General features: G+C 31.2%; 6 protein-coding genes across 8 annotated transcripts; 4 read left to right on the forward strand and 2 right to left on the reverse strand.

The window, feature by feature from the left end:
• Positions 1-258: 258 nt before the first annotated feature.
• Positions 259-2533, reverse strand: LOC114177426 (Transcription elongation factor (TFIIS) family protein). 3 transcript variants are annotated; one of them, XM_028062760.2, is made up of 9 exons: positions 2101-2533; positions 1948-2016; positions 1785-1867; positions 1578-1648; positions 1400-1449; positions 1269-1302; positions 1088-1185; positions 795-869; positions 259-662 (listed from the first exon to the last, which is right to left on the reverse strand). In XM_028062760.2, the coding sequence occupies exons 1-9, from the start codon at positions 2419-2421 to the stop codon at positions 636-638; spliced, it is 828 nt and encodes a 275-aa protein (XP_027918561.1). In that variant the 5' UTR covers positions 2422-2533; the 3' UTR covers positions 259-635. The 3 variants fall into 3 exon arrangements, with proteins under 3 accessions (XP_027918561.1, XP_085527065.1, XP_027918560.1); XM_085670939.1 differs by having other exon boundaries at positions 785-869; positions 1058-1185; positions 2101-2532; XM_028062759.2 differs by having other exon boundaries at positions 785-869; positions 2101-2529.
• Positions 2534-11800: 9267 nt separating this feature from the next.
• Positions 11801-15127, forward strand: CAD9 (cinnamyl alcohol dehydrogenase 9). The gene is made up of 5 exons (XM_028066421.2): positions 11801-12018; positions 12126-12239; positions 13270-13783; positions 14347-14500; positions 14759-15127. Exons 1-5 carry the CDS (start codon positions 11912-11914, stop codon positions 14959-14961), a joined length of 1092 nt encoding a protein of 363 aa, XP_027922222.1. The 5' UTR covers positions 11801-11911; the 3' UTR covers positions 14962-15127.
• Positions 15128-17741: 2614 nt separating this feature from the next.
• LOC114176154 (Transducin/WD40 repeat-like superfamily protein) lies at positions 17742-21500 on the forward strand. Its single transcript, XM_028061094.2, has 8 exons — positions 17742-18045; positions 18228-18330; positions 18971-19078; positions 19165-19274; positions 19430-19537; positions 19615-19660; positions 19879-20010; positions 20731-21500. Exons 1-8 carry the CDS (start codon positions 17837-17839, stop codon positions 20812-20814), a joined length of 900 nt encoding a protein of 299 aa, XP_027916895.2. The 5' UTR covers positions 17742-17836; the 3' UTR covers positions 20815-21500.
• An 11205-nt stretch (positions 21501-32705) lies between these two features.
• Positions 32706-39245, forward strand: LOC114178323 (cellulose synthase A catalytic subunit 6 [UDP-forming]-like). The gene is made up of 14 exons (XM_028064159.2): positions 32706-33284; positions 33982-34177; positions 34261-34493; positions 34603-34705; positions 34792-34972; positions 35325-35591; positions 35731-36076; positions 36171-36308; positions 36582-36707; positions 36798-37010; positions 37102-37375; positions 37471-37667; positions 37773-38123; positions 38214-39245. Exons 1-14 carry the CDS (start codon positions 33204-33206, stop codon positions 38799-38801), a joined length of 3294 nt encoding a protein of 1097 aa, XP_027919960.1. The 5' UTR covers positions 32706-33203; the 3' UTR covers positions 38802-39245.
• Positions 39246-48489: 9244 nt separating this feature from the next.
• Positions 48490-56625, reverse strand: LOC114178029 (Splicing factor, CC1-like protein). The gene is made up of 13 exons (XM_028063703.2): positions 55986-56625; positions 54661-54739; positions 54484-54540; positions 53976-54031; positions 52914-53142; positions 52560-52646; positions 52402-52476; positions 52211-52291; positions 50833-50897; positions 50596-50764; positions 50423-50511; positions 50169-50283; positions 48490-48739 (listed from the first exon to the last, which is right to left on the reverse strand). The coding sequence occupies exons 1-13, from the start codon at positions 56471-56473 to the stop codon at positions 48701-48703; spliced, it is 1629 nt and encodes a 542-aa protein (XP_027919504.1). The 5' UTR covers positions 56474-56625; the 3' UTR covers positions 48490-48700.
• An 8038-nt stretch (positions 56626-64663) lies between these two features.
• On the forward strand, positions 64664-69692 carry LOC114179589 (ribonucleoside-diphosphate reductase large subunit). Its single transcript, XM_028065986.2, has 17 exons — positions 64664-65173; positions 65259-65320; positions 65407-65494; positions 65717-65980; positions 66097-66337; positions 66422-66498; positions 66629-66799; positions 66901-66993; positions 67091-67240; positions 67350-67436; positions 67562-67726; positions 67815-67934; positions 68072-68274; positions 68350-68499; positions 68578-68725; positions 69056-69139; positions 69217-69692. The coding sequence occupies exons 1-17, from the start codon at positions 64946-64948 to the stop codon at positions 69313-69315; spliced, it is 2430 nt and encodes an 809-aa protein (XP_027921787.1). The 5' UTR covers positions 64664-64945; the 3' UTR covers positions 69316-69692.
• Positions 69693-72089: the final 2397 nt, after the last annotated feature.

Here is a 72089-nt window from a genome sequence, read left to right on the forward strand (position 1 = left end):
TTCGGCTGGCTAGAATTGTTGGACGCTGAATTAAGATAGGAAAAATAAAAAACACCGAAGCAAACAGTTACATACCGTTTCAAGCTCCAACACAAGAGCCTAATGGTTTAAATCTCAAAAAAGTAAAAAATAAAAAAATCAGAAGCTAAAAGCATCAGGTGCTCCTCACCGGACCAGCATTACATATAATAATTGTTTGGGACAACAAATATTATAAGATTATGAATATTTTTTTCCAGTGTTAATGTTAAACAAGTAAAAAAAAAACAATGTTTATATGAAAAATATTTTATGCACGTCAAAGTATTTATCAACACTCCTTTCTTATAGGATATATATACGCCTAGTGATAGAGGATAAGAAATAGATTTATTAGATATACATAATATAATAAGACAAATAGAAATAAAAAATATATATATTTAATAGATGTATATTAAATGAAGATATAGCTGATCAATGATTATTATCTTTTTGTGCTGGGATCAATTTTCGGACAATGCCACATCACTCACCCACAAAAAGCCTTTTCACACGCAACTGGGCACGTAGTCACCAGTGTCTTCCCTGACTGGTGCCACCTTTGCTTTTTCCGAAGTAGGCATTCTTGGGTTTTGGCAACTCATGGAGATCCATCACCTGGATCGTTCTATTCTTTTTGGCTAGACACACAGACATGATGGTAGTAAGTATATAACTTTTTAGTGGGCTTTGAAACTAACTGGCGGAAGAAACAATACGTAGATAATACGAAAATGAAAATTAAATGAAGTAAAGTTTTCACCATTTGCAACCTCTTTGTAGTTCTCTTGGAGTCGCTTTCTCGCTGAAGCAAGTTTATCCAACTCAACATTGCTCTCTTTTTGTCTCTGCAATCATTCAACAAGTCAGGACTACTCACTATGATCTTGTACAGGCACTGCATAATGGAGCTTTTATTATTATAGTCTGGTTTTAAACTTGTTGCGTCATTTTGGAGCAACAACCTCCAACATTTAGTAGCCACATTTAGGATCAGATCAGATACTCCAGAAAGGTTATAAATTCATATCTATACGTTTTGAGGTGCAAGAGTAGGAGTAGTAACTGATGCCGATGGTTTTAGGGGAGATTCTTTGTGAGGAATTGCTTTTGGTTTTCGTTGTTGTGGTTCAATGTTGTTGTGCTCTGACCCAAAACTCTCATCTGTGTGAGTAAAAAACGTATTACTATATCAAACATATCCAAACGAGATACAAATGAAGCTCGAAATCTAATACTGTACTCACTGTGTGGATTTGGCGAGTCTGCAAAATCGGGAATCTATGGAAGGAATAGAATGTTAGAAAGACAATTGTAAAAACAGAAAAACCTTTTTTTTCATGGAAAAACACTGAATGGTCAAAAGGATTTCTATAACCTGACGATGTCCATTTTGTGGCATTTTATCTTGTGGCGAGTCCTCGTCAGCTGACATGCCAATAAGATGTATAAATAAACGAATTTCGACATTTTCAGCTTAATAAAAGACACAGTCCTTCATTACACATTTTCATTTCAAAAACTAATGAATTTTCCCAAATAAAGACTAGTTTTACCCATGACAGTAGTACTCGCTTCTCCTGGCGTCTTCAACTTCACCCATTCATCTATAATCTCCTTCCATTTCCTGCACAAACGCATAAAGTAACAAAACAAATGTTCAGCAAAATTCATCCATTAAAATGTTGCAGTGCACACAAATATCAAATAACACTTGTAGTTCACATTTTAAAAAACAAATATAAAGTAGATAGATTCAAAACCTGACGAGTAACTTCACCAATTTCTTAACGTCATTAGACGAATGCTTCCGCAACCGATTCACATGCCTCCCAATGTCAGTCTCCTACAGAATGAACTTTACATGAAATTAAACTATAAAAGAACAAAAACAATTAACAAACTGAATGTGATAAAATGAGTTACTTGTAAGGCTCGGAATGTAATATCCATGTCTGCTAGATTCTGCAACAGCTCCAACAACGAATCTTTGGACTACGAAAGAAATAAAGATTCTCAATCAGAGACACGATTAAGCTAAGAAAAAACTGGTAAATCGAGAAATGAAAGTACAAAGACCTGGTGAGGATCTTCAAGTTGCTCTTTAATCTCTAGAATCTTCTTTTGTTCATCGTCCAACAAGACTTCGCAAGTATCCTTTTCCTCCTCCGCGGAGGGATTGCTCTGCATCTCGATTTCTCTAACGTCGTCGATGTCACAGTTTGGACACCGCGATGATGACAACAAACTCGTCGCGTAGAGGCGCTCCACGATTCCGTCTCTTCGACGCTTCAATTCATCACTGTGGTCAGCAGATGCCACTGCGATGGCGACATCCATCAACATCCAAATGTCGATGCCCGCGCTCTCCAATATGGATCGAAAATCCTTAGGATCCATCTTCCAATCAAAAACCAAAATCAACCTCACCAATTCCTCTTATGTAATTACACAGATCCACCACAGAAACAGACAAAACTAATGCATCTATTCTCTCTCGTTTATTAACAGGGGAAACTCAACAAAACAAAGAAAATTAAATTAAAGTATATTCCACAACAAATCTTTTTTTTATTTTAAGAAAAATTAATTATTATTTTGATGCGTGCTTGTTTGTAACGAGGGACTAAATTTAAAAAATGAGATAATATTAATTTTTTATAATCCGTTGAAGAATTTATATTTTATTACAAGAGTTCCTCGTATTTAGTATTTGATAATGTGTTAAATCCTCAAATATGAGATGGTTAAAGATATTATGGAATGAAGATTTCATTCCCGTAAATTTAATAGTTTTATTTTCAGAAATCATAATCACTTCGAATTTCGTAAAATAAAAATATAATTATATTTAATTTTATTAAATACATTTTTTTTTGTTTTATTATTGATAGTCAATCGTTATGACAAGTTTTTCATTAATGTATTGTTCTTTGAATAGGGTGGGATGATGAAAAGGAAAGCAATTTTTCATAAAAATAAAAAGTGGAAAAAAATATAGAAGACCTGATTGATGTGAATAGAAAAGAAGAGGAATTAAATGTTTAATTTAGTTTGTGTTTGTTTCAAATATTGTTATTAAGGATGGAAAGGCACAAATTATTCTTGTTTGTTTTTATAATCTGTACTTCTTTAAAAAGACGAGAAAGGAGGAATTCACTCAAATGGTCCCCTCCTATATATGTATGTGTATGCATGGGATGACAGAGATTATTCCTTTGATTTGATGGTGTATGCATGGTGGAATAAGAGGTCACTATGGTGTGGTGAAGAGATGGAAAACGAAAGGATACGGGGGAGAGATGTCATTGTGATGTAAAAATTAATAATAATAATAATAATAATAAAACAAATTTATATTTATATGTAAAGGACTATTTCTTAAATTTAATTTTTTAATGTTGCGTTTGGATGTAATGACAGAAAAAAAAGAATAAAAAAATATCAAAATTTTTCAAAAAGCGATACATAAAATTGCAAAAATCAAGAAAAATCACACCTTCAACTTACTGTAGTTATATTCTAAGAAATGCAGGTAAAGTTGCCAATCTTATAATAACATATATTTAAAAACTCTCATAATTAATTAAAAAGATAAAATTAATTAAAATATAGTATTGAGTGAAGAATTAAAAATGTAGCAGTAGGGTATAAAAAGATCTTTAAGGCACAATAGAGATATTTTTAATGTAAAATATGTGTCTAGATGTTGCTCGAGTGTATTATAATATTATATGAGTAGTTGAATTTTCGTATTCATTTTTGATGTATTTAATTCTGATTCTATATATTTTTACCTTTTGAGTATTTATCTATGTTTTCATTCAATGGTTATTAGTTTGATTTATGTTTAACGATGAATTGACAAATCATCTATTTAAGTGGTTCGGATTGAGTTGAAAAAATGGTCTTAAACCGGAGTCCAATCAAATCACCAAATATGTACTAGATGCTTCATTGGATACTAGAGGATGTGCTGGATGAAAGAGTCTTGCACATTAAAGTAAGGATTCATTCAACTAGGATTGAAGGAATCGCACTAGGTTTAGTCCTTAGATTCTAGGATGCAAGAATGAGTCTAATTCTACATAGAAAGAGTACTCCCAGAACATTGAATGATTTACATATTAAGTAGTAAACAAGATGGTAGTGATGTAGTAGAAGACAATGAAATCAAATCAAATCATAGTTCCTAATCCACTCAATCTATGTAGTTACTACTATCTATATTTACATGTATTCTTTATTAAAATAAATCCAAAAATCTAAAAACTAAGCTATCAATACACTTGCTAAATCGATGTGGATATGATAACCTTCATTCGGCTATTCTACAATTGACTTGGTGCACTTGCCAATAAGTCACACAGTTGGATAACTCTTTTAAAACTTGATTGTGTGATGTTGGGCTTTTAGGGCTTAAGCCCAAAGAACTAAAAGATGTTGTGGCTTTTATGGCTCAAGCCTAATGAACAAAAAGTTGTTTAGGCTTGTGTGGTTCAAGCTCAAATGTGCTAAAAATGTTTTGGCTTTTGCAGCTCAAGCCCAATGGATTAAAATTCTCAACTAAATTTTATCTCATCACTCCCACATGTGATCGTTCCAAAAGAAAGACAAACAATACAAGACTGAAACACATAAGAAAGGTAAGTTGATGTGCAAAAATAGTTCTTCATATGATAGAAATAAAATTTACATCACATACTTAATCAATCATACAAATCATTGGTAAAGACAGACATACCTCATATAATGACTCAAACAAGACTCAATGATATGGTTTTATGCATTAATATTAGATCATGGCAAGTTGTGCACTTGTAGTAGGCCTCTACTGCTCTGTAAAGTCATTGTCAATGGATTTCACCCTACCACACAAGGTTTATCTGTTAAACGCCTTTGGCCAAGGTAAAGCCCTTAGATTAGGACCTTGTGCTCCTCTCATCACATGCACTGATAGAAATAAAATTGACTTCATATACTTAATCAATCCTACAAAACGTTGGTAAAGACAAACATACCACATATATAGTGACTCAAACAAGACTCAATTATCTGGATACATGCATTGATATTAGATCCTAGCAAGTTGTGCACTTGTAGTAGCTTCTACTATTCTGTAGAGCCATTGCCAATGAGTTTCACCCTACCACAATTTGTTCGTTAAACGCCTTGGACCAAGGTAAAACCCCTATACTAGGACCTCCTGCTCCTCTCACCACATACTTCATCCTTCTCTACTTGAAAATTTGATGAGCGTCAAGATAACTCTCAACTCAATCCATATACTAATGCATACACTATTATAAATCAATACTAATCCTCCTTGAATTAGCATCAACAAATCTCAACTCATCCTCATATATCCAATCCCATTCAATCTCATATACCAATAATTTCCCAAGCAACAATTCAAATTTGCCATAACACACAAAAATTGAGCATAAAAATTTACTACTAGATTCTAGTGCATTCGCTCAACGTATAGTGATTGAAGCTGCACTCACTCAGCAATTAGAATAGCTCACTCAGCAAATAAATTACTAGAACTCACAAAGGTAAAAAATAATTAAACATTTTATTAGAGTAATTATGGTCACCCTTTTAAATGGTGTTAATTCTAATTTAATAGAATTAACCGCATAGAATGAATTTAACATATAATTAGACTTTATTAAACAAAAACATATAAAAGTTCAAAATATAGGACCAAAATAATAATTAAATAAAAGCATTAAATCGTTATGAACAAAAATACTATTAACCAAAGCCAATTCAAAGGTAAAGCAGGTGAAACATTCATTTTAGACCTCCAAAAAATAAAGACCTCATTTTTTTGTTAGTACTAATATTTCAATATTAAATTAATTATAAAATTGTGTTTAAAAAAATGCTTCAATTTTTTTTATACTAATATATCTCTATTAATTAATTATAAATTTATATTTGAGAATAAAATTTAATTAAATGATTATTAATGTATGCTAATCATTCTCTTATAATTATTTTTTATTATATTTTGTAACTTTATCTACATGCGACTTCAATTTTTATTATATATTTTTTTTCTTTTATCTATAGGTGATTTCAATTTTGATTTTATTTTCTTCTTTTATTTTTATGTGACCTCAAGTTTTATTATATTTTCTTCCTTTATTTCTCACAGACTTCAATTATGATTTTATTTTTTTCTTTTATCTCTCTATGGCTTCTTATACATTGATTCCACTTATTGTCTCTCCTTGTTTTCTTCTATTTTAGAGTTATTCTTTTGAGGGTTTGACATATTTCATTCTTTGAATCTCATGGTATCCATGTGTACCAATATTTTTATTCTCATTCGTGGTTGTTGTGTTTTTCTTTCTATTTGTGTTAATGTTGTTTTTTATCCTATCTAATGAATTTGTATTAAGATTAGAAATGTATTTATTTTGTCTGGTTTTGTTAGAGATTATGGTTTATGGATTTAACTGAGAAGAACAATATTTTTTTAATTTTTCATTAATAATTAATCTCAAAATAAACTCTGCATGTTTATGAAAAAGTTGAGACTTAGCAAAAGAGAGTTGAGACTTAAAGATACTCCAAGTCTATGATTGAGTTTATTTTATTGACAACCAGAATCAAATTTTATTATTTTAACTCATTTTTTATATTCTTATTATTTTTAGCACTATTTTGTATATTATAAACTTTTATTTCATATAAAATATATAGATATCTAAAGAATTTGAATGAGCCTATTAAAAGATTCCAGAAAAAAAAAAGTTTAGACTTTAATTACACCACAAAAAAGTGCTACGAATAAATTTGTATAAATAAATAAAAAATGAATTAATAAATATAAGCAAGTGGTCCTTGAATAAACAAGCTAATGACAATATAAATACAGGTAAAAACAACAATAAAAGATGAAAAATAGTGAAAATAAGTTAGATTTTCAAACTAATGATAATGATTAAAAATATATAAAAACATAAATAAATTATCTATTAAAATTAATTAATTTTAACAATTTAATAAATAATTTTATATAAAAAATAACAATTTAATAATAGTTCTACATGAAAATAAATTTTAAATAAAAAACTTTATTCCTAAATTTCTTTTTTAAGTCACTCAAATCCTTTAGCCGAATTTGTATTAATCGTTAACTATTTTCGCAAAACATTGTTAGGTTGATGGAATTAATGTCACACCTGAACTACACCTGAACTTGTCTGCCAAACAGTGGCGGAAGGAATGGGACGGGATAATATCGATTGAAAGTAATTTTTTGACTATTAAATTTTAACAATTTTTTGTTATAATTTTAAACGTTATTTTTTTAGTAATTTTTTTTTTTCATTTTTAATATTTAAAAATTACTTAAAAAATAATACATCATCTTGTAAAAACTAATTATCAAATTAAAATATCGTTACTCAATATCGAGAGGTGATCGGTGAAGGCTATTATTGTTCAAGCCGACACTTATAGTTTCAACTACATTTGCATCTTTCTTTTCAAATTCTGTTGGATATTTCAATGCATTCAATGTTTATGGGTCACAATTTATTGAACTCTTTATGATTCTGGATAGTTCGTTGACATCTATCATTTCTCACCATTCATTTATATCATTTAATATCTCTGTATTTATTCCATGCTAAACTTATTTGGTTTAGGTAATTTGTGATGATTTATAGAAAAATATTTTTAATGAAAAAAAAAATGGAATGAGAAGATAGCCGTGAGGTTCATTTGATAGATTATTATTTTAACTTTATATTCAACATTTCATTTTTTAAATAATTTTTTTTGATGGTCTTTTTAATTTTTTTGTAATTATTGTTGATGATTAATAAATAATATTTAAACCATTTTTACAATGCTCATACTCATGTAATTAAATAAAATATATTTAAACCAAAGAAGTTTTCCTTTTGTCCGTTTAAGTGAAAATAAAACTGAGAACATGATGGTTTTTTGCTTTATTGTTGTTTGATAATTCATTATTAGAGCAAAAATTAACCTAAGACCAATTTTAATTTTTCTCATGTAACTATTATCTCGTTTAATCAAAACTAGAGTCGAAAATAACTCAACTCTCACTCTTTATTTCACTTTACTAACAATAATTTTGCTTGACAAAAAATTCATATGATACACTTGTGCAATAAAGACAAAAATAATTCCGAACATTTACTATTTTCATTGTAACATATACATTTTAGATAATCAAAATGATTAAATACGTACAAAATGTTCAACAAAACATTAATCATATTAGATTCTCAAGTCAATATTATTTTACTTTTGAAAAAATTAACTTGTGAAATTCGTGTTCAAAATTCTCTTTGAAGACGTTAACGTAATACATAATTTTTACTACGCCAAAATTGTCAATAAACAACGCTTTTTTTTATAATAGATAGCACTTTTCAGGCGCTATCTATTGGAGCGATATCTATTAATAGAGAACGTTTGTAAAAAAGCACTATCTAATGACACCTTATAAACAACAACACTTTTTATAGAAAGTGCTATCTATAAATGCTTTTATAGACAACACTTATGTTTTCAAATGCGATTTATGTATTCTTCAATAAATAGTATTTTTTCAAACAAGCGTTATCTTCAATAAATAAATATTTCTATCATACCACTATTCCAACAATGATTAAACTACTTCTATAGTGGTAAAAATTTAAGGCCATGTATAACTTAAAACTCTTAATTACACCCTTTTCAACTCAAATCAACGTCCAACAAGATAAAATCAATTTATTTCTCACAAGATAAAATCAATTAATATGCTTTACTTTCGAAACGAATTCAAATGGAGAACTCTTATTCAATATGCAACAAACTAAACATTTTTAAACAATGGGACCTAAAAGTTTTGAAATTAACATTGCATAAAGTTTGATAAGAATTATCTTATTTACGTTTACATCTTTAAGAATTAACATTGCATTCTATTTACATTACATCAACATTTTAAATTCCTAACCAAATCAACATATACAACCGGTCAAAATTAGGGATGATAACGGGTCGGGTCGGATACGGATAGTGCCTACCCGCAACCCGACCCGCAAAAAAAAAATCCGCCCGTTACCCACCTGTTTACCCGCCGGGTATCCGCTTAAAAAATATCCGCGAATATTTTTAAATTCCGTGGGTACTCGTGGATACCCGATACCCGTAAATATTTAAAAAATATGTATTTTATAATTTTTTTAATATAAAATTATAAAAATAAAATATAAATTAAAATAAATTATAATTATAATTATAATTAAATTTGACATAATAAAATATACTATTACTTCTAATTTTAATTAAATTTAACTTAATAAAATATAAATTAAATTTTAATTTTAATTTTTTGCAAATAACGGGTACCTGTGGGTACGGATAATATGATACTCGTACCCGACCCGTTTATAAGTGGGTATTAAAATACCCACTACCCGCGGGTAATAAATATCCGCGAGTAGTAACTATCCGTCACGAATTTTATTTGCGGATATCTACGGACACATGTATTTTTGCCATCCTTAGTCAAAACCATGAATCCACTATTTCTTTGGTCAATTCTCACTATTCCATACTACCATCAATTTAATCTATTTATTTATCATCAACTTAAATTATCATAATCGATCAAAATATAAATAAAAAGACTTATCAACTTTTTGATTTATAACAATTTAAAACAAATTATATTATATACTTATATATTAAGACACATCCGTGCGAATAAACTCAACACAAAAGATTGATAATAACGAGTGAAGATTCTTTATTGTTTTTTTTTATGTTGTCTTCTGCTGAACATTAAAAATACTTTATGTTTTAAATATCTTTTTAATATGTTTTAAAATGTAAAATGTCAAAATTAATGATAATCAGTATATTATGAAGATATAGTAGAGACACAAAACACAAATATCAGCAAAGAATCCAAATTCTGATAACAATACTTAATTATAAATGAAAAAAAAAATCAAGACAAAACACAATTAACTCTCCTACTATAATCACTAATTTATCACGAGGCAACATAATTTTGTAACTGAAAGTGATAATCAAATTATCTTAAAGTGAAAAAATGCAATGGTGCATTGTCAAAACTAAATTAAACCATACTCCACATTTATCATAAAAGAATAGTCAATGGTTTCCTTATTTGGAAAATATAGTCTATTAATTGAATCGTAATTTCACACGTCTTGTCTTTAATTCAATAGGACAAACTTACTTATAAAAGCTTTGATCATTAAACTAAAAATATTGCTACAATGCTATATTAGCCTACATTCGTTTTTATTAAATTTGATACACAAGATCTAATTATAGCATGAATGAACAGTTAAATAACAACTTATACTAAATTAAAAAAAAATTGCATATATATATATATATATATATATATATATATATATATATATTTATTGGACACACAAGATCTCAAGTCTCTTTCTCTAATTCCCAACTTTGGTGTCTTTACCGTTTTGAAAACCATCTTATGTGCCTCTTTTTATAATGTGTTATGTGCTCTTTTTATAATGTTTCATTTGAAATTATTATTATTATTATTGTTTATTTATTTATTAATGACTTAATCTAATTTTGGTATAAAAGAATCTCTTTTATCTTTCATTTTCGTCCTTTATAATATTATAATTGTTCAATTTTTATGTTTTAAATATAAAAAAATGATTTTTTGACTACTAAATTTTGATAATTTTTTTTTTTAACTTTAGGTATAATATTTTAAGTGATTTTCCATTTTATCATTTTTAATATTCTAGAATCATTTATAAAAATGTCACCTCATTTTACAAAATTATCAAAATATCATTAAATATTTACCGTTTCATAATATCGAACAGGACGAATGAGAATGGACAAAACCGTTTGCTAGTAGGGATTAAGGTGATTTACACATATAAATTTAAGGAGAAAAAAAATTTAATCCTTGTATAAATGAAGAGATAAAAAGAAGAATGATGGCTATGTACATAGACTTTTACCTAGATGTTCATTCCTTTTGTTTTAAATTTTAATAATAATAGTATTAATTGTGAAATTAAAAGTATCGAAAAAATTAATATTAATTATTATTATTATTAAACTTTTTGGACTATAAATAATAATAATTACACTAATACTTACTTTTATTATAATAATTACAATTAATTTTATATTAATTATAATTATAAAAATAAATATTAATTTAATAATTTTATTCATTAAAATATTATTTTTTTATCTATTACATCGTCACAAATATTAGCAAATTTTATTTTTAAATTTTTCCACTCACGTTTTCATCTCTTAAAACAAACGAATTAATATTGTTTTTGTGAAGTATTTTTAAAGATGATGATTTTTTACCCTAGTGTAAAAGAATTGTCTAAACAATAAATACATATTATTTTTAAAAATATTAGGTTAAAAAATAAAATTAAAACAATTTTTTTAAACTTTAATTCGTATCATTTTTTTGCATCTTTGAACTAATTAGAAATTTTGATAAATTTTAAAAAAAATATTAGTATAAAAGTTAAAATTAATCCTCTTTAAGTATTTGTACGTCAACTTGCCCATAAAAAAACTTGTTAACACTAGAAAAAACGTTGAAGTTATTATTTTGATCAGATTATTAATTGCTATTACAAAAATATAATAAAATAATTCGATAATAATATATCACGATAAATTGAATAGTAGATTTTCTTTTTTCAAGAATGAATTTGTTTTCCTGTATATATATATATACAGAGACTGTGTTACTGCACTGTGTCATATCACTGCGAAGAGGGTCCAAGAATAAAGAAGTAAAGAAGAGGGTCGAGAAGAGCTTGATTGAGAAGAGAAGAAAACAAAAAAAGAACAAATGGCAGAATCTGCAAAATCTCCACAAACTGAACTTCCTCACAAAGCTTTTGGTTGGGCTGCTACAGACACTTCTGGGACCCTTTCGCCATTTCATTTTTCCAGAAGGTTTTTTTTTTTTTTTTTCACTTTTTGTTTAACGTTTTTCTCCATTTCTCAGGGAGATCAATGCTGGTTCAGATCAATCCCATCCTCATTTGACCTTATTATTGCAGGGAAAACGGCGTTGACGACGTCACCGTCCAGATTCTGTTTTGTGGGGTTTGCCATTCTGATCTTCACACTGTCAAAAACGACTGGGGTTTCACCACTTACCCTGTCGTTCCAGGGTACCCTTCTTTCATCTGCAATCGTTTCCCTTTTTAATTAAATAATCCCCTTTCCTCAGTGTAATTATTTATCCCCAAACATAGATTTGATTGATTATCGTAATATAAACTATATAATATGTCATCTCTCATAATTGAGTTTGAATGCGATGGGACACTTAAAAGAAAAACCACGCTTTTGTCCATTCTTCAATCGAGCACAGTTGGGGCTTCCAATTTCGATCTCAATTGTTGTTGGTTGACTTAATAATAGGAAAAACTGAACCTTTAGTAAAATAAGCGCCTAATCCAAAACGCGCGTTTTGCTTTATGGACTGTATATTATATTCATCTCATTTTACATCTGGCATGTGTTACATAATTTTGGTGTGATCAGTGTACAGAGTAACTTGACCATGTGAGGAAACTATGCCAGCAGCAATGGTTAGAATTATTTTATATTATACTTGAATCTAGAAGTTCTCCCAATTATAGAGCTATTATGCTTAAATCCTAACATAACATGAATGATTGCTAAAATTTAAGGGTGTGTTTGATTTCTATTTCTAATTACAAAATCTTTAACGTTTTTGAAATGGGATTAAGATTAAATAAGGTTTTTGAACAGCCTGTGATATTGAAAGAAGGTTATGTAAGATGGAGAGTGAAGAAGATGAAATATATCTTCTAATTGTTTATTTGGTTATGACGTTTGTAAATAATTTTAAAAACAAATTTATTTTGAATGAGAAATTGGTTGCTGAGCTCTGTGAAATTGCTTTAGAAAACAGTTTTTAAAATCAGAATGTGAGAAGAGAATCAAACTGACCCTACTGCAGTTTTTGGTTTTAATGATGTAATGTTCTTTTGTCATATATATCTAAGTAAATTAATTGTCTTTATTCCTTTCTAGGTTTTTCTTTCTGAGTTGGATGTAGTATTTAAGGCTTGCACGTGTTTGTGCAATTGCCAACCTTGCAGATAGCGATAGGTAAAATCAGAACGTCTGAGATCACCTTCCATTGACTTTTTAGTATTTTTTTATTTTCAGGCATGAAATTGTTGGTGTTGTGACAAAAGTTGGAAGTAATGTGAAATATTTTAAAGCTGGTGATAAAGTGGGAGTTGGTGTGATAGTGGAGTCTTGCAAGGAATGTGAATGCTGCCAACAGGATTTAGAGAATTACTGTCCCCGCCCTGTCTTTACCTATAACTCTCCTTATTATGATGGGACACGAACCCAAGGTGGTTATTCTAACATTGTGGTCGTTAACCAGCGTTATGTTCTCCGATTTCCTGAAAACTTACCCCTTGATGCTGGTGCTCCACTGCTGTGTGCGGGGATAACTGTGTATAGCCCTATGATATATTATGGGATGACAGAGCCTGGCAAACATTTGGGAGTGGCAGGGCTAGGTGGGTTAGGCCATGTTGCAATCAAAATTGGTAAGGCGTTTGGGCTGAAAGTTACTGTCATTAGTGGATCTCCGCACAAGGAAGCTGAGGCAGTTGACAAACTTGGGGCTGATTCTTTCGTTGTTTCCTCAGACCCTGCAAAAATGAAGGTAACTGAGATACAGGACTGAAAAAGCATTCAAAGGAAGACTTTTCATCTGGGTTCTGGTTATGATGGATTTACTGGATCTTCATAATCATAATACAGTTCCGTAGTAATTTAGCAATATTCTTATGCTACTGTTGGGCGTCTCGGGTAGCTACTAATTTATGCTTAATTCTTTGATATATTTTTCTCATTTGTAATGATAGTTTTTTTGTTTTGTTTAAAAATTAGGTTATAATAATTGCCATATTCAAAAGCTATTATCAAATAGAAAGGTGAAAAAAGTGTGGAATTGAGTGATTTGAGACTATCATTACCCTATGGATAGAAAATATAGTATGTGAGTCCAACAAATATTCTGAGTGACATTGCAGCTATTGTCAATATTAACCATGAAGTGTGTCTCAACAACAAGTGAACTAGATATCCACTATTCAAGCACTTTAGAGTATATAAACGAACCTTTTAGTCTGCTGCTCCATGATAATATTCATTAGTAGAACAATGGATTGACTGGTCATGCAATTTCTCATGATGTGTTTGTTAACTTGCCGGGACTCTAAGCAGGCTGCTATTGGAACCATGGACTATATCATAGACACAATTTCTGCTGTTCATTCCCTGACACCACTGCTTGGTCTGCTGAAGCTGAATGGGAAGCTAGTTACTGTAGGGTTGCCTAACAAGCCTCTTGAAGTGCCTATCTTCCAATTAGCTTTAGGTGAGCCATCAATAGTCTCCAAACTGGTATTATGTAGTTTCTGTATGTTATTTGCAAGTAATTGCCCCAGGAGAAAAGAACCTGATTTGGGCACAAGTTATAAAGCTTTCTCAAGAAGCTGAATGGACGAGGGAGTTTTCTATTTCACTGTAGATTCAACATTTTCCAAAATTTGAGCAGGGTCACCTTCGTAGTAAAGAATAGTACATGGATTTGACTAATGCAAGAAATGTTTTGTTACGTAACATGTGCATGTAGGAAGGAAGCTTGTAGGGGGGAGCAACTTTGGAGGGATCAAGGAAACACAGGAAATGCTTGATTTCTGCGGAAAGCACAACATAACTGCAGATATTGAGCTGATTAAGATGGACCAAATCAACACTGCCATGGAAAGGCTTGGCAAAGGTGATGTGAAATATCGCTTTGTGATTGATGTGGCCAACTCTTTCTCAAGTTTGTAGAAGAACATGTGCAAGTGTGTCACCCTAAATGTGTGGCACTGAAGATTTGTTTCGGTATCTTAAGAATAATTAACATTGGCTTTGGTATCTTAAGAAAAGTTAAGATTGGCCTTGTACCAGAACATCCTCTCTTCAATAAAATTACTTTGTTTGGGTTTCCAATTTATATTATGTTCCTTTGTTATCTTCATCAATGGCAGACTAAGAGTTTCACTTTTGTGAAAAATAAAGAATCAAAATTGGCCATTCGATGTATAATAATTTCATAATATTAGCCTCACAGTTTCGTGACCAATATTTTCCTTTTTACAAAATTAGTAACAATATACAAAGTGATTCAATATCTGGTGTACATATTTTATCTTGTATCTTTAAATTTAAAAGTATAGAACTAAATTATTCAAATACTAAAATTAGCTGCATTTATTTTTCAAAAACACAATACAAATTATTTACATATTTCATCAGCATAATAGTTACAAGCTACATACCATTCTTTAACAATGCAAATTTACTAATATTTAATCTTTTAGTTGGAATAAAATATTTCAATTGTCGGAAACTCTTCAAATATATTTAAGTATTATGTCATTGCAAATAATTTAAATATTTCAATATAAATAATTTTTTAGTTAATCCTTATTGATGTTTTTTTGACAAAGTTCATTAATATTTAGGATGAGATAGTTTTTTTATGCCCTTAGATGAGCATTTTTTTTTTCATGATCAATATTAGCTGAAAAATTCTCTCAATTGGAATTAAAATAGAAAAAAAAAAAATCTAAGCTAGTGTTGACTGAAAAATTTTCCGGTCAATTAATAACATCTTGACATTAGTTGAGGAAACTCTTAGAATGAGAAATAATATTAGTTTACTAAAACAACATCAACAAATAATCATACGTTTGAATAAAAAATAATTATTCTAAATATATTCTAGTTATTTAATAACTGTTTTATTATAATAAATTTTTCTTTTCTTCTTAATTTTATGGTTTTTATTTTTGTTTTGCTTGCATGAATTAAGATTGTTTTCGAATTTAGGTCTCTAATGATAATGATGTATTTGGTTCTTGAATTCTAGGTTAGATATGTATGAATGACTATAGTGTGATATTAGATTGAAATTATATTGATGTCATTTGGTGATGTTAGAGTTTTTTTTTTTTTTTTCAAACAAAATATATATATATATATATATATATATATATATATATATATATATATATATATATATATATATATATATATATATATATATATATATATATAAACCCTCTCGATTGATACACGAGTATATAAATCATGCGTAAAATGACTTATATAATTCTTGTACATTTTCTAAATCACTTAATATTCTAAAAATTGAGTGTGGTGTCATTGAAAGAGTTGACTATTCGAAGTGAATTGATTTGAGACAATCATATGCAGGAATGTCACTGAAGAAATATTTATCTTTACTATGAATTTTTTTAACATGGAATGGAATTGATAGATAGAAAGAAATGAGTATGGATTTAGATATATTTTTTACATTTAGTTAAAATATGTGTGTTTGAGAGAGTTATATTTTGCCGATATTTAGATGCCTATTCAAGGTACACTAAGCGGATAAAATTTTCTTCCTTGCACACTTCTACTGTTACTTCACTTTTCTCTCATTTTCTTTCCCCTTTCTTTCTTACATAATGAAACATCCACCATTATATAAACTACCCAGTAAAGCAACGAGAATTTTTTTTAATAAAAACCATGATAAACATAACAAAAATCATAGAAGAAGACGTTGTTTATGTATCCCAATAATAACCATGGAATATAAGCTGACATAACTATTAAGTGTGAAATTGGAGGAAGAAGGTGAATTTATTGATAGATACAGAAAAGGGTTGCAGTGAAGATTGACATAGTTATTTAATAGATTGGTTGCGAAGGTGACAAAGCTGGAGTTGGAGCAACATCTTCACAGTACGCAAGCATATCAAGAGCTTGCTGGTAAGTGTAGCCCAACGAAGTGAGCATCGAGGGCCAGCAATTGTGGGTTATGACAGTAATGGCACAGCAACAGTTAGGTCCAATATCAGCTTCACCATTGATGAAGAAATGCATGATCTCATTGGAACATGATTTTAGCTCAACAAGGTTGCTCCAGCACTTCACCATGTTCTTGTCCCTCGTTGCTGTTCCATGTGCACAAAAGCATGCAAGGACCATCAACAAGAGCATTCCATATTTCAGAGCCATTTTACCTAAGCCTTCCGTCACTTTCACTTCCCTTCTTCTCAAACTATTTTCTTTATTTATAGAACCTAAGTCACTCCAATGGTTAATTCAAGAAAACAAAGGGTCTTTCTACGATTGTAACTGCACTGCACCCTGAATGCAGTGGAATATGGAAAGAAAACAAACTACATTTTCTGTCTTCGTTTTAAACAGTCCCATAAATTCACTTTTATTGGCTGTTACAAATTCTAAAAAAACAAATAAAGTATTATTAATTTACATTTTTTTTCATGAAAAAAAAAAAGACCTTCTGAATGGTAGTCCAGAATAAAATATCAATTTCCGAAAATCTTATTTAAAAATTTTCAAAAAACTTGTTTTAAAAGATTTTCAGAACATATATTCCAGAAGGCAGTTTCATAAAATTGTTATTTTGAACATTTGAGCGGGTGCGTGAAGAAATTGTAGGGGTAACAGGAGGTGAAAGCCTATATTGGGCCTAGTCCGTTTAAAAGCTGGCCCAGTTGTAACCTTCTCTAACCAGAGACGGGCTTTCAGATTGGGCAGAGGTTCAGAGAACAGTGAGAGTAAAGTAACGCAGGGTGGTGGTGGTGAAGAAGGGGTTTCACTCCCGAGAAGTGAAGAAGAAGAGATGAGCGTTGAAGATCTTCCGCGGAAAGAGGTTAACGTGCTGAAAGGTCACGAGGGTGCCGTGTTGGCCGCGAGGTTCAACGGTGACGGCAATTATTGTCTGAGTTGCGGCAAAGACCGTACCATACGCCTCTGGAATCCTCACCGTGGAATCCATATCAAGACCTATAAATCCCACGGCCGTGAAGTCCGCGATGTCCACGTCACACCGTACCCTCTCTCTCTCTCTCTATCTCAATTGCATTTCTTCAGTTATCATATCTGTATATTCAGAATGTCATTTGATTTCTCACTGAATTTGTAGGGTTTCGTAATTTGAACTTTGAATTGCATGAAATGTGACTGCATTCAACGCCAGTTCACAATACATTATTTGCATGTTGTTACTGTAGGGACAATTCCAAGTTATGTTCCTGTGGTGGAGATCGACAAATATTTTATTGGGATGTTGCAACTGGTCGTGTTATTAGGAAATTTCGTGGCCATGATGGTGAGGTATGTATCATTCCGTTCCTTCTGTAATGACATGTTTATTTTTCCATTTGTTTTTTCAGTTTCAGTTGTTTTCTCTTTGAATAGGAGCCAAGGAGGGTGGTATTCATGAACCAATTTATCTTTAGTTCGTTGTATCTTTTTCCTTTGCTATTACTTGTCTGAATGTTGCCTCTGTCTTTTACTCTAGCACATAACACTAGGTTCTGATGGATAAGTTTCTTCATATGTATTATTGGAGAGTGAAATAAACCTTTAGCATAAGTTAGAATTAGTTATCCATAATTTTATTTTTAGAAGCTTTGTTTTGTTAGGTTCTCCACAAGTTGTTCAACTTTGAGTTACTTTCGACTTTCGGGAGTGATTTATTTCAATTTTCCTTTTTTTTTTCTTCTGTTCAGTGTCCATGCAAAAGTTTATCTACACATGGTATAAATGTATGCACCGGTTCAGACCTATGCCAACACTTGAACAAAATAACCACTGTAATTAATGTTTATTTCTCGTAAAACTCCATCCATTTTTAATTTTCATAGTCATAAAATTTAATATGAAAATAAAAAAATTAAGATCACTGAGAGTTAAAATAGTCTGGATATATGTTGACTCAACCTTATTTTTTGATTCATATTTTCATCTGCAGGTAAATGGCGTCAAATTCAATGAGTATTCATCTGTTGTGGTCTCAGCAGGCTATGATCAGTCGTTGCGTGCTTGGGACTGCAGATCTCACAGCACCGAGCCGATTCAGGTGGATTTCGTCGACTTATTAATTTATATGCATTTTGCTCTATTTCTTTCTACTGGCTTATTTATAGAGTTGCCATTGATATGCAGATTATTGACACATTTGCAGATAGTGTCATGTCTATTTGTTTAACAAAAACTGAAATTATTGGGGGAAGTGTTGATGGAACTGTTCGGACATTTGACATTCGAATTGGCAGGTTTCTTGCAGCATAACTTCTAGACCATTATTTATTCTTTTATTTAAATAAAGTATATGGGATACGCAATACACTGCTGTTGGACACTTTTGTTGCTGCCGTAAATTTTATTTGCACTACGAAATTCTACTGATGTTCTCTTTTCTACTCACCAGAGAAATTTCCGATAACTTGGGGCAACCCGTCAACTGTGTATCAATGTCAAATGATGGTAATTGCATTCTAGCAGGTTGTTTAGACTCTACTTTGCGTCTTTTGGACAGGTATGTTTGTGACATTTTGGGAAAAGTCACTATTGGTCTCTATTCTTGCAAGCTTCATAGTATTTTTTTTGTGACAGGTCCACTGGTGAATTGTTACAAGAATATAAAGGACACACTAATAAGGTTAGTCTGCAGATGCCTAAATCTGATTTTATCATTTCCTATTAATGTTGTGCATGGCATGTTTTAACAATACAGGTTGATACCAGGTCCACATATCTGCATTTTTTTGTTGTTGTTATTAATTGGTTGCTGTAATTGTTCACTCTCAAAGTGTATTTCTAATGGTTTTACCGTTCATTTCTTCGAAATTTTTATAATTTCTATTGACCTACTCTCAGTCGTACAAATTGGATTGCTGCCTTACCAATACCGATGCTCATGTAACTGGTGGGTCTGAGGATGGCTACATTTATTTCTGGGATCTCGTAGATGCATCTGTAGTTTCAAGATTCAGGGCCCATACCTCAGTGGTAATTTCTTCTCACTAGTTTACTATTTCTGGAAGAAAACTGTGAAAGTATGATACTAAAAGAACATTCTAGACCCTTCATTCCTAATTTGAAAGGATTCATGATTATGGATGCTTCAAATTTTCAATTTCTCCTTAAGCCTCAACGAAGGAAAACTGTTGGCTTGAGACCCTTTTAAAGAAATGTTGTTTAATAAATGAGTTTTCGTGTAAACCATATATGACTTATCACGCTACTTAAGTATGATTTAATTGATTCCTCACTTCTTTTTCTTTGGCGAAAGCCCGTATGTATGATAAATTTTATAATAAACACTTGATAGTAGTTCAAATAGTATAGTAAATTTGTTCTTAAACAAAGTTTCTCTATCTCAGAACTTCTCTAGCAGTTTTTCTTAATAATACATAGGTTTGCCGCTGATAATATTTACAGGAACTTTATTATTGCTTTGAATAATGCTCCTTATGCTATATTTTATTATCATCGTCAGTTTCAAGTCTGATGATAATGCCATCATTGCCTTATGCTGTGGTATGAGATTCATTTTTGTTTCAAAAATATCTGCTTGTTACTGCTGGGGCAGATAGCATTTTTTGGGTTTCATAATATAATTGTCGTTTTACTTGTAGAGGTGTAAAGCCTTGTGTATAATTTTTTTTTTCCATTTAACTACTTATTTAAGGATGTGAGAATGATATATGCATATGTATTTCCTGTCAGGTAACGAGTGTTAGTTATCACCCAAAGGAAAACTGCATGGTAACTTCTTCAGTGGATGGCACCATTCGAGTATGGAAAACATAATAACTAAACGCAATCACGAAGCTTACCTGTTGTGTCCACGTGGTCCATACCAAGGCCAATTAGCACAATGAAGACTGCATGTACAATTTTAATTTATATATATATATATATATATATATATATATATATATATATCAGCAGATGTGTCTTACATGTGCTTTTGATGTTGAAGATGGTAAAAGCAAGGTGAGTCTGTTGATTGCAGCTTCTCTGATACACGGTCATATCGCACAAAGTTTTTGACTTTTTTGCCTTGAAAGGGGACAGGGTATCCGTATAATTCACTTGTGTCCATAAAAGTAAAACGATTTGTATTATATCCGTTATGTTGTGAAAATGAGTTTGTATTCTATCCGTTATGGCCGGGGATGTTGATCTAGGGCTTTTAGTGGTGTAGTTAGTGAACAAGTGCCTGCGATGCTGTTACGTAGCAACAAATCTATTTTCTGAATCAAGCCAATCGGTGGCTTCTATTTTTCCAGTGATCTCACAAAGCTCATAAGGTGAAAGCGGATAGATGAGACTTGCACCCAGTTATTCTTATTTGTGGGCTTTTCGTTTGAATTAGGGAAAAAGACACTCGTCCAAGTTATTGATGTAGACGTTTTGGACTGCTTATTTCATTTACGATTATTTAACATTTTTCATATTTCTTAATAATGATTATAAAGACTCTGTTGGTTAAACTCAATGTTAAACCTTAGCTGTCTCTTACGGTTGTCATGTTTCTTCCAGTCAATAACATTGTTCGTAATATCAATGTTTTTGACAATATAAATGATACATGATTAGACTTTCGCAATCATTTTACTATACAATGGATCTAAGCACGAAAACATTATCATTATTTTTTCTTCTGGCTTAATAATTCATGTATAAATCAAGCGGCACGGTGGGTATTAGTCAACACGTGTGCTTTGTGTTCGTATTTGGAAGCAAAGCAATTCTGCGACTCGTGCCCCATGTTTGGATTCAAGTCTTACTACAGAAATGAAAAAAAAAAAAAAAAAAAAAGCTGAAGTCCCTAATGCAATTTTTCTTAGAATACTAGACCTTTGGACTTAAAAATCAGTAATCGCTAGGACTAAAACAGTTGCTCTTGCATCTGGCTGAACGTGATCCAAATTTTGTCCAGCCAAACAAGATATAAACTTGTACTGTTCTTGTTTTGATTAATTTTTTTAGTCTGGCTGTCACACTTTCCCTGCTAGAAGGATTCTCTTATTCATGTGGCCTGCAATTATAACATTAATGATAATAGTGGCAGTTATGGTCATTATCACGGTCATGATTGCATCTTGTAAATAAATATTTACCAAATTTTATATTGAATATAATAATATTTCAGAATGGAGATGTCAAAGGAACACGGTTTAGACATCAATTTGTCTAGGTAAAGTTTATCTTTCTCACGAACGTAAATAGTTAAGAAAAAGGAGTTAGTCGCAAATGTCGTTTTGGTACATTTGACAACTTTAACTAATTATGTTATGCTGCTGGTTTTATTCTGATGCCTGGAGCCACCGTACAGTTTCGATGCAGCTGGTGATAGAATTATGTAGTGCGTATAATTTCCGTATCTCGCAAAGATATTTCTGATGGGTATTCGATGCTTTAGAATCAAATGTAATATACTACTTATTTTTTAATACAAATTGAAATAACAACCAACAACAACAACACTGTGTTGTACGAGTATATCTACGCATAATTTTCTTAAGAAAACAATATCAAATACTTGAATTGGAGTGGCGAAACCAATAGTTGGAGATTTGTTATATGGTGAAAAATGACAAGCTCCTGATAAATTTTAGAAAAAAATGGCAATGACGTATGCGAAATGTTGAAAGGCATTGGAGGGTTGATTTGGATGCATGTTATATTGGTGGTGGTCAACAGAGATAAAATAGAGTTTGATAGACATGTTATACCAATAGATCTTGTGTATTTTAAATCGAGTATTTATATACTCTAAAAAGTAGGTGGTGTGTCCAATTTTACATTTCAACGAACCAGGTAGACTTGTATATGGAGTTGTCCAATTATAATAATGAAGAGCCTTTACTTGTTGTGGTGTAGAACCTTTGTATTTTTATTTAAAGCAACTCAACAAAAAAAAAAGCAAAAGATATTTTATTTTTATAAAACAAAAGAGAGAGAAGAAGAAGTAGAAGAAGGTGGCACCGACACTTTTGTTTTGATAGGTAGCCAGCGTTCCAACCAATTATCTATATATTTATATATTTATATAGCTAAAATCCAATCCCTGGTCCATTCCATAATAACAATGAATCAATTTCCTTCATAAATAAATAAATAAAAAATACCCAGTTTTTTTGTGTGCCTTAACTCTTATTTCAGTAGTAGCTACCTCTAGCAGGGGCTGCAGTTAAAGGAAAGAAAGCATCGTACCATGGCATTGAAGCCAAAGTTCGTACCAAAAATGAAGTTAAAAAAAAAACATTTATGTAGAATGCTAAGTTACTACGGTGGTGGAGTGATTGATGAGATTGAAGATGTGAAATATGTTGGCCCCGACATAATGCCCCAGTTTTTGTGTAAAGCGTTATAGATTTGGTGTGGTAGTGTCTAAGGAACAGTGTTTAGGGCATCGTGTGGTTCACACTTCACTTTCCACCCAACACAACACAACACATTGCCAGCTGTAACCTCTTGTTCTTCATGGGCCCACATTAAATTATGATATTGGAACTTGCTAGGTTGTCTTGTCCCCACCTCCCTCACATGCTTTTTAACGTGCCTTCTTCTTATGTTACTGCAAAACTACACCGTCACTAAAACCCTAATCCCAATCTAATTCTAATTAATCACTTTTTTTCCATTCCGCACACATTCCTTGTTTTTCAGCTTATGTCAAATATGGTGGACTATAACTATTCATAATTGTGTTGTAGAAAAAATGGAATTGTTTCATAACTTTTTCCCTAACTTGCTTTAAGGATTCACCTATTTTAATATTATATCCCCAAGCCATCACGAATGATTAAAAGTTTCATAAAAGTTTGATTGAAGTAAAAAAAATATATCATCATGTATGATGCTTGAATCACAAATGAAATTGAAATTCAATTATTATTAACCAATGCCTCTTCGCCTTCTTTCTGTTAACTCTTTCTTTTCCTTGTTTTATTGAAAAACGGAACCGTACTTCTTCTAACTTTGAGATTTTCTTCTCCTTTATCTACTACGAACGAAAACGACACCGTTTTGTGACCTTTATGCCCTTCTTGCGTTTCCCCCGCTAAACGTTCAAATTAACGTTTCATTAATTAAAATTTTGCAACAAAAAACGAATGGCAGGTTAATTAAGAGTGGGATGAAGGTATCGATGGAGCAAGTTTTATGAACCAAAATCTCTGTTGTTTCCGGTGCCGTGCTTTTGTTTAAACAGTTTTATGGCTTGTGTCACTGTCACTTTGAGTAATTTATTATAAAAATTAATGACTTTTAACTATATGGAAAATTAATATTGGAAGATCTTAAAAAAAAAAATATATATATATATATATACTATCACTTTATTTCATTTATTCTTGTGTTTATTTTTTATTTTTTTAAATGTACAATATACATAGAGACTTTGCTTTATGTTGCAGATGAGATAAAAAAAAAAGTTAGTTAAATTGGATTTTATGTTTAATTTCTAAAAAAAAATGTATATTTATGTTGTGTTTATCAAGCCTTAAATTCAATCTTTAAAATTGTCACTGTAAATAAATGTCACGTGTTAATAATATTTTGACTTTTATAATATCACATAAATTTAATTATAAAAAAAGTACATATTATCGACAGTCATTATTTGTCAATAATTATTAACAATCTCAAATTTATCGGTAAAATATGTAATAGGATCTTTTCTTCTCATCCTTTCTCTCATTCATCTCTTCTTAATATAACAAAAAACTCCAATAGGTTTGACGAAAAATTTTCACGTAAAGTATCAACGAATTTATCAAGAAAGTATCAATCGATGACAGTGATGATAAGTTATCAATGAACTAAAATTGTCAGTAATTATGATGATAAGGTACCGATGAAACTTTTCAACGAATTTTACAAATTCATTTTTTTATGACTAAAGTATTTGTCCATATATTCAAATGTAAAAATTGGTTAACATCCATCGGTAGATTGGAGTTCACCGATAGATTATAGGTTGTGAGTAATATTCCATCGAAAATAACAAAATTCTTAGTGTTATTCTTGTAAAGTTTTTATCTTTAAGTGATTTAAATAATAGGTAAATTATTTAGCAACCCAACAAAATATATATGTATACGTGTGTTAAATATGACTTTTGTTCTCATGCTATTGTAAGAAATTGTGTTGTCATCAAATTAAATTATTAAATATTTAGTCTTTGCATTTTATGAAGGTCCTGTAAAACATCATTCTAGTTAAACAATGTATTAACATCTCATAAACTGAGTTTTATAGTAAATTATAATATAACATTCACATATTGTTTGATAAAAATAATGTTTTACATGTTTTTCGTAAAGTGCAAAAACAAAATACTTTATTATTTAGTTTAAGGACGAAATCACTTTAGATAACATTATATTCTCGCTTTATATAACATCACAATAGTTTTGAGGCAAATCATTTTTCATCAAAGATTACAAAATCCTTAAACTATAAGTTAATGATATGATGAATTTGACATATTTTGAAATACTCATACTAAATAAATCTTGTCAAAGACTAATACATGACACATTAGAAGCATATAGGAATATATCCTCAACTTTTTATATTAGGGTGATTTGTTACACATACTTTGTAATACTTTGATGCATAAATCTTTTTACATTTTTCACAATGTGACATCTTAATATGTGTGATATAATTCATCAATGAAATTAAGATAGTCATCACCACAAGTCTACAAAAAGGACTATAATACCAAATAAGGTATATTAACATGCATATAGTAAATATCACATATGAAGTTATATATAAGTATATGTGTGTGGGTCACACATGAATTTCACCAATTCATCATAAAATCATTAGATATAAATCACTTAAGCGACTTCACATTGCTTAAGTGACATCAACTCCTAAAGAGAGATAATTGGTTCAGTCATCTCTCTCACTCAAACATTCACTTGTTACCTACGCAACCATCATCCTCTCTTATCGCTCAAGCATCACATTAATGCTTAAAGAAGTAAACTTCTTGTATAATTTAACAAGTTGCATAAACATCGAGCAAACTCATTTGTCAATGTTTAAGTGACCACATTGTTGCTTAAGTGAAAACATATGTTTCCATAATGCAATGTCAAGACCAAAATGATCTAAAGCCCATTTAAATACACTAGATTGTCACTTAATGAAATGTTTTGATGGTAAAAAATACAAATAAGAATTTTGAATTGGTCTTTAAATTAAAATCGAGCCTTCTAACATATGTTTTGTTTAGTAAACATTCAATTACATACATGCACATGAACATACAAACACACGTAGACATAAACACATACAAGCACATAATACACACAACACAAACACACACAAACATATACAAACACAAACATTGACGCATACATAAACATAAACAAACACAAATACAGATAGACATAGATAAACACAAACAGACACACATCAAAATGATAATATTGGGAAGTTAGGTTAATATCTCTAAGGGTTGGTCTTTGAATGGTGGATAAGGATCATAGAAAGATCTACTTGCAAAATATATTTCAACACTCAAGTTAGTAAGAGTTTAAAGAAATTTTTAGAGAAGTGAATAAGAAATAATATTGTTAGGAATAATCATTTATTTGAGGTATTGTATTTTTTAGAACTCTGACTTTCATCATGATTTTATCTTTAAAATACGATTAAGATGAAGGAAACAAAACAAATTAAAAATATTATTAACGTGAACTTTTAAACGATGTGAAACTATTAATTATATTAAAATAAATTATATTTTTGAAAATATTAATCCTATATAATAAACGCGTTACCTTAATAGGATATACTATCACATTTCTAATTCAAAACTCAAGAGAAGAAAATTAAAGTTTGGAACCACATTAAATAAATGTTAATTTACCTACCTTTATCGTTATGATAAACCTATTCACATGCATTCTTTATCACATACCGAATGGTGTACTATGTTAGCAAAATAAATGTTTTTATCATATTTACACTCTTAAAAATATACATAAATTATGTCTGCAAAATTAAAATAGATGCGAAATTAAAAAAAAAAGCTATTAAAAATTATTTATATACTTTTATTCTTTATTTATTAAAAAGTATAGCTTAGAAGAACAGCGTTACAATCCACTTATCAACCAATGTTAGATTAAACTAATTTATGTATATTTTATAGAAAAAAAGTGATTCACTCTAATCATACTGTGATAAGCTAAGATAAATAAAGAGGGTTAGCTCCTTTTTTTTTTAAATGCTGTAGAATACCTTCATGAAACATGTTAAAAAGAGCAACCCTTATTCTAGTCATTGAAACATGTAATGAAGTTACATTAATCATTAATTTATCGAAGACATGAATTTACACTAACTAATGTCACGTGTTCTCCTATTTTAGGGGTTAATTTAGTATTATTTTATACTCTGTTTGGCGCTTCATAATAGCATTTACTTCAATTATTTTATTAGTCGTCAACTTTAAATTAAGATTGTAAAAAATATATATTGTAACGAACACTTACTTGAATTGAAATTTTTTAAAACAAAATAAAATGTTTAGAATAATGTAATTATTTGAATAAAGAACATACACAATGTAGATTTAAGAAAAAGAGTAAGTTTAAAAATTGGAAGCATATTTTTTAGTACGATAAATGTGCATTTGAGATTAAAATTGTTATAATATAAATTTAAGTGTTTTTTAAACATAAAATTCTCACTTAATTATCTTACATTTTTTTTATGTCACATGATGACTTTATTATTGGTATTTCATCTAAAAAAACATTTCATTTTATATCGAAAAAAATAATTGCATAATCACAAAACAATTTATTTATCCATCATTCAATCAAGATAATAAGCATATTTATGCATTATAAAATGTAAAAAATAGATAATATCAAACTCATTTATGTAATTATATGGATAATTAATGATTTATTCATTATTTTTTCAAAATTCAATAAATTTTATTAACAACACTAAATGAAAGCAAAATTAACCCAATCAACTTTTTTCACAATTATATATATTTTAAAATATATATTTTAATTAAAAAATGTGAATTTTGTTATGCAAAAAGTATTCAAGCTAAATCGAAAAATAATAATTTAGTTTAATATAAAATTTATACTAAATTTATATCAAATTGCAATTACTTTTTATGTTGACTAACTATAAATACCCTAACATATGTATAATCACATTAAATTATATAAAAACGCTTTCACTTAATATTACATGTATGTCTATGTCACCACTCTAGCTCATTTAACATTGTAATGGAACAATAAACCACGTCACTTTTATGTAACAACCTAACAGAATTTTATTTATAATGAGTGATTCATGTGTATTATTAAAAATTGAAAGACTGAAAAAATTATAATAATTTAATAACGTAATAAACTAGCAATTTTTACTTCCATATATATATATATATATATATATATATATATTTAAAATAATTTTAACTACTTGACAACAGAATTTGTTTTACCTTAAAATGCATAAATATTAAACAAAGCTTGTCTCTGTACAAATTTTATCAAATCTTTATTTATTTATTTATATATTTAATAATAATATTGTGATAGGTGAAAGGAAAATTAAATAGATGTAAGTTTCGTGCAGAGTGTGACGCTCACTTTAAAGTGGGTATGACTTTAGGACTTGACTTTACAATATTGGCTAAGAAAACCTTGATTTATTAATTAAAAAATATTGTTAATTTGTTGAAAAAAATAAACATAAAGTGGTTAAATACAGTGCATATTCTAATCTCATGTTTTGAATTGATAATTAATGTTTAATAAAATAAAAGCAGATAATACTAATCCATGGCACTATTATGAGAGTAATCATACCAAAATCACTATCACACTTGTTTTTTGTGACGTGGACTACCTTTTATGAATCAAGAAAACGACATTTTTTAATTTATTTTTTATTTTTTATTCTATTAAAATATCACCACCGACAGCGGAAGCTACCCATGTGGCATAAAAGTCGTAACAAATATTCTAATAAAAAGACCGAAAACTAAAAAAAGAAAAGAAAAATAAAATAAGAGGAAATTAACGTGACGTTATGCTAATTATTAATTTAATTTGTTGTGCTTTCTTAATTAATTAAAATAAAGAAAGTAATTAAGTTGTTCCATAAAAAAGACATGTTTTACATTACAATCATGTTCAATCACCGTTTTACTAAATTACCTTATTCCATAATACAATTAATTACATTACTAGTTTAGGATAATATGGTTTTCATAATAAAGTTAATCAGAACAGCGAGTGGGATCATGTAATTACAGACTTAAGTAATATTTATTATATTGAGTAACTAATTTAAAACACTACTATTTTTAATTGTTTAAAATATTTTATACTCATAATTCACAACCCAACATGTAAATCAATACACACACAATTATTACAACATATTAAATTAAATTAAATTTACAACTGTATCTATTAATTCATGTAATAAATATATAATGATATTAAATATTTGCTCGACTTGAACACTATCCATAGTAAAAAAATAAGTTTAATCTTTATAAAAGAAATTATAATTTTATATCATGTTTTAATTTAATTTTCTTAACTTGTATTTTTTAAGTCATATTTTATAATTCCAAGAAAAAACATATCTGATATTATTATTATTATCTTAAACAAAATGATGTTAAATTCTTACTAGTTAACTTCCTAAGATATTTCACACTACAAAATATGTACTAATTATGATTAGAATAATATTATAATATAGAACAATGATAGAAAGAAGAAAAGAAAAAAACACAGTGACCAAGACTTTAAGGGTTTAGAAAGCAATAATAAATGGTTTATTTTTTTTGGTGAAGAAGAACAGCTGGAAATTATTATGTGTGACTTGAAGTCATATAAGAAAAGTTGAAAAGAGAATATTGTGAAGGACAATTATGAATGGGTTGGCTAACCCACGTTACTCGTTAAGAATTAAACACACAAAATTATAACTAAAAGTTAAGAATTAAGTTTAGCCAATGGACTCAAAGTCAATCAAATACATAGATCTAACCCAACAACTCCAACCCTTCTACTACACACAATATACACTCAAATTATTATATAATAATAATAATACAAATGTATGTATTATGTTAAAAAATCTAAATACCAACAATATATAGCATAATTACCTTGTGGAATACTCATTTTGATTATCAAATTTTATTTCTTTCATTTCTTTTTTGTTTCAATGAAATGCAGACTTGAACCAACATTTTCCATGGAGCAATTTACTTAATTATGAGTCTTGTTTGAACTAGTCTTTCTCAAATCGTAAAATGAATTGATAAATTATCATAATTATTTTTATTTAATAAATCATTACCGATTGATGATAACATTTATTTACTCATGATTTATTTACAAACAAACTATCATATTAGTCACAAGTAAGATTTATTGAATTTTTTATATTGTATATTTAATCAATAACATTGAAGACATAAATAGAACATTTGCTGATTGCACATTAAATGGTAAGAGGGGAAAAATAATGTAAAGAATAAATACATTTTTAACCTTATATTTGAGATCCCAAAGCAAGTGTTTACTTGCTTTATGAGTCAGCCTTGACAATAAGTGTGAAATTATTTTTTAAGAAAAAAAAAAAAACAATCAAATGAAATCACATAGTATATGCTTTTATTAAATAATAACTTGCTTAACATTGTTTTTTTTTATTAAATAAATTCACTGTTGTAATTTAAAATGTGCAGCAGTTGGTATTTGATTTCAGTAAAACGAAAATGTCAACTACAAAGTGTTACATTTCTGGTTTGTGTTAATCACACTTAAAGGCTTATTGTTTCTGTGTCAAGTTGAAGTAATTTAATTTAATTAATTTTTTTTTCTTTTGACAGCAATTAGGTTAATTTTCTTCTCACTGCACATGCCCATTTCTCTATTGCACCATGTTGAATGGAATAAAAAGGTTGACATGTTCTTCTTGTCCAAATGGTATGTTAGGGTTCAATAAACTATTGCCATGCTTCATTTTATTAATCTCTGCCATTCTATGATTTGATTTAATGTAATATATTTTATACTTTATAGTTTCTTTGATCTCAAACATCACACTGTATAGTAAATGTAACTTTGCCAAACTGATAAAATAAATAATATTAATGAGTATATGAAGCATGATCCATAGCTTGTGCAAGAAAAATGAAATAGTATAGTAGTCATGTAGAATTAACCAATAATTAAAGTTAAAATGATTCCTATGGTTAAGGAGTTCAGATTATTATATATTTGAAACATGGTTTTTGTTGAAGGTGTTTGGATGAAAAAAAAAACAACATTTTTTTTCTGGTTCATAGTTGATGAATTGATTCTATTTTATTTATTGGTAATGGGGAAAACATAATACTTATAATATTATTATTTAATTGGAAGGTTGTGATTCTTGTAGATTTAGTTCAATGATGTAATTCAGGAAGTACTTTGAACTTTTTGTTCTTCATTGCTCTTTCACAAATGTTGCACCCAAATAGTTCAATATTTGAATTTAATCAATGGAACATGTTCCTATATTTTTTTTTCGTTAATTTTATTAGATCATCAAACTTAAAAGAATTAAAATTACTACCATAAATCACAATACTCAAGAAATTAAAAAAATTATTTACATTCTACACTTACATGCGCAGAAAACTTTCAATGTAATAAACGTCATCAAAGTAAATAATAAATTAATAAGAGAAACTGTATTAATTTGTACAGGTATAGTTCATAATTAGGAAAAGGTTGTAACCATGAATGAAAAAACTGAAGATCAGAAGTGAAAAGACTCAGCTCAGAGAAGGAAGGTCCTTACATTCACAACACAGACAAAACACTATTTTCTAGGACAAACATAAGGAAAATAATGTTTAAATTTTTGATTTTTTTTTTTAACTTATAACATACATTCGACAATTAAATTTAAAGACACAATATAATGTATTGTGCATGTTATAATATAGAATGTAAAATACAGTTTGTTAATTTTTGAAGTGAATAATTGTAGTAACCACATGCTTTGACTCTTCATTCCACAAACATATACACAAACCCAATTTCATCATGTGTAGAGAGAGAGTGTGTTTTGTTTTGTTTTGTTGTGTATAGTTGTAAAGAAAGAACCGCGTGAGATGATCCTACTTGCCAGTTCCTTGCCAACACTTTTCTCTCTCTTTCTATTCCAATCTAACAAATGCCAGTGAATTCTGATCTCACCCCAATTACAAAATTAAATAATATTATTAATATCAATATTCATTTTTAAAAAATAAAGAGTCAAGGTTTTCCAATTTTAACACAGAAAAACAACTCGCCGACGAAAGTTTAACTTTTTTAAATTTTTTTCATTTTTAATGTAAATTACACTTTAATGTAATAAACCCAAATAAATAAATAAATAAATTTGTTGGCTTTAGCATTATTCACCAAACTCCGGTGGGTCACAGCCATCGCCACCACCACCCCCCAACCTGGCCCCACCTACCACCTCACTCTTTACTAACTCCTACTCCTAACTCATTCATTTTTTTTTTCCTTCATTTATTTATTATTTATTTTTTGTTTTTTATTATAATTTCGGTGTATGTGTGTTTTTTTCCTCTTTTTAATAATCCGAGCTTTGATTACTTTTTCTCTCGATCTCTCTGTCTCTCTGTCCCCCTCCATCTCTCTTAGCTCTTGTGTTGTATCTCCTTCTCTCTTACGCGTCTTCATTCCCACTCACACACAGACACATACACTCTCTCTCTATATCCTCTTCTCAGCAATTTCTCTCTCTAAAGCATTGGCACAGATTAGGACCAGCCGACGGTGGCTATCTTCTAAAGGAATCAAAGTGCACACTGCACGCACAACCCCAACGCAGTTCTCTTTCTCTCTCTCGCTCTATTTAAAAGAAAAAGGAATTGTATTTTGGTGTTCTTTTCTTTTGTATTTTTGCCCGCAATTGGGAATTACGTGTGGGGGAAAAGGAGGGATTTTGGATCCGGTTTTGGGTTTTGGTTTTGTGCGGGGGAAGTGCGTGTGATGTGGGGGTGTTGAGCAATGCAAGAGTGAATCTTTTTCTTCTGAAGGCAAGAGGGGTTGTGTGGATTTGAAGAAGGACGACAACACTCGTGAGTTCAAGAGACAGTTATGCACACCGGAGGTAGACTCGTTGCTGGTTCCCACAACAGGAACGAGTTTGTGCTCATCAATGCCGATGAGAATGGAAGGGTAATCTCTATCTATCTCTGTTTTCATTCATCTCATATGGACTGTATAGGGTTTTTAGGACTTTTTGGTCCTTGTATTTTTTGTGTGTTTTTTCTCTCTCTCCCGATCTCATTTTCTCTTCTAAAAGTGTCCATCTTTCGTATATCTCTCACTGTCGGTGGTCTCTTGGAACAGTTTAATACCGCGTCTGAGGTTATCTTTTCTTGTTTCAAGCTATTAGTTTACGAAGAGGGAGGGGATTCTTTTTATCAAGAAATTGTGAGTTGAAAATTGGAGTTTTGGGAGATGAACCTCAGATTTAATTGATCGTGGTGCGGTTTGAGGGTTGACCCTTCTGGAGTGTGTCTACAATGTGTGAACATTTTTGTGCTGATTGTGTGTAGTTTCTCTCCTGATATTAGTTGAAGACCAGTTGATTAGTGAGGGTGGAACGATTGCAAATTGTCTTATCGGTTATTTGAACTTAGAGATTTGATGTTGATGTGGTTGGCTTTGAAAAGATCAATGGCGTGTATGTGAATAAACTTGTCTAATAAACTTGTCTCTTTCCCCGACTGTGACTTGGATTTGTACAACCTTTTAGTTGGGTAGGATGTTGTCAATGTGAAATGTAATTGGGTTGTTTAGTTTCTCAAAGGATTGTAAATCGAGTGCTAATGACACTGAACTATTGTTTTCGTTGTTTGTTTCTGCTCAGATTAAGTCTGTTCGAGAGCTGAGTGGACAGATATGTCAGATTTGTGGGGATGAGATAGAAGTCACTGTGGATGGGGAGCCCTTTGTTGCTTGCAATGAGTGTGCTTTCCCAGTTTGCCGGCCTTGTTATGAGTACGAAAGGCGTGAGGGAAATCAGGCTTGTCCTCAGTGCAAGACCAGATACAAACGTATCAAAGGTGAGATTGGTGTTGTGTTCCCTTCGGCATCTTGTTTCTGCTGTTGAATTTTTCTCACATCACTATCAATGAATGAACTGCAGGTAGTCCCAGGGTTGAAGGTGATGAAGATGAAGATGGTGCTGATGATTTGGATAATGAGTTTGATTATGGGGATTTTGATGCTTTGGGCACACAGCCAATGTCGGAATCCTTGTATTCTGGTCGTCCTAACACTGGGCGAGGTTCTAATAATGTATCTGGCATTGCAACAAACTTGGACCATGGCTCAGCCCCTCTCAATTCTGAAATACCGCTCCTAACTTATGGGGAGGAGGTAGTTCATCTTCGAATTTTCGATTTGGCGGGTCTGATTGTCTTTCTTGTGGGGATCATTTCTTCACACAGGGAACTGACTAATGAATTACCGTGTTTTACATTTATAGGATCCTGAGATATCTTCGGATAGACATGCACTAATCGTTCCGCCATATATGAATCATGGAAATAGAGTCCATCCAATGCCTTATAGCGATCCTTCTATTCCATGTAAGTGCTGTACAATGGTCTACTTCTGCATTGTCAAATTGTGTTGTGTGTTCATATTGTCAACTGGTGCTTCTTTTGTTATGTAGTGCAACCCAGACCCATGGTTCCCAAGAAAGATATTGCTGTGTATGGGTATGGAAGTGTGGCTTGGAAAGACCGCATGGAAGAATGGAAGAAAAGACAAAGTGACAAACTTCAGGTGGTGAAGCATGAAGGGAACAATGATGGAGGTTTTGGCGATGACTTTGAGGATGCTGATTTGCCCATGTAACACTTCAACTCAACATTTTATATGCGCTTTAACTAAGTTTCTCATTATGCTACGTAATTGGAGTGGATACTAGAGCACCTCTTTTTATAACATCAAACCCAATCCGTTTTGCATTTGGATGACATCAAGACTCGAAATCAGTGCAATTTCAATAAGCAGTTGCTGGATTCATGCATAAGTCATATCCATGCAATCTGTTATTTTATTTGTGTGGTGTTACAGTATATGTGTGTGCACTTGGGGAAACAATGCAAGTTTGACTAGAATAGAATAACTACATTTCTCCAATTTTGTGCCATATACTTTTGCATTGTGTATTAACATTTTTTTATAAATATGTTGTACCAGGATGGATGAAGGCAGGCAACCGCTTTCTCGGAAGCTACCCATTCCTTCAAGCAAGATAAATCCTTACAGAATGATTGTAGTACTCCGTCTTGTAATCCTTGGGCTCTTTTTCCATTATAGAATTCTCCACCCAGTTAATGATGCATATGGATTGTGGTTGACATCAGTCATCTGTGAAATATGGTTTGCTGTATCATGGATAATGGATCAGTTTCCAAAATGGTACCCAATACAACGTGAAACATACCTTGATCGCTTGTCACTCAGGTAATTGTGCTTACCAATCACATCTTGTGACTTTTTTTATTTCATGATTTGCATTTATTCTGTTCCCAGGTATATCTCATTCTATTGTTTCATGTTTAAAATTCTAGTTGCTCAAGATTGGTTTTTAACATTGCTGCAGGTATGAAAAAGAAGGGAAGCCATCTGAGCTGTCCAGCGTTGATGTCTTTGTCAGTACTGTCGATCCAATGAAAGAACCTCCGTTGATCACGGCAAACACTGTTCTTTCTATCCTTGCTGTTGATTATCCGATTGACAAGGTGGCATGCTATGTATCAGATGATGGTGCTGCTATGCTTACTTTTGAAGCACTGTCTGAGACATCTGAATTTGCTAGGAGATGGGTTCCATTTGTTAAGAAATACAATATTGAGCCACGGGCACCAGAGTGGTATTTTGGTCAGAAGATGGACTATCTGAAAAATAAAGTTCATCCAGCATTTGTCAGGGAAAGGAGAGCAATGAAGGTATCAACCTTTTCTTTTACGAAATTTGATTGTTGTGCTGAAAGATGCAAACCTTTGACTCTGCTAATTGTCATTTCTATTTTCGTTCTTGCAGAGAGATTATGAGGAATTTAAGGTGAGGATTAACAGTTTGGTGGCAACTGCACAGAAGGTTCCCGAGGATGGATGGACCATGCAAGATGGAACTCCTTGGCCGGGGAATAATGTGAGGGATCACCCTGGCATGATTCAGGTGAGAAGATATATCAGCTTTTAACAGACCAAAATTAGTTTTTGCATATGATGTTTGCTGAGTTTCTGGTGAGATGATGCGCCCCCTGTTTAAACAAATTCCTTCGCATGATGTTCAAAGCTAATTTATTTTATTACACGACGCTATCACACACCGTAAGTAGACATGCTTATGCCACCATTCCTGCTTTGGGTAGAGAGAATTGGAATTCTAGTTGCCTAATTTTCACTAACTTCTGGGTTAGAAATGCTGACATTCTTTCTTATTTTACAGGTTTTCCTTGGCCAGGATGGTGTTCGTGATGTTGAAGGAAATGAGCTTCCTCGCTTGGTCTATGTTTCTCGAGAAAAGAGGCCAGGCTTTGATCACCACAAAAAGGCTGGGGCAATGAACGCTCTGGTAAGTATCGAGTCACTTTTATTTTGGTTCATGCTCAATTGGTGGTCCATTGGCCTTAATAACTTATGTTTTGATGATAACTATTTGAAGGTACGGGCGTCAGCAATTATCACAAATGCACCATATCTTCTGAATGTTGATTGTGATCACTACATAAACAATAGCAAGGCGCTTAGAGAAGCTATGTGTTTTATGATGGATCCTCAACTTGGGAAAAAGGTTTGCTATGTGCAATTTCCTCAGAGATTTGATGGAATTGATAGACATGATAGATACTCAAACAGAAATGTTGTATTTTTCGATGTAAGTTTTGTGTTCCTCTATTTCTGCATGTTTGAGTGTTTTTCTTTCAGTCCTTTAGTATCAGAATTACTAACTCACCAATTGAAAACAGATCAACATGAAAGGATTGGATGGGATCCAAGGTCCAATATATGTCGGAACTGGATGTGTTTTCAGAAGGTATGCACTATATGGATATGATGCACCTGCCAAGAAGAAACCACCGAGCAAAACTTGTAACTGTTGGCCAAAGTGGTGCTGCCTGTGCTGCGGCTCTAGAAAGAAAAAGAATGCCAACACTAAGAAGGAGAAAAAGAGGAAGGTGAAGCACAGTGAAGCATCGAAGCAGATACATGCACTTGAAAATATTGAGGCTGGGAATGAAGGTTAGAATTTTGAACCATGTGCCTGTCCTTACAAATAAAAATGCATACTGTGAGAAATGTCCTTAACATAACAATACCATATGAATTCTTTTTAGGAGCCAATAATGAGAAGACGTCCAATTTGACTCAAACAAAGTTGGAGAAGAAATTTGGACAGTCCCCAGTATTTGTGGCCTCAACACTTTTGGAAGATGGTGGTGTTGCACATGGCGCGAGTCCTGCATCACTTTTAAAAGAAGCCATCCAAGTTATCAGTTGCGGTTATGAAGACAAAACTGATTGGGGAAAAGAAGTAAGTATTACACAAATCAATTTGTTCGGTTAATTGTTTTTGAAAATTGTTCTTGTCTTATATTTTTCTTCCTCATGATGCTCATAACTGTTGCGTTATTATCAGGTTGGATGGATATACGGTTCTGTGACAGAGGATATCTTGACTGGATTTAAAATGCATTGCCATGGTTGGCGGTCGGTGTATTGCATCCCGAAGCGCCCTGCATTCAAGGGGTCAGCACCTATCAATCTTTCGGATCGTCTGCACCAAGTTCTTCGGTGGGCCCTCGGTTCCGTCGAGATTTTCTTCAGCAGACATTGTCCAATCTGGTATGGCTATGGTGGTGGCTTGAAATGGTTGGAACGATTTTCCTACATAAACTCAGTGGTGTATCCATGGACTTCAGTCCCATTGCTTGTCTACTGTACTCTACCTGCCATATGCCTTCTCACTGGAAAATTTATTGTACCTGAGGTATTCATTCTTCAATGCTCTCTCTATCTATATTCTCTTGAAAGCTATAGAAAGTGGTTACTGACATGAAATTCTCCGTCTGAAATGCAGATTAGCAACTATGCGAGTCTTGTGTTCATGGGCCTCTTCATATCCATTGCAGCAACCGGCATCCTGGAGATGCAATGGGGTGGTGTCTCCATCGACGACTGGTGGAGGAACGAACAGTTCTGGGTGATCGGAGGCGTCTCCTCCCATCTTTTTGCTCTATTTCAGGGTTTACTGAAGGTGTTGGCCGGTGTGAACACGAACTTCACGGTGACCTCAAAAGCAGCAGATGATGGAGAATTCTCAGAACTGTACATCTTCAAGTGGACATCACTGTTGATCCCTCCAACCACACTACTAATAATGAACATTGTTGGGGTGGTTGTTGGGGTCTCAGATGCCATCAACAATGGTTATGACTCATGGGGACCTCTGTTTGGAAGATTGTTCTTTGCCCTGTGGGTCATCATCCATCTCTACCCCTTCCTCAAGGGGTTGCTTGGGAAACAAGACAGAATGCCAACCATCATCTTGGTCTGGTCGATCCTTCTTGCCTCCATCTTGACTCTTATGTGGGTCAGAATTAACCCCTTTGTTTCAAGGGATGGTCCTGTGTTAGAGATTTGTGGATTGAATTGTGATGAGTCGTGAATAAAGAAAAAGGGTGGTGTTGGTTATTTTTGAGTTGCACTCATATATGTTGTTGAAGAAAGAACATTGGTTGAGAATGCAACGAGGGTGGTTCACAAAGTTGGAAGAATTTTCGGATGAAAGCTTTTATTTTTCGGGTGTGTAGAGATAAAAGAGGAAGCAGGAGAGAGAGGGGGCTGACACATTGTTACCTTGTAATAGGGGTTTTTCATTTATTCTTTCATTATATTTTCTGTGGGTCTTAGTGTTATTCTCTTTCTAGTTTCATGTATTATAAGAAAGAGGCATTGAATGATAAATTATTCCCTCTCCAACATGGGGAATCTGCACTCTCAACAATCACCTGTCATATTTTAAGGTATGCTTCTTCTTCTTGTTCTTGTTCAAAACCTTTTCGTCATTTGTAATACCGTCAACTATGGATATTCTTATTCTTATTCCTCAGATGTCTTTTTTTTTTTTCTCTTATATCATTCAACATTCACCAATCATTGTCTTCGCACTACATTCATCAGACATGTGTTGTGGATTTTACCGTTTCTAATTTCTTGCTAATAATAACTTCGAAGGAAGATCTCTGTCCTTACGTTAGTATAGAAAAACTAACTTGTGGTTGGATGGCGATGTTAATGAGATTGAAATATATTGAATTTGAACTCTTTTTTTACGATGAATTGTTTAAATTTTAAAATATTTGTTAAATTTTAATTTTTGTTGTTTGAATGAAGTATTTAAATCATTATTCAACAATATAAAAGCATCTATCAAATTTGACTTGCATCAGCTCAAAAAAATTTTGAGTTAACTCTGGTAAAAACTATGTCATCGGCAACCACATTGGGAGCTATCCTTTTTTATTTCAATTTTCTTTTTATATGTAAGTGAATAAAAAAATTATAATATTATAAAATATTTTCTCATCATAATAGAATTCATTTTTTATTTATTATATTTATTTCATCACTGTCAAACAAAACATAAATATTCTGATAGTACCAGAATAAGCAAGCAAGATGTGTAAAAGAGAAAGGGTTATAAAAAAAATTGACACAATCCACTTCTTTTTATTAACCGTGTGGGTAAAATCATGATTCCTATTATTATTTCAGCAACTACTTATTCGGCCCATAATAACTTAGGAAGTGCTAAATAGGTCCAGCCCAATGGCCGAAAATGGGTTTGAATTCAAAATACTCACCCTAGTTAAGCCCGGAATAAAATCTAAACATTTTGCGAATTACACTTCCTAAATGCTATATTCACTCTTCTTTCCTTTATTACTTTTACTATTTAATGGAGGTACAAACTCTAACTGTATTCTTTACATTCTTGTTGACAACTCAATCTTTCTTCCCAATTTCCTGTCTTCTTTCTATTCAATTCAATTACCAAACTTTTACTTTACTTTTACTTATTGCAATTCAATCTATTCAATTTAATTGTTTGATAGAATCGCTGAATGAAACTTGTGAATTGTGCATATTTTCCAAAAACAGGTCAATTTCTCATCGTGGTTATTTGAATTTCAAGTCAATTCAAACCCATTGCAATTCGAAGAGATTTTGAATCGATCAAATGTGGAAATATATAAGAATTATCAGTTCAACTGGTCCATTTAAATGTTCATTTACCCTCGAAACCAGTTAATACTACGTTTGATTCGCATTTTATTTTTATTTTCAGTTGAAGTTTTTCTATTAACAATCATAAAAATATAACATTTTCATTTTACATAATTTTATAAGATATTGAGGAAAACGTTATTATACATTGCTAGTAATACTGTCACTGTTGTTGGTCTGATTAATTTTTATACGTAATGAAAGTAAAAGATGAACAACCTTTTATATGTATGAATTGGTGTATGAATCGGAGAATGCTGAGTTTTAGAGAGGGTGGCAAAAACTTTTCGCAAACACATGGTGGGCATGTACAATTTGTAATAAAAAATTAAGTGTGAATCAAAATCGTCAAAATTCCAAATCAGATAAAGAAGACAAAGTTAAACACTGTATAAAATAAAAGTCACATAAATTTATTATTTTTAGATTTTAAATTAATAGTAGTGTTAAACACTTTTATGTTTGTAAAATTAATGTTATATATATAAAAGAATAATTTTTCAATTACCTAACTCCGTATATGAAACATACAATTCACACTATGATATAAGTTCCTTGCAAACATGACTACTTTGGGTGTGTATGACACTTATCATAGGGAATTTGAAAGAGTTGAGCAATGGTGATGTGATTATTTTACATTATTGCTTTGCTTCCACGTTCCAAATTCTCTGACTTGCATAAGCGTATATGCTTTGTTTCCAATGAAAACGCGTTAGTGAATCAAAGAGAGAGAAAAAAAATTGGGAGGAGCTTGTTCATAAATTAACCTTTTCAATATTTTTGTATAAAGAAAACAAGTTTACTTAGTCAATGGTTTCAGACAATCGAAACCTGAACGTAAACCATTATTGCGTGAAAGTATTTTTTTTTTTTCTAAATATAAGTAAAAGTCTCACTATAAATTACTGAGAGGAGAAACATATAAACATGAAAAACCTAAAAACTTATTACATATCAAGATTTTAGGTTAAAAATATCATCATATTCATTTATACAGATTTTAGGTTCACAATCGAAGTTTGATAAAGAAAGCAACAAGAACTGGCATTTTTCATTTGGCTTATCTGTGAAAATAACTTGAACAGATTTGAAGTTTTCCAAAGAGGACTATTTCCTGAGAAAAATAAAAACATTTTTTTGTGTAAAAAAGGAAAAAAAATTCCACATATCTCCATCAAAGTGTGTTCCAAATTCTACAGAAGCAACTATAATTATTTTGTTGTGTGTCTGATTCCTTGACTTGGGTCAACCCAAGCAGAGCTATGATAAAAAATAGTAAAGTCTCAAACCGTTTAGGACTTTCCACGCATTCAAACGAAACCCTTATAGAACAAGTTTTGCTAATTCTAGTAACCGTTGGATGGACGACTAATAAGTCAAAGATGAGATGATAGAGAGAAATCCAACGGTCAAAGATGCATTAAACAAATTATGCGAAAAGTGAAGAATACAAGAATACCAGGTTCATAGAACCAACCTCGTGGTTTCTGTCTAGGTGGTATCGTTTTTTTTTTTTCTAAATTAAAACTCACACAACACGTACCCACAAAACACGCTAATATGATTTGTGTTGTTGAGCAGCACAAAACACAAGCATATGTATATATAATTGTTAAGTGAGTTCAAAGTGTTTAACACCAAAATCCAATGGCAGAATCACCTTCTTCTTCTTTGCCCAAGAGCGTGAAGGATCATAACATGATCATAACTGAGTCTGAGGTTGACGCAGAGCAGAAGCTTATGCAGCTCAGCGATGAAGAGGAGAGGAACAGCATTAGAGGAAGCAAGAGGAGCAGAAGCAAGAGTGATGAAAGTTTAAGTGATATTATAATGGCGAAAATACAAGAGATTTTCGGGAATGATATTGAGGTTTTTCCAACGAAGAAGCAACGAAGATATCGGTCTCTTGTGAGTATTTACATGGTCACAAGACCTGTTAATGCTGCAAATCACACAGGGGTGAAGGCATGATGAGAAGTCAGAAAGTAAAAATTGGAACTTGCGAAATAGTTATGGTTTGGTTTTAATAATTTTCAACTGGGTCATTCCCAGATTCTTGTTTGAAGAAAAGCTTCTCTAGCAACTTCATTCTGAAATGTCCTAAATCTCTCACCACCACTGCTGCGTTCTGTCAGATTGTGCATATTAATGTATTCATCTATCTGTTTGCTTGCGTTTTATATTATCACATTGGCTCACTAACGTGAACGTTTAACGTAATTTTGTAGCTCCTTCTGATACTAATTTGGTGTTTTTGGTTTCGTTTTGTTCGTAAGAGTTATACATTTTACGAGCGAACTATAAATTTAATTCAATTTCATAAAAGTTTATTAAAAGATGATTGCATTTATGTATTCTAAACTTTTTTATATCTTTCAGCAGTGAGTGATATAATAGATCAAACAAATATCATATTTGATTAAGATAATCTCAAATTTGTGACTCTAATATTATATTAAGAATAAATTTTGAATTTAATTCATCTTTACAAAATCGATTTATAAAATAAGATTGTAAATACTTATATATTGTAAACTTGTCTTATCTTGATAGACATGGATGTTTAACCCATTACGAAATAAAAAGATTTCTTAGGTCTCCGGTCTGCACATGTAATATGTGTTTGTGAATGGAGAAAAGCAATGAAAGAATGAATGTGTAAGTGTAACACATATGGTAAGAGTGATTTATTGGTTTGTTGAGTTATTACAAAATGCAAATTAAGGGTTCAGAAGCTTGGGTTATGAAGATAGACACTTGGTCTTCTGAAGTGTAATTAGAAGCTTTGTTCATTGTTGGAGGAAAAACTCGCTGCATTTTACACTTAAGATTTGGAATTTCGTTCTCCAAAATCCGAACACCTTCGTCTTCGAAGTAGATTCACATGGAGTTTCAAAGTTTCAACACATACAAAAGATTATAACACCATTTACAATCCAAAGTGTCTTAAGAATCCGACCATGACATAAGTCACAGGTGGCCGAGAGAAAGAGAGCATAAGTTAGATTGAAAAAAATAAATTAGTTAGATGACATAACATAATACATATACATATTTAGATTGTAAGTGTTGATATAGAAATGGAACACATCTTATATCTATTAGAATTAATAATCTCAAATAATAGTCTAACAAAAGTAAATATAAGACTATATATATTAATTATACACAAAAGAAAAATTGGTGATAAATGGTTTTTAAATGTTATAGAAATAGTAATCATTTGAAGAAGCCAATGAGCAATAAGAGCATTATTCACGTGGTTGCCTTTAGCAATTTCCATTTCAACCTGTTTTATGAGCAAAATTGGGGTCATAACTATTGAAAATTATAGCCTCAATCTCTGACTCATCTATGTATGCATGTATGTACGTTGATTACATGTATGAGAACTCTCCTGTGGTCAAAGAATTCAGCCAATTTCGTCACAACAATTAGGATCTGTAATATTATCTTCTTACAATACTCTAAAATTAAGATGGTTAACAAATATTTTTATTAAAACACGTTTAGTGTTAGGATTAGATAAATTGTATAATTTTAATATCCTAAATCATGTTTATATTAACAGTTTTCATGGTTTTCTGTTATGTGAATTCTATATAAATAGGTTGAACTTTAAATGTATGTTTTGTGTCCTTTCCTTTTCTTGTTTTTCTTTTTGTGTTTTTTCTTTTTGAGATGTTGATTTAATGTAATTTAAATACCATTATATTTAATATTGGATGTTATAATATTAAAAGTTAAAATATGTATTCTCTTGCATATAATAAATATAATATTCAATTAAATGGTTTCTTTATAAATTAGAATAAGTTAAATTATTCTTTTAATCTTTATTTTTGTCCAAAAGTGTTGGTTTTCCAGTTTTTTTTTTCTTAATTTGTTCTTGACTTTTTAAAAGTAAAATTTTATATTTATTTATGTCTTCATTCTTTTTTATATGTGTTTTAGTTAGTAGCGCATATTTTTATACTTTTTTATTGTCCTAACAATAAATTAAAGAAACAATATGACTTAAATGTTAAAATAAATAGTTAAATATGTTTTTTTGTCTCTTAATTTTTAGTAAAAATTAGAATCATTATTTCTTCGAAACTTTGAACTAATTTAATTTACGATTCTTACAAAAGCGTGGATTTAGTCATTTTAACCAAATTTTATTAAGTTTATTTGATGTTTCAAACGTGTTTCTAACCTAACATTGAAGCATAAATGCGTCAAATGATATAGACAAATCAAATGTTATCATGAAACATGTTTAAAAGTTAAATAAACTTAACAAAAATTGGTTAAAATGACTAAATGCACGCATTGCTAAAGTTGGGGGATTAAATTGGATCAAAGTTTCGAAAAGAGACTAATCCTAATTTTTATTGAAAGTTAAGTGATCAAAAACATATTTAACCCTAAAATAAAATATCAAATAATAGTTGCATAAATGACAAATAATTATAGGGGAAACAAAGTAAACAACTACACATAATTGAAATTACAAGACATCTGCCACATGTATTAATTTTATAAAAATTATCGTACATATGGATGTTACTGCACATGTGTGTACGCATTTTTTTAATTATATATGATATTGTAATATTTGTATGTTAATATACAAAGTAAATTTATATTTATTAAAAATAAAGTAGAATAAATGGAGAAAAAAAGATAATATAATTATTAATGAATGAGAAAAGAAAAGAAAATAATTGTTAAAATAATTTTATAGAAAATATGTAAAAATATTTGTTAATTTTTAAAAATAAATAAATAATTATATTGCAAACGGTAAGTTAGAAAAAAAGTAATTGTAGACAAAAAAATGATCTCTTTATATATAGTTATAAAATTATAATGAGATTAGATGGAGGATTTGAAAAAAAATATCTAACAAGTAAATTTTTAAAAGAGATAATGAAAAATTGTGTGATGAAACAAAACTAAGAAAAAAATAAGTTTACATTATTGAACACTAAAACAAATTCTCATATAGAAAAAAAAATATTAAAAGGGAGAACAAAATGGTTAGATTTATGCTTATAAAACAAATTAATTTGATGAAATTGTGATTTATATTTCTTGAAATGCAATACATCACTTTAACAAAACCATGCAAATCAAGAAAATTTATAAATAAAATTATAATTAATAAGAGAAAAAATACCTTAAAATTTTAAGAAAACTTAATTGATATTAAAATATTGCATAGCAAAATAAGGACTTCTTCAAAAGAAACAAAACAATAGACAAAAGAAAATAATTAAAATAGGTTAGTTAGGTTACCTAATTAAGTGTTTTAGTAATTTAATTAAAAATGAATATAATAATAGAGACAAATAATATATATATATATATATATATATATATATATATATATATATATATATATATATATATATATATATTTATTGTCATCCTCGTACTCACAATTTAATAAGATTGAAATTTAATTTTCATGTTTAGTCGAGACAGATTTTTTTTAAAATTTGGAATAGATTTAAACAATATTCATGAGTATAAATTTATTTTTTGTCCTTACATGAGATGACAACATCCATAGATTTATTTGTACTCATTTGTTTAGAAAGTTTAGAAATGACATGTTATTCATTCGTTGGTATTCTCATATAATTGTACTTTTTTTTCAATAAGTTCATGTAAGTCATCTAGCATAACATGAAGATTTTATTAAAAAGAAAAAAAATAAAAATATGAGAGGATGACACCAAATCTATGATAAAAATATTAGACACAGGCAAAAAATACCTATGATGAAAACATTAAGTAAATACATAGACGAAAAAAGTAGATTAACGCAACACCATTAGGAAACTAAAGCTCAATAATCAAATTCCCTAGCATATTAAATTCACTCACTATCCACAAAAGGCCTTTAAAACTTATTATAACCTTTTAGAAATATTTGTTTTGGAATATTTAGTATTAACTTTCTTTGACTTATCCCGATAAGGTTTTCTTGTATTATGAACTAATTCATTATCCTCCTCGAAATTCTCTCATCAAACATATTAACCTATTTAGAGATTATTTATTCCACAATAGAGTTTCCTTAAACATAAAAAATTAGGAATTGTCTCATAATTACAATGAGTTGAATATAAATATTGTAAACCTCGTAAAATATCGAAAGTGAGAATAACATCTTCTAAAGAAAACATATTACTCAAGGAATTAGAATCCATTAGTACACCACTACTAGAATAAACATTTAGGTTCTTAAAAATATCCATACACAACACAAACATTATCATTTGTCCTTTTTTAAATATTGATTATCTATAACTATATATAAAGAGATTCCTTTTTTGTGTCCACAATTACTTATTCCTAATTTTATCTTTACAATATAATTATTTATTTATTTTTTAAAGACTAACAGTTATTTTTACATATTTTTTATAAAACTATTCCAGTTATTTATTTTATCATTCATTAAAGGTTGTTTTCTCTTTTTTACTCCATTTATTCTACTTTGTCTCTAATAAATATAATTTTTTTATATATTAACTTAATTATATTGTATACACAAAGTCGTTAGAAAAGAAAGAATAAGAATCGAACTATTGAGATATGCCTCCCATCCAAAAGAGAAGAAGATGGAAAAACATAAGGAGATCTTTTTTTTTTATTTGGCTTCCATTGTCTTCAGTTCGTGAGATAGCTCCCCGGACCAGATCTTTTTGATAGAATCCTAGTATCGACCTTCCGTTCAGTGTAGGGAAGGGATTTGCCCCAAGCCAAAGGAAGCAAAGTACACGTGTTATCAGTACAAGTATAAGCCGAGTCATATCACACGGGAGCAGGATCCACGTTCCACCTCTAAACTATACGATCGAACAATTAGAATCATGTCTCTTTTTTATGGCAGGTTGAAGTTCCAGGCAAAGGGCGAAAACAACTATGACTGACATCCTTAGATGAGCTTTAGGCCACTTGTCCAAAAAAAAGAGTGAAGAATTTGTCTTTTTCTTCCAGCTGTATGAAGAAACCAGCACGCTAATTATATAATTAATAAAATATCTTAAAATATAATTAAATTTAATGAGTATCAAAGAAAAACTTGACAGAAAAAGAAATATGCAATAAAAGAAAATTTGTCGACTTATACGAAAACAAGACTAAAAAAAGCAATAAAAATAAGTTTAATAATTCAATATGTAAATGAGCAATAAAATTAAGTTTAACAATTCAATATAAAACGGTAATAGAATAAAACATTTATGTATATACACATTCGTATCCTCCTACGATTTTAAAAAACGATTGTTACATACTCGTAAGTATTCAACTCATATACATTGATTTTGTTAAAATTACCTCAGCTTAAAGCAATACCTACAAGCCACGCTACACTAACTCATGGGCGAGACATTACATTTTCAATACATTTTCAATAAAAGCTTCTAACCATTTATAAAATAATCATTATAGTTGAAATGACATGATATTAAGTTGCATACACACAAAGCCATTTAATAAATTATATAACAAACTCAACTCCTTTACTTGTTAATAAAAATTGAGTTAAGTGCACCCAACCCATGTTTTTAATAAGCCAAAAAATATACAATTCATTCAATCCACCAATAGATTAAGAATCGATACTTAAACCACCAAAGACCGAATTGTTCACGTGCAAAGCACGAAATCAAAATAACAATATTAACGTAAACTTACTGGACAATATTAATATTACTTTAAAACACACTATTAAATTATACTAAAATAACAATTTTGTAAATGTCGATTGAATCAAATCCATTTGAGTTATATTCTCCAATAAAGTTTAATTGGTAATAAAAATATTTGAAAAGAAAGTAAATATTCCTTTGCTCACACTCACCTAATTTTTGAGACATAATACATTATAATCCAGAAATCCTTTTCTATCGTTAAAATTTATTTAAAAATCAAAATCGTGAACATTTCATTTTCGTATGATGAACCCCTAATATTTTATAATTTTTAATAAATGTCAAACAGTAGGATAAATGATTAATGCCCAATAAAAGATACAAGATATTCTACATTTCACAACAAGATGAACGGTATGAAAGATTTTTAGAATGCATTGACATGCTCAACGTTAAACTGATCATAAATATCGCCAACATTAACACTACCATCTCTGTAATCTAATACAATTCATGAATCAAAATCTAAATAAACTAGAGCTTAATTTTATGAAAATTGAAGACCTCAAAATTATGCATATTGTATCATCAGGAGCCCCGAGGCATGTATGAATTTTCTTCACTCCCCTTTAAACTTGGATTCATATAATTGTGGTTGCTGCAAAACAAATAATCTCTTGAAATGCAGAAAAAAAAAGAATATTATATATTATAAATTTAAAGTAAAAAAGAAAAAGGGAAGAGAGACAACATACAGGACGCATAATATTTTGATAATTTGATTATCGGATATGATAGAAACACTCTGACATGTTAGTTTGATACATTTAATATAAGGCCCAGGCCAGGAACACTCGCAAGACAACAGGAATACTTGCATTCAAACCCTTGAAAGCCTTACTAAGCTCCTAATATTTTATAAAATAGGATTAAATATGTTTTTGATCCCTCAATTTCAATGAACTTTGGAATTAGTCCCTCTTCGAAACCTGATATCAATTTAGTCCTTCATCTTTATAAATGTGTGGACTTAGTCCTTATTACCAAATTTTATTAAGTTTATCTGATGTTTCAAGTGCATTTCATGATAATATTTGAATTGTTTACCCCGTTTGACACATTTTTACTTCAATATTAACTTAAATATTATCATAAAATATATTTAAAATATCAAATAAACTTAACAAAATTTGGTAAAAAGGACTAAATACACACATTTATACAGATGAAGGACTAAATTGGTATCAAGTTTTGAAGAAGGACTAATTTCAAAATTAACTGAAACTTAAGAGATCAAAAACATATTTAACCCTATAAAATATAAAAGAAGAGAAGTCACAAATATTAAGAAGCTCATAGCGTTATATACATCCCCAACACTGCAGGAATGACGAAAGTAAAAAAGGAGGTCCCAAATACAGACAGAGCTACAAAGTATCTGAAAACCTGCTAATACAAAGACTCTAGTAGGCCAGGGGGGACTGAACCGAAATTTGTTAAAATGCACAAGGACAACAAGTGTGGGATGGTGTTCAGACTAAAGAGTAAACCTACATAGACACTTGAGAAAAAAAAAAAAACTAATAATCCTATCAAAGCAATACCTCAAGTAAAGTTAAACAAGTTCAACTCTCAACTATCAATCTTATGAAAAGTACTACAAAATCCTAGTTTAGATCCATGCAACCTAAGGCTCCAGACATGACTAGATCTGTGCTTTTAGTGCTTTAATGGGATTTTCACCAATTTGATTACCTAGGCCCCAACTTCTGAGAATAGTCTGCTCTTAATTAACTAATCAAATGCGTAAAACAATGAGTCTGGTAGCTAATTTTAAAACACTTATTATTCTCATTCTTCTGCATTTTTTGTACACACTATATGCTAAGAAGTACTAGTTAACCCTTCGATACAAAATGTCACTTCGTTCTCATTTTATCAGTTCTCTAATTTTTCGTAATTTATTGTTGAAATGATATTAAGAAAAAACAAAAATAACCAAACACCTAGTTTTTTATTCATTATACATTACATTTTCAAATAAAAAAATAAAAGATTGCAAGGATTCATGAATACCAAAAGATTACCATGAAGATTGCTGAAATTAACCTTCGTGCAAACCATCTCATGTGCATTGCATGTTGAGCAGCACTCGCTGCTTCCACTGTTTCAAATTGCAAATAGACAAAACCTGCGCTTTTTCTGTGTGCATGCCAAACCAATTAAAGAATTGTAAGTTGTAACACATTAAAGTGGAATTAATTTAATTTTAATTAAAAGTTGAGGCATGTAGTAAAATTGATCATGATTATTGAAGGGCGTTACACATTAATGAACGTACTTGTCAACAAAAATATGCTTCACCCGGCCATATTTAGAACACTCTTCCTCTACATCTTCTTTAATGTCTATATCAAAATCTGGTTCCGACTGCATTCCAATGTTTATCATCATCAGTACTTAGTTAAATGAAAACATTACCTGGTGGTAAAATAAAATCAGTCAACCACAGACCTCAGTGCTAGGATCAAACATATTCTTTAAAAGTAAACACTCGCTCGGGCTTCCTACAGGTTCTACCACTGGGGTAGGCATAACTTGCGCTGGAAGACCTGGTGCACCAATAGGTAAGCTAACAGCCTGCTGAGCAGGAACTGAGCCATTCACAACAGGCATACCCATGCTGCAAAGTAGAAAAAATGTGAAGATTACGACCAGAGTTGCTAAATATGAGAAATACTATTAACAAACCTTGCAGAAATGTCAGCACCAGCCAGCCTCTGCATAAGCAATGCTCTGGAGTGAGCATTTAAAGTCTGCATAGCAAAAATAGCACAGTAGCTAAGCAAGAATTTTGAATACAGATCATTGTTATCATACAAGGAAAATAAAAACGTAGGTAGGAACAAAAAAGTTTACTTAACACCGTCGGAATAGTACTCAACTATAAAGAATTGTGCCATAAGAGAGTACAAAATGACAAAGTGAAAGGTGCAAGGATAAAAGGTGCAGAAAATAAAAGGATAGAATTATCGTATAAAAGAGGGAATGCTGAAAGCACCAGCCTCTAACCTATGTCCATAATTTAATTATAACCTAAGAAAATCCTCACCAGCACTAAGACTTCAATGTGGGCGACAACTATGAAGAACCGACTCCAACACCAAAACTTAGGCACAGCTAATGTCTAAAATATAAGACACCAAACGTGTGTTTGTGTTGAGAGCATATATTGAGAATTGAATTAAGAATTATATTTTCACCTTTGAAAAAATAAACTTGTTAAGCTCGACAATATTTATGATAATAGCATGCAAAGAAAATATTATGAGGGAATGTGTGGTCACTTCAATATTTTATAAAAAATTCAAGATGAAACATATTTCTTAAGACAACTAGTTCAGCACACTAATAATGAGCCTCCAAAAAATGCCAAGTGGCATCATTTGCTAGTTGCTCCAAAAGTGTCTAATCTAGAGTTGGTGACCTCTTACATCATCATTATTGAAAAACATACTCTCTAGTTCTGGATCATCAAGAGACAAATTAGACTCTATGCTCTAATTTTCAATTTTAATGTTTGTTACAGTAGATTAAATCATTTAAAATTCTAATAATTTTTTTTTACTTTAATACAATTTAAATTAAATTTGTTAATTTTTTTAATAGTAAAAGTTTCCCAGAGGTGTCTAACCAAGAGTAAGTGTTATAGCTTGATATTCATGTCCGTGTTAACAGGTGTGTACAACATGTGTTGGATGGTGATATGTCCACCACGAACACATCCTCATCTAATGATCTAACAGTCTGGAAATATATCGACGTACCAAATTTTTAGTAACCTCAACATCCATTATGCAAGGATAAAAAAATGGATTTTATGATACAGCATTTCTGGAGCTTTTGCTTTGAAGAATATTTCTAACTTCTGGAAGGACAAACACTACCTTTTAAGAGTTACATTGATTATTATACACTTTTTAAACACATAATAGAAAAACTTTCTTTTTCTTTAAAGCACACAGTAATTTTGAAATATTGCATGATGAGATATTGATTTAAAATTCTTAATAACGTGCCAAGTTGAGAAAACCAGTTTTGAATACTTTATATAACGAGACAAACTTACCAATCCACCTTCATCATCATCTAAGTCTGCCGATTTTGCAGTGGTATCTTGGCTTCCAACATGATCCGTTACACATGAGACCTGAATTTGATGAACAACATCAATCAGAAACACATGAACTATCAGAATTGTCATCAACAAAAGTTAAAGATACCAGGTTAAAACTAAAATGTCCAACACAAAAATTCTACCTTGATAGTCCTGCCAGCAATCTCCAATTTTCCATTTAAACTCTGAGCAGCCTTGGCATGTTCAAGATGGGTAAACTGCCCAGTGAAATCAAATTAAAGAGGTAAATACAATTATTACATAGAGCAATATTTTGCAAAGTTGGGTGTTAGAAACGAACTTGAACAAACCCAAAACCCTTGCAGTGGCCTGTTTCCAAGTCAAGAGGCAGTTGGACAACCTCAACAGGACCGAATGGCTCAAAAATCTAAAACAGAAAAAAAAAATGTCAAGTGATGATAAAACTGTAACAATAAGAATCAAATTGGTAATAATCTATCAACAAACTAGATCCAGTTTAGAGGAACTTAATTGAATATTTCCAAGAAGAAATAGGTTTTGTCAAGCCACTGGTATTCAATAAAATACTGTGCCTTCACATTCCTGATAAATTTAGTAGAGATGACAAGAGAAATATGCAAACATCTGCATCCTCACCACACAAGCCAGTAAAACAGCAACAAAAAAGAAATACCTCCCGTAGCTGACTCTCCGTCATATTGAAGTGAAGATTCCCCACATACAATTTTCTGTCCACAGCTCCATAAGGACCAGCTACACCAGCTACTCCACCAGAAGCGTTAGACTGAACAAGGTTCTTTTCAGCTTCAGAAGGTTTCACCATTACAGGTTGTCCAAGAAGAAGTTGACCAGAGAGAGCAATAGCCATTGGCACTGACATTGCATCATAAAATTCAATATACCTGCAGCCTCATCAAGAAGTTGCATCAAGTTTTCAGAACCAAGAAACCAATAGTTGCAATCAAAACTTACAAAGCATACAGCAAAGTGATGCAGGGAAACAAAAACTCTAGTGCAGACAGCTCAAGCTGAGTTCATTTGATGTATCTGAATTGTAAAGTAAATGTTAGCCTGTCATAATAAACATAAAAAGCTAAAATATGTAAAGTGGCAAGAAAATAAGAGAATACCGTATGAGAATAGAGATAGGAAACCATTGAGACAGGACGAGAAAAAATTAGCAACAGTAACACATTTCCTTTACATGTAATTACGTATACATGCGACAAATCAAATCCTAAGATAAGAAATCCAACCTAAAACTGGCAGCTGGCCTAAAATGTCAAACAAAACCAAATCCATTAGCATCTCATCTAGATACTAAGAGTCATTCTTCTCACCAAAAAAATTGAATAGTGATAGCCATAGAGAAAAGGAGAGCAAAACTTCCTCCATTTCAACCTTATGAAGCCCCACAACCAATATATGGGACTTCAAATAATAAATGGAGGAAAATAAGGGTCATCAGCATACAAATGAAATCCTCATTGTATGACAAGCAGAGGAAGGAAATGGGAATAGGACCAAACAAAAAACTAGGATTATGTCATCTACCTTGAGTGCGCAGCATGAATTGATTAAACATGAGTGCAAGGTATTCCCACCATCCCTCATCATTATCGCATTGCTAGTCCATTTAAAGATACAGTTAAACATGATTCTTGGAAGTTGATATCCTAATACCACAATAGCACATACATAAAAACAATAAGTTATTTAACAATAAAACACATACCCAACTCCTTTGGATCGTCTTGAGTTCCTATCCATGATCAGACGAACATCTCTCACCTGAAAGGGGAGAAAATTAAACATGACACGTTAAGTACCAATTACAGAAGTAAATATAACACATTCCCAGCATGCAAGCCAAACACCAAATTTGTGGCATTGAAAATATCATCATATGCCCCACAATCACTCATCATACAAACAGTCTGTTGAGACATAATAAAGTTGCTGTCCTACTTGAAAATGAAGGAACAGCACAATATACTACAACAGAAACCAAATATCTCTAAGTAGAATTCAGTATACTCGTAAGAACTTATCAATTCCATGTAATTTGCTAACAGCTATCATGATTGAGAAGCAACAATATACTAAATATAAATTAAGATTATAATAAAGATGGTTTAATATGATAACAAAAGTCATTACAGTTCTAACAGACACGAATGGTGTGATAGGCAAGTGATCACAATTCTACTAGCTAAGTTCATATATTTTAAAAAACAACTAACCTTGCCAGCTTTTGAGAAGAACTCATACACATCTCTCTCGGTTGCTTTTAATGGCATCTGAAATCACCAGAACAAATGGGCAATCATCAGAAAAACGCCATACATGAAAAGAAATAAAACTTACCAATTGTGATAATTTAAAAAATAAAATAAAAAAAATAGGGTCAATCAGCCAACCTGGTAGGCAAAAACAGTTCTCTGGTCCCTTTCTGGATCTGCCTCGGGTTCCACGGCCTCTTTCTTATCCCTAAATCTCCTGTACCACATATTAAAATTGACAAGTAAAAAAATAAGTAGAAAATGTATTAGTAGTAATTTTTATTATGAGCTGCGTTTATAGCATAATTTCACACATACTCCGATAAAATTATAGTTCAAAATGGCACTTAATCTTGAGAGGGTTAATGTCTCCATATCTAACCATATAAATACTATGTAAAACACTTTATCACATCATACACCAAAACATCACTTAATAATCCCTACAATATTATGCATACACCCCAGAAACTTTGGTTAGGATTTTCTTATTTTATGACCCAGAAACATTGGTTAGGATTTTCTTACTTTATTACCCAGAAACTTTGGTTAGGATTTTCTTACTTTATTATCTTCTAAAATAATAATCCATCATTGTAGTCAATAAACTATCATAACACAAATCTAGTTTCCACCCATTAGAAAAACATTATATAGTAATATTAATACCCAAAATTAAAAAAAAAAATTATATATATATATATAATAATACCTACATCATGAATTATGTTCAACCTTAGAATCAGAATAGTCAAATAAATGTCAGAGGACCCAGGGCAAGCAGAAGCGGGGTCACAATAGTACCTCCCGGTTCAACAGACGCATACCTTCTTAACTTATTCAGGTATCATACTATTAGAAAAAACCTAGCCGTCTAACTTTACAAGGTGACGTTGAAGGTTGTAAAATAGTTATCATATTAACAGAATTATTAGTTTTCAAACATTGGAATTCTTAGCAGCAAGGACCTAGGCATTTCATCTATATGACAAGATAATTTTTTTAATATAAGAACAAATGTTAAAACTATGTGAATAACACAATCACATGAGAAATGCATAAAATCTACCCTCAAACAATACAAATCCTGTCACATTTCTTAACACCAAATAGACCTCCCAGCCCTCCTTTCATGATTAAAATGAATTGCACAAACTTCAATAGTTCCAACCAGAATAGATAATGGGCACACACCATTAGACATGCCACCACGGACAACTTCAAACATAAAACGAAAACAGATTTCAAGTCAGTAGCCGAAAAACAACAATCACACAATGCATACTAAGGGGAAAACACCAATCCTCTCCAAATCACATCACCAATGCACAGATTTTTTTCTCAGCATCAATCAATTCAAGCCACTCGCAAGCACAGTTGAAGAATTGAACCAACACTGAACTCATAAAGTAAACCGTAGTTCACAAGCTAATTGCAGAAATGAAGGAGGATATAGGAATTACCGTCCATCGCGCATTTCGAAATCTCGCTCCCGGTCTCTGTCTCTCTCGGAGCGACTCCCGCTCCTTCTGGATCTCTCTCTCTCCTCTCGTTCCCTATCCCTCTCTCTTCTCTCGCGCTCCTTTTCTTTATCCCTATCACGATCTCTCCTATCCCTATCCTTGTCCTTATCCTTATCCCTCCTCTCCCTATCCTTATCCCTCTCTTTCTTCTCTCCATCTCTCTCCCTCTCGCTCCTGTGACGACCGGAGGAACGGTCACGTTCCCGTTCTCTGTCCCTATCCCTGTCTCTGTCGCGATCTTTCTTGGAACCACCGTTGTCGTCGTCGCCCCTCCTCTTGCTCCTTCTGTCGTCGGCGTGGAGATCGTCGTCGACGTCGCGCTTCCGGTAACTTCTCTCGATCTTGTCCGTGATGTCCTTCTTCTTCTTGGAGGAATCTACGTCTTCCTCCACTGTCTTTTCCAGGTATTCGTACTCGTCGAAGTCCATTGGCTCCTCTTTTCCTCGAATTCCTCTTCCTGTGCGCGAAGGAGACACTGTCTTAGCTGAATTCAGAAATTCTAGGGTTTTAGGGTTTTCTTCACTCCTTCAGTCTTTGCAGAGGAGAATGGATGTGCTTCCTCCGGTAACAGTATTATAGAAGCTGCAACTCATACCCCAGTAAATAACTATTTTATTATATTTTAAATAGTAATTATGTGATTTACAGTAATTATGATTTGTTAATCCATAATAAAGAATTACAATTTATAATATGTATTTTTAAGGTGATAATTTATAGTATTTATTATTAGGTTTCAAAAATATATTGGATATGCACATCTGATATTATCTCGTAACATATGTATCCATTGGACAAAAATAGTGTTGTTAAATATGTTTTTGTTATTGAATTTTTAGTAGATTTTGGAATTAGTCTATTTTAAAATTTTAGACCAATTTAATATTTTATTTTTCGAAATACGTAGATTTAGTCCTTTTAATCAAATTTTGTTAGGTTTATTTGATGTTTTGTATATATTTTACGATTGTATTTGAGTTGTTTATATTGTTTGACATTTTTTTTAATGTTAAGTCAAATATTATTATGAAATGTGGTTGAAATGTCAAATAAACTTAACAAAATTTAATTAAAAGGATTAAATCCACGTATTTTGAGAGATAAAGAATTAAATTTCTCCAAAGTTTCAAAATGGACTAATTCCAAAATTTACTGAAAGTTAAGGGACAAAAAACATATTTAACCCGTCAAAAATATGTCCCGATCAAGTTTGATTATCTAATATATCAAATATATATTTACAAATATTAATGATTTAAAAACTTTAATAACTTCAGTCATTTAAAAAAAAATAGGTATTTAATAAACTAAATTAAATATACATTAAAAAAATTAGTTGTATTTATTATATTTAAATTTTGAAATATTTTAAATTTTTAATATTTCTTTTATCATATGATATAATATTTGACGTGCAATTGAGAAAAATAAATTAAAACTAAAATGATTAATTTATAAATATTTATATTATTTTGAAGGATAAGTGCTATTAAACACTTAATTTAGTTTAAGGAGTAAAGGTTAAAAACAAAGATATAATTAAGGATCTTTTAAGTTTAATTTAAACATATATTTACATTAAATTAAGTTAAATAATTGATTTCTATAAGATTAAAATTATTTGTTCGTTCCTATCCTTCAACTAATTTATTTTATATTATGATTAATAGATAGCCTTTAATATATATAATTAAAAATAAAATCAATCACAACTCCTCTTTTTTTTTTCTTATCTTCTCCCTCCCTCACATACATGAGTCTTATTTTCATCACACTTTTTTTCTTCCTCAAATCATTTTCTTAACTTTGACCTCACTTCCCTTTTTATTTTCTTTTCTCATTTGTGTCGGAAAACTCACCTCCCATCTCCTGATCCTCTTTCCTTCGTTTCTCCACCACATTTAGAAATGTGACTCAAGAATACACCGAATTTCAAATCCTGGTTTTTCAGTGTTTACTAGAAATACAAAATCTGTTTGGGTATAATTGTTTTCAAAATGTGGTGATTTTCTTGGTTGGATGAACCGGATTTAAAAATAGGGTATGTAAGTGACTAGGTTGGATTAAACAAATTTCAAAATGTATTGTTTTTGGGTATATCGAAATTTGAAAATCAGTTTACGGATTGTTTACCAAATTTGAAAATCCGAATTGGGCCAAGTCGTTTTATCAAATTTCAAAAATCGATTTTGGAAATGTTCAACGACTTTCAAAATTTGGTTTGTGTGACATTGCAATGTGGGTTAAACTTTTAAATCTTGTTTTAGAATTGTTTACTGGATGTCAAAATCCACTTTGGACCAAGTATCTTCACCTAAGCGACACAAATGAGAAAGGAAATGAAAAAGGAAGTGAGATAGGTTGTTTACCCTAGCCAAAGGAAGTCAATGGTGAAAGGTTACTTCGGTCATTTTAGTACAGTTGGGGCGCAAGAAGAAGTCCCATTGATCATATATCACATTTCTATTTATCTTTCTCTTTTTTGTGTTGTTGTCATTCACACGATTAAATTTATACTACTAAATTATAGCAATTACAGTATTTTTAAGATAGTAGCTAACATATAAAAAGAGTAAAATCAATCATGAGTCGTCTCCCAAATAACACGAAATTGATTATTAACAAATTAGTTTTATAAAAACAACAATACAAAAGAAGTTAGTAAAATAACATGATATTCGAAAAAGATAAAGAGATACGAAAACAATTATAAAGAAAATAATCTCATTTCACTACTTTCAAAATAGATTATTCATTAGTTATCTAAGGATTATCATTCAATTAATTGTTGTCTTATATTTTCGAATTAATCAATGTAAATTCTCAATTAATTTGTTGGTGTTCTCACTATTAAACAAAATACATTATCAATTAGAAGTATGAACTTTGTAAATTAATATAATAAAATTAATCAAAGTACATTCTCAATTAAATGTTACTATGCCTAATCATGTTTATTTACCTTTAATATAAAGTAAAAAACTCATTAATCAAAGTACATTTTCCATTAATTATTCTTAAAGTTTTCATATTTAATCAAAGCACATTGTCAATTATTGGTAAAAACTCATTCAATTACATGAAATTTATAAATTTAATCAAAGTACATTCTAAATTAAAATTAAAAATCCTTAGACTCATACCATCAACATGCATGTAGATTTAACACTTTACTAACTTGTTACAATGTAAAAATCATTACTTTTCACGTGATTCATAGATAAAAGACAAAGAAAGATAAAAAAAAACGTAAGAATAATAAATAGAACAAAGACATTATTTTAATTTAACTTCAAAATGCATAATGAAATTACAGTAGAACTTGTCCTATAAACTTAGCACTGAATGGAATGCAAAAGTAACATAAAAATATACCAAGACAAGGGAGAAAGAGAGAGAGAGAGAAAGATAACAGGCCCCCCTAAAGGGTTTCTAAACTCCAATGTTCCAAACTTTTTTTCTGCCTCCTCTGTGCAGGAGGTGGTTTGCGAACTAGTGGGTTGTTCGCAATGGCTATGCGTTTTCCAACAAGTATTGACGACGCAATATATTGTGGAAGATTTGTGAGGCGCTGCAATGGCTTTTGTCTTGTTGTTCGTGGGCACAGTTTGTTGTCGAGGTTGTTTGTAGTTGGTGCGTCGTTGCAACTGGGATTTAGGGTTTCACGAGATGTCCACTTGCGATTTGGTTTTGATGTAGATGTGTTATGGGTCACATTTTCTGTTTGGCTTCAATGGTTACACAAATTTACATTGTAGGTTATGCCACGTTTTGCGATGCATTTCTTGGCACTGCAACAATGATTAATTATATGATTTGAATGTGCTTGTCTCGATTTTGGTTGGTGAAAATGGGAGAAACGTGAGCAAGGTGCGTGGTTTTGGTCTTATGGAGCTTTGTGACACATGTTTGTGTTGGCTGGCCTTATTGCAATGGAGATGGCGACATTGATTTGAGTTCATGGTGGATATGTTGTTTTCCAACATTTGTCACGAGGTTTGTGGTTCTAGTTGTCAAACAATGTTTCTTCGATGTAGTTGTTGTGAATGTCGATGAGATATTGGTGGTTCCATGGTGGCTGGTTCATGGGGAAGAGGTTGGAGATTGGAGATGTTGGCATGGCAGACTATGGTTGGTCACTTTTGTGAGTATTAGGATAAAAAATATTTTCTCCATATCTCTCATCCACTGATCTACCTCGTCAAGACTAGTCTTTCCATTGAACTTGGATGGGTGAAGCGGAAGAAAACCCTCCAAACTCCACTATTGTACTCGAGGGGTGGGGAGCTCGTGAATGACCAATTTAAAAACAAGCTTCTCCCAATTGTTGTAAGGCCTCCAAAGGCCTTTGTTGTAATGTTTATGTTGATAGCCTAACCGACTCCATCTGCTACATGGTTAGGTTGTGATGATTCACCATATTAGCATTATGTTGTTGCAATCATTGCCTCTATAGCACCCACCATATTGGGATTATCTGATGTTGGAGAAAGAGGAGGTGGCCTATGTGTCATAACTCTGACCACATAGAAAATAAATGCCAAAGTTATGTTTGTATGATTGTTGTATGAGTTTATGATTTTTATTGAAATTTATTTCCAAACTTATTATGTGATGAAACATGTTGTCATAACAACTACCGTTTACATTACCCCATCCTTCTATTTTGGTGGTTGTGATTTTCACGTGCGATGATCATATTTTGATATAGGAGTATATGTTAATGCTGATATGGACAAGACCACACAACAATCAAAAGTCATTTTGGGAACTATGTTAGGGATAATGTATTATTTTAGTAGTTGTATTTCATAAATGAGTTTCTTATTTTTTGTAAACATTAATTTCCATTAAGGTTAAAAATACTAAATTTTTAATTTGACTATATCTAATGAATAACTTTTAAATTAAGTTAAGACGCTAATATCAAAGTTAAGTAGTAAGATTTTGTTAATTATCGATGACATCTTAGATGAGCGTTAAAAAACGAGCAGTGTACTAAATCGTACAAGTAGTAGGGTGGATAAATGCATATATCGTTTCCCACAAAAACTTGTGTTGTTTAGGAAAATTACGTTTATTCAATAATTAAAACTCAACTTTAAAAGAATGGAAATTGTTGATGTGTATGAAATAAATCTAAAACTAATCAAGCAATGAAATTTATGAAATTACTATATGATAAAAACTTCACGAACTTTATGTCCAAATGATCAATCAATTAGTTGTTTTATTCCATTATAGGTTCTGACATTATGTCTAATAGTGAAATACCCACATATGTGCATTCAATTAATCCATGTAGTTAAATTTAAGAAAATAAATATAACACAAGACTAATAGAGAATAAATATATTGAATTAGTATAAATCACAATGATTGAAAATACATTACATCCAATATTGTGAATAAGGGAGTTAATTACTCCTATACATTCTGAACATTAGAAAAAATAATGATAATGCCTCTAATATCAAGAATAAGCGATTACTATTTAAGGTTGGTTTCATATTTCTTATAAGGATTGTGTTTTTAACTGACTTTCACAACTTGACTGAATTTGCAATTTGTATTTGATTTTTGCAATTTTTGTAATTGAAATAACCAAATACATTGATAATAAATTTTGTTGAGATATTATTCGATATTTTTAGTGATTTCGATTTTTTTTAACTGAATTAGAAATTTACTGATAATATTCTTTAAACTTAATTTACAATATTTGTCTAAATAAGAACCACATATTCATATTTCTCGGTTTATCAAATTAAAATAATAATAAAAATATCAAAAGATAACAGTGAACAAAATAAAAAACAATAACAATACTAATTAACTGAACATTACAAATAATATTGAAATGAGTGTGAGAATAATTTTGCTTTATTTTATCTCATTTTTATTTATTTTTGTCAATGTTAGGAATCCAAGTGTGAGTCTAAGTCCCACATTGACCAGAATTGAGAAAGTAGAGCACCATATAAGGATCAAGGCCCATAAACCCATTGCCTTAAGGTTTTGGGTTGAGAGTGGTGTCAGTGTCTTATGTGGTTAGGCTCATATCTCATTGGTGTTGTTCTCCCCGGTGAAACCCCCTCTGTAAAACCTGACAAGTGGTATCAGAGCCGATGGTTAATACCGGCTCAGACGAGTGCAGTACCAGTATGGTCCTAGTAAAGCGTGTCCCGTTAAGAATAACGGCGGTACAAAAAAGGGCAGAAAAGGAGTACTCGTGGTTGGGAATGCTTCCGCTGGAGGGGGAGTGTACCAATGTGGTTGAAGGGACTCACCCTTGAGGGGGGAGATTGTTAGGAATCCAAGTGTGAGTCTAAGTCCCACATTGACCAGAATTGAGAAAGTAGAGCACCATATAAGGATCAAGGCCCATAAACCCATTGCCTTAAGGTTTTGGGTTGAGAGTGGTGTCAGTATCTTATGTGGTTAGGCTCATATCTCATTGGTGTTGTTCTCCCCAGTGAAACCCCCTCTGTAAAACCTAACAAGTGGTATCAGAGCCGATGGTTAAAATCGGTTCAGACGAGTGCAGTAAGGTCCCTGTATCGAAAGTCTTCCTGGCAAAGGATTCCAGGTAAGCGTGTCCCGTTAAGATGAACGGCGGTACGAGAAGGGGTACTCGTGTGGTTGGGAATGCTTCCACTGGAGGGGGAGTGTACCAATGTGGTTGAAGGGACTCACCCTTGAGGGGGAGATTGTTAGGAATCCAAGTGTGAGTCTAAGTCCCACATTGACCAGAATTGAGAAAGTAGAGCACCATATAAGGATCAAGGCCCATAAACCCATTGCCTTAAGGTTTTGGGTTGAGAGTGGTGTCAGTGTCTTATGTGGTTAGGCTCAGATCTCATTGGTGTTGTATCTCCCCAGTGATACCCCCTCCTCTTAAACCTAACAGTCAAGCAATGTATGGAAAAATATGGGTCTATAACTTAAAGGTTTGTTATGTGAATCAAAGTCTTCAAATGTGTTTAAATTACTTTATGCAAGAAGGATTTATGCAATAAGGAGATGTGAAAATGATAAGAAAATATTTTGTTGTGTTTATATTATGTTACATTGGTTGAATACTTTTACCCACCTTACTAGAAACAAAATCAATGTGTTCATTTTTTAAATAATAATAAAATTATAAATATAAATAATTTCTACAATAAAAATAAATTTTATTCAGTTTAAAAATAAATTTTTTATTATATGTAGTTATTTTAGTTTAAAAAAATGATTAATTTTAAAAAATGGTTAAATAAAAAAAAGTTAAATTTAAAAGTTACTTAAGTGATAGAGTTGTTAAGTTAAATATTTGAATTTAACAAAAATTAGTTGTTAAATGTTAAAATTAAAAAAAGACGAAATGTGTGAAGAATCTGTTTATATAAAAAATAAAGAAAAGTATTCATGGACACAAAAATACTTCAACACTAAATATATACACCTAAACTGAATAAAAAAAGAACATATTTATATGTTATACGATGAGACAAAAAGGAGATATAAAAAAAGTTGTGTAATAAGAGTATACAAAATTAAGTAAGGTGTGTATAATATTGCTTTAAATTAAAAAAAATCACTTATTAAACGGTAAAATTAAAAAACAAAATATGTCTACAAAATGTAAATTCCCTTTATAATATAGATATAGATAGATAGAATATAGATAGATATAATAGATAGAAGATATATTAAAATAGTTAATAACAATATAAATTCTAATGTGATTAGTAATATTAAAATGGGTATGAGAATAATTTTATATTTACTCTTATTTGTTTTTACCTAACAATTCATGAGAAAATAATGGCTCTATATATAACTTTAATGTCTGTTAGGTTCAACTTTACTTTATGCCATAACAAGACATGACAATGATAGATAATTTGTTATATTTACACTCTTTTACAACATAAATATGAAAAACATAAATATTGTTTTCGTTTTTTTATAATAAAGGATTAAATTATAATCATAAAAATTAAAATTGTTTTATAATTAATGTATCAGGTTTATTTTTTAGAACAATAAAAAATATAATTATAATTATAAAAATAGATATGAATAAATTTTATATAAATCAGTGAATGTTTTTTTATTAATAAAATATTTATTAAATAAAATAATTGTTAGTTACAATATTAATAAACAATAAAATAGTTTTTATAAAATTTAAAAATATATTTTTTCCTAATTAATAATTTTTTTATTATATATAATTATTTAAATTTAAAAATCAGTTGTTGAAAAGATAAAAGTAAAAGATATATATTTTTTTATCAAGTTGTTGTTTAAATTCAAAAAGTAGTTACTAAAAGTAAAATTAAAAAACTTATGTACATAAAAATTAATCCCTTTAATAATAATTAAAAAAATAATTTTTTTAGGTAAAATAAAAAATAAATTTAAAGATAACCAAACAAAAGATAGGACAATATGAACAAAATATCGTAACGAGGTTGTTAGTTCTCTACGGTCCAATCCACGCTAGCCCTCCTCACAAGATGAAACAAAATTTCATTATCCAACGGTTCTCAGGAGATAGATCAGCCGGATGATGATGAAGAAGAAGAGTATAAAAGTTAGAAAGGTAAGAGTCCAAGAAAACACCTCAGACTCAGACTTTATTTTCAAAAGAGCGTGGTCCCGCATCAGCGAAACCCGCGCTGTGACGCTCCCACCATTTCATTCAAGTTCCTAATTCTAAATCCAAGTTCTCGCGGGAAAATTTCGAATCCAACACATTTGCGAGGGAACCATCATTATTGGCCAAAAACAAAAGCACAACCACTATCCATTATCACACCCTATACTCACCCTATTTATACACTCGTGCCTGCGCCGAAACTGTTCGACGAAATTCTCCATTGGGAAACACAAAGAACAGAGTAGAGAAAATGTATGTGGTGAAGAGAGATGGGAGGCAAGAGGCGGTGCATTTTGATAAGATCACCGCGCGCCTCAAGAAACTGAGTTACGGTTTAAGCACAGAACACTGTGACCCCGTTCTGGTGTCTCAGAAAGTGTGCGCTGGCGTCTACAAAGGTGTCACGACCAGTCAGCTCGATGAGTTGGCTGCGGAAACCGCTGCTGCCTTGACAGCCAACCACCCTGACTATGCTTCTGTCAGTTTCCTTTTCTTTATCGTGGTCTTTGTAATTCGTATCCGTTGACTAAAGGCTGATATCCGTGTTTTTGTGATTTGTTCAGTTGGCTGCGAGGATTGCGGTTTCGAATCTGCACAAGAACACAAAGAAGTCGTTTTCTGAAACGTAAGTGTGACTGGGAATATGTTTTTGTGTTTTTTTTTGTGTGTGATGATTTGTTGTTTACAGTGGTTGAATTATGAATGTTTCAGGATTAAGATTATGCGTAATCATTTTAGTGAAAGATCTGGAATGAAGGCTCCTCTGATTGCTGATGATATCTATGAAATTATCATAAAGGTAATTATATTCTTTGTTTGACTGCTTATTTATATTGGATCTGCTGTCGTAGTTGGGTCAAGTTTCAAAATTTGGAGTTGTAGGCTATTGGATGTTTTAGTATAATCACTGATTATGGCTGTTATACTGTATGTATTTCTGATTCTGATGTTACGTACTTTGAATTTAATGTTTTGGTATGATGGGATTTTCACTTTTGTGTTGTTTTCTGTTATGCTTCAGAATGCTGCTCGGTTGGACAGTGAAATAATCTATGATAGGGACTTTGACTATGATTATTTTGGTTTCAAAACCCTTGAGAGGTCCTACCTCTTAAAGGTTCAAGGTAAGGTTGTGGAAAGACCACAACACATGTTGATGAGGGTTGCTGTTGGAATTCATAAGGAAGACATTGACTCTGCTGTCAAAACTTACCACCTGATGTCTCAACGGTGGTTCACTCATGCATCTCCAACTCTTTTCAATGCGGGAACACCTAGACCACAGGTACAGTATATGCTAATGCTCTTTATCTCCAATTCTTCCTCTTTTTGTAAGCATTTAGTTTGGTATTTGATAATCCTAGCTCTCATTTATTTGGATCTGCTCATGTTCTTTGGCAGTTGAGTAGTTGCTTCCTTGTGTGCATGAAAGATGATAGTATAGAGGGAATATATGACACTTTGAAGGAGTGTGCTATCATTAGCAAATCAGCTGGTGGAATTGGTGTTTCTGTTCACAATATTCGTGCCACAGGCAGTTACATCCGTGGCACAAATGGGACATCAAATGGTATTGTTCCAATGCTGCGTGTGTTCAATGACACTGCTCGTTACGTGGATCAAGGGGGAGGCAAGAGGAAAGGTATATTGTTTATATTTTATGAGAACACACATTAGTGAATATTTATTGTTTGCCTCTACTTACCATGTCATATTCTTCTCGTAGGTGCATTTGCTGTGTACCTGGAGCCGTGGCATGCTGATGTATTTGAATTCTTGGATTTAAGGAAAAATCATGGAAAGGTATGACTGAAGGGATTCTAAAATGTAGTAATTCACATCATGTAGTTACGGCCCCCAATTTTTAGTTCCTGTTTGTTAAAAAGTAGTCCAATTTTACTGATCTAGTCCTGTGTTAATCCTATCTGTGCAGGAAGAGCATCGTGCTAGAGATTTGTTTTATGCTCTTTGGGTGCCTGATCTCTTTATGGAAAGAGTTCAGAGCAATGGGCAATGGTCTTTGTTTTGCCCCAATGAAGCTCCGGGTTTGGCTGATTGTTGGGGTGAAGAATTTGAGAAACTGTACACTCAGTACGAAAGAGAAGTAAGCTTTGGTCTATGTTGTTGGTTTGTTTTGCACATTTTGAATCCCTTCTTGCTTATTTTTTCCTTGCTTTTTATTTTAACAAATTTATTTGTACATAGGGAAAAGCAAAGAAAGTTGTTCAGGCACAGAGCCTCTGGTTTGAAATTTTGAAGTCCCAGATTGAAACTGGAACCCCTTATATGCTTTTTAAGGTGGTTTATAAATGCTTATTTGACTTTGTTTAACTTTCTATTTTAACGCATTTTAGATATGTTTTTCATTGAATCTTTTTTATCTTCAATATCCTAGGACACTTGCAACAGGAAAAGCAATCAACAGAATCTGGGAACAATCAAGTCATCAAACTTGTGCACTGAGATAATTGAGTATACAAGTCCAACAGAAACTGCTGTGTGCAACTTGGCATCAATTGCTCTACCACGATATGTAAGAGAGAAGGTAGGAAATCCCTGGGTTATTTCTTGTGTTAGGTTCGCCTATATTTGATTTCTGTGTGACTGTACTAACCTGTTATTTCTGTTTATGAATGTTTATCTGATTACCAAAGGGTGTGCCCATGGAATCTCATCCATCTAAGCTTGTTGGGAGCAGGGGCTCAAAAAACCGATACTTTGACTTTGACAAATTGGGAGAGGTACGATGTCTGGTTATTTTCGAACTATGCAGAATGCTGGATGTTTTTAACATGTTCCTACATATGCACTTATATTGGTATTATCATTATATGGCTATTTTTGTGATGGTTGTGGCTAATTACAGGTTACTGCAACGGTGACAACAAACCTTAATAAAATAATCGATGTTAATTACTACCCAATTGAGAATGCTAGAAGATCAAACTTACGACACAGACCCATTGGTATTGGGGTTCAAGGTCTTGCTGATACTTTCATACTACTTGGCATGGCGTTTGATTCACCAGAGGTAAATAATTTTAGTCGGATTGCACATTCATTTACAGCTTAAGCTAGATGTTCTTCAGTTTGATAGGCTACATGGTTATGTGATGCAGGCTCAACAGTTAAACAAGGATATATTTGAGACAATATACTATCATGCATTAAAAACTTCTTGTGAATTGGCTGCAAAAGAAGGTCCCTATGAATCATATAGTGGGAGTCCGATGAGTAAGGTATATTGTTGTGAGAGTCTTCTCTACTCATGCCTTTTTGTCTGAGTTATATTCATAATGCTGTGAATGTATATTGAACTTAATTTTTAGGCTTTCAGTTAGAAATCTAAACATCACAGATGCTTTTATATTTGCAGGGAATTATTCAGCCAGACATGTGGGGTGTGATACCCTCAAGTCGTTGGAATTGGGATGCACTTCGGGAAATGATATCTAAGACGGGTGTGAGAAATTCACTTCTCATCGCCCCTATGCCAACTGCATCTACAAGCCAGATTCTTGGCAATAACGAGTGTTTTGAGCCATATACTTCTAATATCTACAGTCGCAGAGTTCTAAGGTTTACTCCCATGCCATTTTATTATAGCTTGATAACTTGTTGATCTATATTGCTTGTTAACTTTTTGTATTTCAGTGGTGAGTTTGTTGTAGTGAACAAGCATTTACTTCATGACTTGACTGAAATGGGACTTTGGTCTCCTACAATCAAGAATAAAATAATCTATGAAGATGGTTCAGTTCAGAAAATTTCAGAAATTACTGATGACCTAAAAGTCATATACAAGTATGGGAATTGTTATTTTGTAAATTAGCTAAACTTGACTCTTAAGAATTTCATGCTAACTCTGCCTGAAATTGTCAGGACTGTTTGGGAGATAAAACAAAAGACATTGGTTGATATGGCTGTTGATAGAGGATGTTACATAGATCAAAGCCAGAGCTTAAATATTCATATGGATCAACCCAACTTTGGAAAGTTGACTTCTTTGCATTTCTATGCGTGGTCAAAGGTATCAACCTTTTTCTTGGAGCAAGTTAAAATTCAATCCTCATTAGATTATGTTCACGATTTCTCTCCAATAAAGGATTGTGTTAGTTGATGTTCTTTTATGGTAGATTTTGTGTTTGCTTTTACAGTTGGACTTTTTAGTTATAGTGGGTTCCAAACATTTAAAATATATAATAATTCTATACACCGCCTACGGCTGTGTTTATTTATCGGGTTTCCTTTTTAATTTAGATACACTACTACATTAACTTTATCTTGTTAGAAATTAGATCTCTTGTGAATTTTTATGCCAACTGTTTGATGTTTTTTTCCTTTTGTTTTCAAACGAAAGGGTTTGAAGACTGGGATGTATTATCTGCGATCACGTGCAGCAGCTGATGCTATCAAGTTCACCGTTGATACCTCTATGCTCAAAGTAATAAGAATTCTTGTCACCAATCTTATTCATTTTGTTTACACATTTGATATTGACCATTTCTATTGTGTATGCAGGAAAAACCTACTGTTGAGGAAGAGGATGATAATACCAAGATGGCGCAGATGGTGTGCTCTCTAACAAACAGAGAAGAGTGCTTGGCTTGTGGAAGTTAGGGGCATTCAAACTTAAAAATGCATTCTTACTGATTAATTTTGTGCCTAAAAGTGCAAGCCTTAACAATTTATTCTGGAAGAGCACTACATTAGCAGAGCAGGCTTTGGCATTTGTCATACAAGGTCGAGTCCATACAATATAATCTCAATTATTTTAAATTATCTTTACTTTGTATAGTAGTTGTGATGTTAAGTTTTATTTGTATTATATGTTAAATGTTGAATAGTTGAAGGATGTTGAGATAGTAGGATGTGTTTCTATGTTTAGATTAGGTTCGTCATCGAATTGATTAAGTTAGTGCTGGTTCAATGTTTAATGATTGAATTAAAGTGTTCTCATTTCATAAATGATTATACTTAGTTTAAGCTTAAATAAAGTTTGCTCATGTGTGTCTGAAAAAAGGAGGTGAACTAATGCAAAATTAATTAGATTGTATCCATTTAGATGTGTTAATTTTGTTTATTATTTATAATCATTGTCGTTTTTATGATTATATTGGGTAGATGTAGTTTGTCTAATTTTTTATTAAATTGTCTAATGAAGTATTTATTCTATTTAATTAATAGTTGAATTCTTCATCAACATTTTAATTGTTGGTAGGTTTAGAATTTGTTATGGAATCATGAGAATCAATCTAGCAATTTAGCTTTTCATTTGAAAGATAATAAAAGATATTACAAATAATAAAATAAAGGGTTAAATATGTTTTTGGTTCCTTAAGTTTCAGTGAAAATTAGAATTAGTCCCTCATCAAAACTTTTGACCAATTTAGTCCTTCATCTTTCAAAATGCGTGAATTTAGTTTTTTTAACCAAAATTTGTTAAGTTCTTTTGACGTTTTAAGCGTATTTCATGATAATATTTAAATTATTCACACTGTTTGACACATTTTTGTTTCAATGTTAACTTAAATACTATTATGAAATATGCTTGAAACGTTAAATAAACTTAACAAAATTTGGTTAAAAGGACTAAATTCACGCATTTTGAAAGATGAATGATTAAATTGGTATAAAGTTTTGATGAGGGACTAATTCCAAAATTTACTAAAACTTGAGAGACCAAAAATATATTTAACCCTAAAATAAAATGTGTATGATGAACAAGGATGAGATGAGTGTTGTCGAATATCTTTTTGTAACAATCTTTAGTGAATTCAATGTTTCTTAGAAATGCAATATCTGGGTTTTGATTAATTTGATTTAAAGTTTAGAGCTTTTAGAGTGATCTAAATTAACATTCTCTTGTAGATATTCAATGTGGAAGAAAAAAAAATAAAATCCAAACTTACAATATAAGCAAACATTATCCATTAGATAATCTATCAATGTATCATTTATAAATGATTTATAAGTTTGCTTATATTTCACTTGTATAATACACAGTTTAAGAAATGTCTATGCATAACATCAAAACTCATCTCATGATCAAAAGTCATCTCGTGGATAATCTATTAATTTGTCTAGTAAAGTTTAACACATTAAACTCGTCTATCTAGAGGATTTAAAAAATGATTTAATCTAGTTAACATTCAATTAATCTTAATTGGAAAAATTGCTGTTAACAATTAATTCAGCTCAATCATAATTTGGCAAAAATGAGATTAAATATTTTAATTATAATTTAAATATACTTCACAATTCACTTTTTAAAAATATTAGGCTTTATTAATTTAGTTATTGTTCTTACAAGGTTTGGTTGAGTTAGTAATACCAAATATTTCTCATGATCTTCTAATGGAAGTTTCAATGCGAAATTAACTTTGTAAACTGAGAAAATGAACACATAGCGTTGGACGACAAGATGTGGTTGGCGCCTAATCAGAATATTAAAACTTCAATTCTCAATTTTCTTAAACAAAAATTGGGTAAATTTTATTTAGAAGAAAAAAAGCGTAGAAGAGATAAAAAATTGTAAAAAGAAAATAAAGATGTTTGGTTTAGTATATGGTTTTTTACATTAAGTTATGGGTCTCAGAGTTTTTTACTCAGAAATGACAATGTGGGTTTGGTATGACATGTTATCCGGCAGGCTAGTCTGCAGGCCTGTTAAAAAAGTGCGGGATGGATTGGGATATTGAGTCCACTAAGCTGTAAAAGTTTGACCTGCATAATCTCCGACTCGTGTAGACTGTTTAGCGGCCCACACTGATTGGCTTGCCACCTGAAAAAAAAAAGAAGAAAAAACAACTTGTACTTGTGTATATTAATTATTTTTTTTCTATTCTTTTGCATAAACATTCCAAATTTTGTAAGTGGAAAAGACAAATGTTATATATTGTTTAATGTGCTAAAATTTTAGGAATACATCGTGTATGTCAAAATACAAATATGAATATGATAAAAATATTGAATTATCAATTTATCATTCAATTCTTCGAAGTCTTTGTTTAATTTTGTGAACTTGTCAAAAATTTTCAATTTGTTAAACATCGGCAATTTTATCATATTTTTTTTTTTCAAAAAGTGGGCTAAAGGTTATGCGGATAAACCACACTTTTTTTACGTATTGTCATCCATATTTTTACGCTAGAAGTCAAAAAAAAGTTCATAAGTTCATTAGTTTCAATAGTTACATAAGGAGGGAGAGGTAATTTACTTTAATGAATTAAAGGAGCAAAAGGTGAAAGGTTAAATTGAGAATTTAAAGTGTTTCGGGTGCAGAAAAAAGTGTTGGAGGTGAAGGTAGAGGTAGAAGGCCCCTAAGTTAAGAATGAATAACAAAAATCCACTATCGAGGTCTTACAAGGTACAATAGATTATTGTGAGACTAA

The sequence above is a fragment of the Vigna unguiculata genome, chromosome 3 (genome assembly GCF_037176805.1).
Source record: "Vigna unguiculata cultivar grain cowpea cultivar isolate G323 ecotype 2 chromosome 3, ASM3717680v1, whole genome shotgun sequence".
In the NCBI taxonomy this organism is placed as follows: domain Eukaryota; kingdom Viridiplantae; phylum Streptophyta; class Magnoliopsida; order Fabales; family Fabaceae; genus Vigna; species Vigna unguiculata.

Excerpts from the sequence above, each read along its gene's own strand:
- CAD9 (XM_028066421.2), top strand. The coding sequence starts at position 11,912 with ATGGCAGAATCTGCAAAATCTCCACAAACTGAACTTCCTCACAAAGCT. Across the intron at positions 12,019-12,125 it reads CCATTTCATTTTTCCAGAAG|GGAAAACGGCGTTGACGACG; the intron begins GTTTTTTTTTTT and ends TTATTATTGCAG. Across the intron at positions 14,501-14,758 it reads TATCTTCCAATTAGCTTTAG|GAAGGAAGCTTGTAGGGGGG; the intron begins GTGAGCCATCAA and ends ATGTGCATGTAG.
- LOC114178323 (XM_028064159.2), top strand. The coding sequence starts at position 33,204 with ATGCACACCGGAGGTAGACTCGTTGCTGGTTCCCACAACAGGAACGAG. Across the intron at positions 36,309-36,581 it reads ATCACCCTGGCATGATTCAG|GTTTTCCTTGGCCAGGATGG; the intron begins GTGAGAAGATAT and ends CTTATTTTACAG. Across the intron at positions 36,708-36,797 it reads CTGGGGCAATGAACGCTCTG|GTACGGGCGTCAGCAATTAT; the intron begins GTAAGTATCGAG and ends AACTATTTGAAG.
- LOC114179589 (XM_028065986.2), top strand. The coding sequence starts at position 64,946 with ATGTATGTGGTGAAGAGAGATGGGAGGCAAGAGGCGGTGCATTTTGAT. Across the intron at positions 65,981-66,096 it reads CGGGAACACCTAGACCACAG|TTGAGTAGTTGCTTCCTTGT; the intron begins GTACAGTATATG and ends GTTCTTTGGCAG. Across the intron at positions 67,241-67,349 it reads CACGATATGTAAGAGAGAAG|GGTGTGCCCATGGAATCTCA; the intron begins GTAGGAAATCCC and ends TGATTACCAAAG.
- LOC114177426 (XM_085670939.1), bottom strand. The coding sequence starts at position 2,421 with ATGGATCCTAAGGATTTTCGATCCATATTGGAGAGCGCGGGCATCGAC. Across the intron at positions 1,868-1,947 it reads TTACATTCCGAGCCTTACAA|GAGACTGACATTGGGAGGCA; the intron begins GTAACTCATTTT and ends TTCATTCTGTAG. Across the intron at positions 1,450-1,577 it reads AGCGAGTACTACTGTCATGG|CTGACGAGGACTCGCCACAA; the intron begins GTAAAACTAGTC and ends TTGGCATGTCAG.
- LOC114178029 (XM_028063703.2), bottom strand. The coding sequence starts at position 56,473 with ATGGACTTCGACGAGTACGAATACCTGGAAAAGACAGTGGAGGAAGAC. Across the intron at positions 54,740-55,985 it reads TTCGAAATGCGCGATGGACG|GAGATTTAGGGATAAGAAAG; the intron begins GTAATTCCTATA and ends TATGTGGTACAG. Across the intron at positions 53,143-53,975 it reads AGACGATCCAAAGGAGTTGG|GTATATTGAATTTTATGATG; the intron begins GTATGTGTTTTA and ends ATGAGGCTGCAG.
- LOC114176154 (XM_028061094.2), top strand. The coding sequence starts at position 17,837 with ATGAGCGTTGAAGATCTTCCGCGGAAAGAGGTTAACGTGCTGAAAGGT. Across the intron at positions 18,331-18,970 it reads TTCGTGGCCATGATGGTGAG|GTAAATGGCGTCAAATTCAA; the intron begins GTATGTATCATT and ends TTTCATCTGCAG. Across the intron at positions 19,275-19,429 it reads TTTGACATTCGAATTGGCAG|AGAAATTTCCGATAACTTGG; the intron begins GTTTCTTGCAGC and ends TCTACTCACCAG.